This window comes from Helianthus annuus, chromosome 15, assembly GCF_002127325.2.
Source record: "Helianthus annuus cultivar XRQ/B chromosome 15, HanXRQr2.0-SUNRISE, whole genome shotgun sequence".
In the NCBI taxonomy this organism is placed as follows: Eukaryota; Viridiplantae; Streptophyta; class Magnoliopsida; order Asterales; family Asteraceae; genus Helianthus; species Helianthus annuus.
In genome coordinates, this window is record NC_035447.2 from 25,828,495 (window position 1) to 25,900,583 (window position 72,089).

The 72,089-nt window shown below is 38.6% G+C and overlaps 1 protein-coding gene and 2 long non-coding RNA genes across 3 annotated transcripts; all 3 read left to right on the top strand.

Annotated features, from left to right (window-relative positions):
- The first annotated feature begins 42,463 nt into the window (after positions 1-42,463).
- LOC110935142 lies at positions 42,464-51,683 on the top strand. Its single transcript, XR_002588900.2, has 4 exons — positions 42,464-42,548; positions 42,615-42,714; positions 51,392-51,515; positions 51,593-51,683. It is a non-coding gene; the product is annotated as an uncharacterized LOC110935142 (long non-coding RNA).
- Positions 51,684-51,723: 40 nt separating this feature from the next.
- LOC118487168 lies at positions 51,724-52,011 on the top strand. Its single transcript, XR_004880572.1, has 2 exons — positions 51,724-51,816; positions 51,894-52,011. It is a non-coding gene; the product is annotated as an uncharacterized LOC118487168 (long non-coding RNA).
- Positions 52,012-57,919: 5,908 nt separating this feature from the next.
- On the top strand, positions 57,920-60,384 carry LOC110935139 (UDP-glycosyltransferase 83A1). Its single transcript, XM_022177688.2, has 2 exons — positions 57,920-58,426; positions 59,390-60,384. Exons 1-2 carry the CDS (start codon positions 57,940-57,942, stop codon positions 60,295-60,297), a joined length of 1,395 nt encoding a protein of 464 aa, XP_022033380.1. The 5' UTR covers positions 57,920-57,939; the 3' UTR covers positions 60,298-60,384.
- Positions 60,385-72,089: the final 11,705 nt, after the last annotated feature.

Below are 72,089 nucleotides of genomic sequence, written 5' to 3' on the forward strand. Positions count from 1 at the left end.
ATTGACATTTCTTTGACTTTACCCACTAATATCCACTAAAACAGTTCCATATTACGGATATCCACTAAAACATGAGATTATAAACTGGGTTTTAAAAAGCGTGCTTAGCAGTAAGCCTCAGCGCCTTTACCTAAAAGAACCAAGCGCCTTTACCTAAAGGAACCAAAATCTAATTAGTATGCATCTTATCAGCTGCCTCGAATTTTTTGTCAGCTTCTTTTGTATCTTATCAGCTGCATCGACTTCCTTTAGTCCCTCCTTCTCAGCCCTCCTCATCGCCTTCTTGTCTTTGGAGTTTTTCTTCTGCTGGGTAGAGTCTCCAAGATAATCTGGGTTTGAAGAACCATTTGACACGAGTTAGGAGGAACTGAGATGAGCATGCAAATCACAATATTATTGTGGGTGCACACATAATAATAATGTGGAGTGCATGTGAGTCCTAGGGAGGCTTAACAAGTGAAAAAGGAGTTTTGTTCTGTTATTTAATCAGTGAGAAACGTAACGAATCTATAGGAATCATAGCAGTGATTGCCTCCTACTCGAACGTGATCTTTTCATTTCTCTCTAAATCCTTACGAATCTCAAAGCTATTGAGTATCACCTGAACACTCATATGAACACCTAGCAGACTGTGTAGAATGTTAGGTGCATGTACGAACGTCCCTGAGTTGGATGTCGCAACGTTAAATGATTGATCTATACCTTTCTCACTTCTCTCCGTTTGTTGGAACTCAATGTATTGGCGCCTTAGATCCCGAAGTGCGATCACTTCTGCAACACTCTCGCAACATACCGTGTATTACTCAATCAACATGCAAGATCGATGGATGTAGGTCCCCTTGATGTATATGGATCTTTCACAGAATTGTCAATCCGATCAAGAGTGCGGAATCCTCTTGATCAGAATAAGCAGAAAACGTGTAGGAACAGAAAATCACTTTCAAACCGGGTTTCTATTGATTATCAATCACAAGGAATTACAATCAATCAAACCCTAACTCTCTCAATTTCGTCCAAACCCTAAAGCTCTCACGAAATTGTTCTCTCACAAACTGTTTTGGCTGATTAACTGATTAACCTAAACCCTAAAGCCTAACCTTGTTTATATAACACAAGGTTTACAACTGGGCTAGGTTAAACACTCTTGGACTGCGAATTGGACAGGCCCAATTCGTCCCCTATGACCCAAACTGGGTTTAGTTTAGCCCAAACTCAATTATCTCACTAATACAAAGCTAAACCCGCTAACCGTTTATCGTTTAACTAATTACAAGATATCCAAAGACCAAATCTAAGCTGTTGTCACAAAATATGCACCAACAAACTCCCCCTTGACAATAGCTTCATAAAAACTTTGTCTTTAGTCTTTTGTCTTCAGTCTTCTTGCAATCTTCACGTAGTCTTGCACTGTCTTTGGTCTTTGGATAGCTTCAGCTTCAATAGCTTCTGTCAGCAACAGACTCCCCCTTGACAATAGCTTCATAAAAACTTTGTCTTCAGTCAAAACTTTGTCTTCAGTCCTCTTGCAATCTTCAAGTAATCTTGCACTGTCTTTGGTCTTTGGATAGCTTCAGCTTCAATAGCTTCTGTCAGCAACAGACTCCCCCTAAGCTGATGCATCCAATCACCAAATCTTCAAAACGTTAGCGTTTGAGTAAACTCCAGTTCAGCATTTGCACAACAATCTTCAAACTCTTCAACGTTGTTTGCAATATAGAAAGGAGGTTCTACCATGCATCCAATCAAACTCTCATCTTCACACTTCACAGCAACTTCTCAGCAACAAACTGCTGCAATCTGTATACTATAAAACAAACATCTCGAGAAACCATAAGAATTTTTCAAGAGATAGTTAAACTGTATAACAAATAAATTATTATTTTTCAAGAGATAGTTAAACTGTATAACAGATTAAGCTTTTTCAACTTATCACCAACACGCAAAACATTTTGTTCACCACACAAGAACCTGCCTGATTTAAGATTTTGAACTCACTTTCTAACACCGTCTCCCCCTATCAGTAACAATTCCTCCAAGAATAACAGTTTTTTCGTACATTAAGAATTTTAAACAGAAAAAGACACTATTTTTGGATTTTTATATTTTTCTGAAAGCAAGTAAATACAAAAGCAATAAACACTCTCTTTTTGTGAGAATCACTGGTAAGAAGATCATATCAGCACAATCAAACTGTTTCACACAATTAGATTATTCTTAATTTAATGTTTTAGTGAAAAACAGTTCAAGACGATTACCAGTATGTTTGTCCACTTAAACAAAATGCATGAACATTTCAAGTACCATTACCATATGATACGTTAAGGTAATATTATTTACTGAAATACGAGCGTGTCCCACTTCAGGATATACCCCCACGATCAAGGTATGCACAAAGATTCATCGTAGTAGGTGAGTATACTGATGTCATTCTTTAAGATATCCTTACTGTGTCTAGGTCTGCATTTAAACTGTTTTATCATGTTTAGATTGCTTAACAATGAACACCCAAATAAATACTCATCAAATCCTGGAAATATAAACAACACACTCTATCATGCAAGTATCTTCCCTACCACATATTTCACAAGTCCAATCCAGATTTCTGAAATCTTAACTGGGAATAGGTTGAGAAGAGAACAGAATAGATCTTTAGCAGAGATGGTATAATATACAGATCAAATGAGTTTTACTCAATTTGATATAGGTTTCTTGGGTTTCTTTTGGGCACTTGAGGGCCTCTTTCGGGTGTAATAGATCTATAGTGCGACAACATACAGCTAGGTCAGCATGTATCTGGATGCAGCAGAAGCTGTCGTTGCCTAGCACCTCCAGGTCAGCATATATCTGGATGCAGCAGAGGAGGTACACGACTTTTTTCAGAGAAGATTTCAGAATCAGATCAAAATTGTGTGTATCAGGAAAACATACAGACATTCAAATAGAAATGAGCTAATTCCAAGTGACTTTCTTTCCTAGGGTCATGTACAATTTTAGTTCTAACAGACAGACAACCAAGATATCCCTAGATGAAATAACAGTATAAAGACCCAAAACTTCAGATTTTGGCAATCTATCAACGCAAGAATTAAGGTCATTAAACCATACACCACTGATGTGTTCCCCACTCATATTCAGTTCATTTAAGTTTATATCACATTGGTAAGTTGATTATTTCATGCTTTTCGCCTACCGGTACATCATATGATAAAGCTGCTATCACACTTAAGCAATTATGGTTCAATTTCAGTGTGACAGTCTAACTTGCTGATGTACTATCATCTCTTCTTTTTCACACAGTGAAATCTCATTTTTTGATTTTCTATTTTTTTATGTTTTTGATTTTTTTTGATGTTTTTGTATTTTAGATTTTTAAGAAAAACAGTAAACTATTTACAAAAATTCTTATGGAAAACCAGTTATTCAGGATTCCTCATCCCGTTGAGTTCGACTAAGTGTTCAAAGCGAGCCCTGTCAAATGCTTTAGTATAAAGACCTGCCAGGTTATCTTCTATGTCGACTCAGCACTTTGAACATCAATTTTAAATCATTTTATTTATATATATCAACAATCTCACATCCCCCGTCCTGTGCCTGAAGCAGCCACTATCAACATAAGTTGATAATCCTCCTTAGCAGCTCCTGCACACACCAACAAAGAAATTAGTTAGATTGGGGGACCCAAGCCTTAATGGTCTTGGGTCGTCCAAATTCACCAACCACCGGAACATCCATCCAATATCCATTACTCCTAACTGGAGTCTTGGATCTCAGATCTGTTGGAATTTGATTTTGATTTCCACTAGGTCTTTGGTCCTGAGGGTTCCTATATACATTTGGACAATTTGACCTTTGGAAATTTTGATTTTGATTCCAAGAAGCATTATTGTTGTAATTTCTAAAGCCATTGTTATAAAAATTTCGACCACCATTATTTTGGTATCGATTTTGATATTGACCTTGACTTCTGAAATTATTTGTATTTTGATTGTTCATTCTTGGTGAACTGCTTCTAGGTCGCTCATATCTGCCTGGTGGAGATCTAGGCTGAAATCTAGGTTGATTTCTTTGAAAACGTGGAACTTGTGGAGTTCCTGTTCCAGCCTTATCTACACCAACAACAACATTTTGTGGTTGCTTAGGAGCAGATTTCTTTGGAGAATTTGAACCTTTATCCTCACTATCACCTTCCTTCTCTGGTGATTTCTCTCTCTTCTTCTCACTCACTTGTGCTTCATTCTTTTTATTAGGACAGCAGCTAGCTACATGTCCCTTGGTGTGACACCGGAAGCACGGTCTCCTTTTCAAAGACTTCTTAGCTGGAGTCTCTGAGGTAGATCCATTATCAGATGGTGATGATGCCTTGGAAGAATTTTGTTCAGTTTGGTTAATTTCAGATTTTTCTTTGTTTTTATCTTTAGCAAACTCTACATTTGATTCTTTTTCAATAACAGCAGTTTCATTTTTCATATCACTACCTTGAACAAAATTAATCTTTTTAACAAAAGTTTGATTTTTGCTCTTAGGAGGTGAATTTTTCTTTTTCAAAGGTTCCCTGTTATTGTTCTTCTTAGCATCACCACTCTCAGACCCCTCACCTTGACTTGATGTAGATGCGAAACTACTTGGTGCGGTTGACATATAGTCTGCTAGCTCATCTTCATCAGGGAGGAAAGAATAGTCATGACTAAGAGGAGGTGGGACTTCATTAAAGCCCTGGAAGCCCACAGTGGTCTTGTCATTACTTTTCTTTAACCCACCCATCATGTGTTTCATTACAAAAGACGAATCTCTGAATTGACTTAATTTCTGTTCAAGTTCAACAATTTTGAGCTGTGCATCTGACAACTCTTTGTTTTTATCAGAAATCTCTTTTGTTTTCTCTGCCATCATTTCGTGAGCTAAGTCTATGACTTGAAGCTTTTCATTTAATTTGCATGTTAAAGCTTCAATTTCACTTTCATACCCTTTTATCTTCTTCAAGTATGAAGTTTCGTTTCTTTTAGCGAAAAAGTTTGACTCTTTTATGCTCGACATCTCGCTTACCAGACTTTGATTTTGTGTTGACAATCTGTCAACCTCACCCTGTAGTTCACGACACCTCAAACACACAGAATTAGATTTTACCTCTTCCTCATGAACTTCTGTAGTTTCATCAGCAACAACCTGTTCAGCTTCTCCTTCATTCTCTACTTCAGCATCCACTTTTGGTTCAGCATTTTTCACTTCAGATTCAGCATCACTCACAGTAGTGTCAGCCTCATCAACTGGCACTATCTCTGCCATGAATGCATGAGTAGCACTCTCATTTCCCTGATATCGCCTTTGTAATGCATCCCACATATCTTTTGAATTAGTGTACTTGTTAAAGGTATGCTTGATGCCATCAGGTAGCGACATTTTGATTGCAGCCAAGGCTCTCTTTTCAGCCTCATACATCTTCTTATCAGCCTCTTTCATGTTCACGTAGTCTGTTCTACGTGGTCTACCCTCAAAATCATGTACTGGGTTTATGTACCCATCTTCAATACATATCCACATGCGTGCATCCTTGTAGGATCGGATTTCGACCTAAACGAGTCATTCGGAAGAGCTCAACTCCGTTTCAGAGGCGCAAACAAGGAAACGGATGCGTACACAGCTTGTATCATACTTAAATCCTCTTGTACATTGATTTTACAACGTTTCGATTACAAGGAAAAACCGGCAATACCTCGGTATCATATCTGAAAGTTGTTACAAATGAAATGAACAATGATCCTATATATACTAGTTTGGGATCGCTCATAGTGACAAACCACAAAAGCGATCCTACACTAAAACCGAATAAGCGATCCATATGTCTGCCATAAAAGCGACTCCACAAGTTCATAAAGGCGATCTAACAAGTTGTTAATATAAGCGATCCACCATGACTTTTTGACTTCTTGAACTCTTGTTATTGGACCCTCATTTGGAAGCACATCATTCGACCATCCAAAGGTCCTATCAACACAAATGGCCTTCACACTTTGTCGTATACTAATTATTTTTCTCATATGCTCATGGAATGATGATGTCATCTATATGATGTCATCATCATATATGATGATATCATGCTTGAACAATTCGCAACGGAACCCGGACTCGACATTAGACGAAGACGACAGATGACTGCACCAACTGAGCTCGTGCAAGAGGATCATATCAGTTTTGAGACAAATCACCAACACCATTAAGCTTTAAACATACTCAGTTATAAACAATTTACCTAGATTGTCAGTATGTTTGTCCACTTAAAATCTTCACACAAATTTCAATCGATTCGAGATATGATATTAATGTTTTAGAGACTTAAACTTAATTGTGTATCACTCCACTTGAATATATTCCCGTATCCAGATCCCAAATATTCAGTCTTACAGGTGAGTATACCACAGAGATATCTGTAAAGGGGTTAAATGCGAAACCGTGAGAGCTCAGGTCAGAACTTCCGTTCAGCAGAGAGATGACGGCTCGACTTTTGGTGGGTCCCCTTTAGAGGATCTTTTTGCATTTCAACAGCAGCGACTATCAATTTTATTGTTTCATCAGCATGCTGAGGGCGGCGCTTTTTCAAGCATTTGCAGAAAGTATTATCCGGGGACTAGGTCAGTACTTCCATACAACAGAAGTCCCGGGATAATACCCCAGATATCACTGAGTATAAAGACCTAGTATATCAGAATACGGGACCTTTCAAACAAGATTTCGGGGGTTACCCATATATCCAAGAATAGTTACCCACGAATCAAGCAAGTTTGATTTAGGTTTATATCTCGTTTCAATCTACTAAATGTGCGAAAATCTACTGACACATCCGCAGTAAGATCGTTTATCACATTTAAACTTTCCAATTCTTTAGCGTGTTGTGATAGTCCACTGATGTACTATCATTTCCTCTTTTATGCAACAAAAACTCATTTTTGATTTTATCATGTTTTTGACTTTTTCAAATTTTCTGATGTTTTTGGATTTTCTCTAAAAATTCTTACTCCCCCTAAAATTCAAATACATCTAATGAAAATTGAAAACAAACTGTACAGAAATTGACAACTGATATCAAACCACCTCAATTCGCCATTCACTCGGCATAAACAATCAGAACTCCCCCTATCAACAAACTATTTTCCCATTTAGATTTCAAAACACTTAAGTTTGTTTTAATCAAAATGGTTTTTCCGGAAAATAAGTTTGATTGATTTTACCAATTGTAGATTATCATTTGTAGAAATATCCAACAAATGTTTGGGGTTGTGGTTCATCATCTTGTCTTTCGACCAATGTAGGAAAATACAAGTACAACTTAATGTCCTTGATTTACCATTTGCATTTCAGAAACCTCTGTACCAATTGTAAAACATTCACAAACAAACCTCTTTACCGTTTTTATGATTGACGTTACCGAATAAAATTCTGAGAAAGATGCCGATTCATGCTCCACGCTTACCAACCTGGGAGCTCCGGCAAGTCCTGAGACTTACTGTTCAAAATATGTACCATCCCAGTCACAAACCAGGGATGGTTCAACTTTTTCCTTCTTTGTCTTCTTCTCATAAAATTCTTTAACCCCTTTGACTTTTCGATCAATCATTTTGCCAAAGATATGTTTTACCCTGGGGTTAAAGACCTTTTCAGCATCAAATTCCTGTTCATCATGATAAAATTGGTTAGAAATCTCAACTTTACCAATTTTCTTTTTATAATTTTCAGCCCGAAGTGATGGAAACTCATCATCACTAACACTCGGAACTGAGTTTTCAACTTTTACATCAGCTTCACATTTTGATACAACTTGTGGCTCCACTGACTTTGTGGAATCAGTTTCATCTCCTGAAGATAGCTCCTCTGATTTCGACCTATCAGAATCATCGCTAGAGCTTTCACCAACCTTCTTCACAACCCATTTCTGGTTTTTAGATTTGGCTTTCTTTTTGTAAAACTTGTTCGAACTCTCACCAATTTCAAAAATAGAATCTTTGAACAATTTTGTTCTATCAAGTGGTGATTCGAACGCAAACACCTTTTCTGAAATTTTTCGAAACACTCCCTGTTTTGATTGTATCGCCTGAGAACAATCTTTGGCGATATGTCCAACGTTGTTGCACTTGAAACAGATTCTCGAGTCTTTCTTTAGTTCAACTTGTTTCTTTTTCAAAAACTCACTATTCTTTTCCCTCCAGAAACATGTTTTTTTCTTCTTCATCTGTTGATGTACCTGAAACAAAGGACATTTTGGATTTAAAATCACGAACATATTTTTCATTTTTCTGTTTTTCTGTCGAAGTAAAACCTAATCCTTTCTTTTTGAAATTACCGCTATGGTTTGATCTCTTTTGGAAACCAGAACCAGAACTGTAATTCTTTTTCTTGTTTAATCTCTGTTGTACTCTTGAGGTGTATTTTTTAGATTTATCATTAAAACATAAGCCTTTGATTTCAGAAATATTGATTTCCGAGAGTATAAAAACCTTTTTAATCAGTTCAGTTTTAACACCTCTTATAGGAAATTCCTCATCAGAATATAATTTGTCCGAATTATTTAAAGTATAAGCAACTTTAAACAATCCATCATCCAAATTAGATTTTGATAACAAGAATTTTCTATCATAGACTAATTTTCCCTGTTTTTCTGTTTGCACCGGAGTTTTTGACTCAGATTTTGACTCTGACGCAGACTCCGACTTTGACTCGTCACTGTCATCACTATCTAACACATGATCCACGACTTTCTTCATCAATTGAGACTGTTGATCAGTGTCAGATGATGTGAACACAACATCAATACTTTCTGGAAGATTGACCGATGACTCTGACTCCCACTGTAAATTTGTAGCGTTTTTGACTCTTTCATCGTTAGGATGTCTAGGCAAATATCCGTTTTCCAGTGGAGGTGGACATCTGTTATAACTGACACTTTTCTTCTTACCAGATGAACTCATTTCAGTGTCTTTCTTCCTGTCACTCTTCTTCTTGTCAGCAATCTTTTCTTCAATACTGACTTCAGCTGCTTTTTCTTCAGTTACCTCATCCTCTTCCCAGGCCTTCATGCTCTCAACAGTCGGATAAATCCTGTCAATCACATAGGAAGTACATGAGTAACTTTTCAATAAACGATCTACTCTTTCAGTTTCTATTCGTTGCAGTTCAAGCTTCTGTTCTAAAGCAGCACATTTTTCAATGTAATTGTTTACAACTTTTTGTTTTGTCATAAATGCTCCTGAAGAGTCTTCATAGCAACAGCTTGTTCTTCACTCGTTTGATTGTACTGATTCATTGTCTTGTTCAGCACATCATATGACTCCTTCAGACGGTTTAAGTTGTGCATCAACTCGTTGTTCTGCTTTTTCACAATCTCACAGTTTTCACACTTTACTGGAACTTCTTTCGCATCAACACTTTCATCAACTTTGAACTTCCGCACTTCTATACTCTTTTTCCTTCTTACCACCGGCACTTCTTCATCATCACTACTCACCGGTGTTTTAGTCTTTTTCTTTTTCTTCTCCTTCTTAACTTTTTCGTCTTCGCTATCACTCTCAGCAAGCAACTTCATATCTTCTCTGTATTTTCTCGCCCAATACTCTGTATCATCATCACTATCATCTACAATCTTTGCTGTAAATGCAGTGTAAGCTGTAGTTTGATCAGGAACATAATCATCCCAAGTGAACTTTGCCCAGCTAAAACCTTCTGCAAGCTTTTCATCTTCTTGATCAATCAAACAAGCTCTTCCATTTTCTGGTATGTAGTTATCCCAGGTAAATGATTTCTTTTGATTTGGATTAACCACACAAGCTCTTTTTCCGGTATCTTCAATCACATCTCTTCCATGTGCAGTCTGAGCTTGATGTTTTTGTTGTTGGGGAGATGATTGACCAACTTGGTGATAAATGGCTTTGCGATAGTAATCGTTGTTGTTGTTGAACGGATTTTGAGCTCCACTTGCTTCTCGGTTTGTGCACTCCCTCTTGAAGTGTCCTTTTTCCCTGCACCGAAAACAAGTGACTTTAGATTTGTCAAAACCTAAAGTAGAAACATTCGCATCACGAAGATCATCTCTCCCCGTGATTTGTTTGAACTTCTCAGCTCTCCGTAAAACACTAGCCAAACACCACTTTATATCCATCAACTCCATCTCTTCAGCATCTATCTGGTCGTAGTCTTCTTTGGTTAGCATTGGATTGCCGATACGACCTGCAACAAAACAAGTGTAAGATTCCAAAACCATTCCTAATAAAGACATTTGGTTTTTTGCAATATCCTCAGAATAATCTTGATCATTTTCAAGATTCAATACAATGTTGCACTGTAATTTTCTCCCGTTTTTAGTTGCAGAGATGTTCAGATCAAATGATGGAAATGAAGTAAAACTGGTCTTGCTGCTTGATCCAGATGATAGGCTTTCAGAGACACTTTTTGCACTCATACCAGTAACAATCTTTGGGGATGAATTCGACGATTTCTCATTTACCCCAGCTTTATAATATAACCCGATATCTTGTTCACCATCGAAATCTTTCATTCTAATCACTTTCCTCTGTTCCATTTCTTGAGCTTCAATCTTTTCGATGAACTTACTGAGTGTCAGGTTGCTAAAACCTTTCTTGTTTCTGAGCATCATCAAGTATGTGCCCCAACTATCATATGGCAACGCATCAGCAAGTTTGTCGATCAACTCTTCATTACTCTTTTCAATACTTAATCTTTTCATATTCGCAAGCAGATTACAATAACGTTCAATAATCTCTCTCGTACTCTCATTTTTCAACCCACGAAAAAGATCAAATTCTTTCTTTAGAAGCGACTTCTTGCTTTTAACCATCTCTTCACTTCCCCTAAACTTCAAACGTAACGCTTTCCAGATTGAGTAAGACGTTCCATTATGCTGTAGCAGAACCATGATATCTTCTTTCACTGCCTGTTGAAGAAGACTTAGCATCATTTTCTCATTTTTGTACTTCTTCCTCTCATCATCTCTAAGATCTTTGATTGGAACTGGCTCTTCATCACTATTCAATGGTCGAATATACTTTGTTTCCACGCATTCTCAAGCGTCAAGATAATTCGCTTGCACCCAATTCTCAAACCGACCTTCCCAACCTTTGTATTCTTCGATGTTCATTAACTTGGGAGGTTTTTGCATCGTTCCGGTTTCGTTTTCGAGCATTGTGGTTTGAACAGCAGTGATTGGGGTACTCGGAGTAGCGAATGCGTTGTTAAAATCAGAATCCATGCTTCAAGAATCAGATGATATTTCGGGAAATACCTGAAAACATACAAACAAAAAACACAATCAGTTTAAAGATTTATCAAATAATGGAAACGAACTGGTACTCGAACTGATGAATTTTCTGTGCGGACTGAAAGTTGACACACTGAGCGGACAGAAGATTGACACACTGTGCGGACAACTTTGACCTTTTCAATGGCCTGGCAAAAACCACACGACTTGGAACGAAATCGAACTCAAACAACCGGAACGGAATCAAATCTCGAATGAACTGGCTTGATGTAAACTGATAACATGGATAGCAATGTGATTGGACCTTTAGTAGATAGTGGGGCGGTGCTATATAGTGGGCGGTAACTATGATTTTGACTTTAACAATTGATAGTGGGCGGCAATCAGTAATTGGGTTTTTAATATGGGCGGTGAAACTTATTAATATCACATGGCCGATGACCAACAAACAATCACATTCACATGCAAAGTCTGAACAACCGATTCAATTCACATGATCCCTTTTCCCAATAACTGACAACAGACAACAATATGATGGTCACAAAAGCGAACCGAAAGATGTCTCATAAGCGAGCCATATTAAGTCTCATAAGCGGTTCACAGCATGTCATTACGAGCGAGCCACGACTGTCTAAAAAGCGGTCCACGATTGTCTCAAAAAGCGATCCAGAAGTGATTATTTGGAGCGGTCCTAAATGTGATGTCAGCAAAACACGAACCGCTTTTGAACAAAACTTCAATTTTAATCAATTTTAGGCCGATTTAAGTTCTAAAAACTTCCAGGTTTTGTTAAATCATGATTCCGCACACACTGTGAAAATTTGAAGTGATTTTGACCGTAAAAAGTTATGTTTTTCGAAAAAGAAAGGTGTAGAAGCAGAAAAATGATGAAAAACGAGCTGTATATGCGAGATCTCCTCCTCCTTGGCTCTGATACCAATTGTAGGATCGGATTTCGACCTAAACGAGTCGTTCGGAAGAGCTCAACTCCGTTTCAGAGGCGGAAACAAGGAAACGGATGCGTACACAGCTTGTATCATACTTAAATCCTCTTGTATATTGATTTTACAACGTTTCGATTACAAGGAAAAACCGGCAATACCTCGGTATCAGATCTGAAAGTTGTTACAAATGAAATGAACAATGATCCTATATATACTAGTTTGGGATCGCTCATAGTGACAAACCACAAAAGCGATCCTACACTAAAACCGAATAAGCGATCCATATGTCTGCCATAAAAGCGACTCCACAAGTTCATAAAGGCGATCTGACAAGTTGTTAATATAAGCGATCCACCATGACTTTTTGACTTCTTGAACTCTTGTTATTGGACCCTCATTTGGAAGCACATCATTCGACCATCCAAAGGTCCTATCAACACAAATGGCCTTCACACTTTGTCGTATACTAATTATTTTTCTCATATGCTCATGGAATGATGATGTCATCTATATGATGTCATCATCATATATGATGATATCATGCTTGAACAATTCGCAACGGAACCCGGACTCGACATTAGACGAAGACGACAGATGACTGCACCAACAATCCTGAGATTTAATAAAGGATTTGAAGCTGTTCTTCCAAGTAAGATAGTTCTCCACCTTCATCATCTTAGGAGCATTCAAGTTGGTCATGTTCGACATTTTAAACGTTGCAGACTGAGAAAACCGTACAAAATGTCTCCGAAAACAGTGGTTACCAAATTACACCTTTAGAATCGTCTCGAAAAGACGAATCCAATGATATATAATGTCAAAAACTGAATTCGGGATTTTTTTTGTCCTAAAAATGCAACGAATCTAACGGCGCAAACGGTTCTGTCAAACGAGGTGCGGATCAATTTCTATTTTCAAAACACTGAAATTTTTCCGACGCTTGCCAACGAAAATTCCACCCCTTAATTATGCTGATAAATTCGCTGGGTATGCTGTTAATTTCGCTGCCCTAAATGCGCTGGGAGCAGATTAATTTCGCTGGTCAAACTGGTTAATTTTGCTAGCCTATTTCGTTGAAAAGTTCAACTTCGCTGATCAGTCAATTTCGCTGGTTGCTGTCAAATTCGCTATTACGACGACTGTAAAGTCGCTGAAAACCGTGGTAATTTCGCTGAGGATAATTTCACGGTTACCAAAGTCGCCTTTGGATTTCAAGTTCGCCAATAACTTTGCTGATCAGTTAAATTCGCAGGACCTATCAGCGAATTTATTAATTTCGCCAGGCAGATTATGGAAATTCAATCTTTTTCAAATTTATGAGATTTTCCAAGATTTCGTAACAGTTTCCTGCAAAATCGAACACTAAAATCAGCAAAAATTTTCGAAAATTTTGAAGAACACGAAGAACAATATTCAAATCTTCAAGACTTTCTAGCAAAAAATTCTTCAACCAGTCAATCAGAAACTATCCTGAAAACCTGCAAATCAGCAAACACACAAACCAGAAGATCAAAACAACCAAAAAATTTCGAAAATCAGTATCAAACACACAAAAATTTCGAAAATTTCAAAACCCTAATTTTTCAGGTTTCAAAAATCTCGAAAAAATCACTCCCTGTTTCTGCAGCAAACAATTCTGAACCGAGCCTTCAAGAGCCTAATGCTCTGATACCAATTGTAGGTCCCCTTGATGTATACGGATCTTTCACAGAATTGTCAATCCGATCAAGAGTGCGGAATCCTCTTGATCAGAATAAGCAGAAAACGTGTAGGAACAGAAAATCACTTTCAAACCGGGTTTCTATTGATTATCAATCACAAGGAATTACAATCAATCAAACCCTAACTCTCTCAATTTCGTCCAAACCCTAAAGCTCTAACGAAATTGTTCTCTCACAAACTGTTTTGGCTGATTAACTGATTAACCTAAACCCTAAAGCCTAACCTTGTTTATATAACACAAGGTTTACAACTGGGCTAGGTTAAACACTCTTGGACTGCGAATTGGACAGGCCCAATTCGTCCCCTATGACCCAAACTGGGTTTAGTTTAGCCCAAACTCAATTATCTCACTAATACAAAGCTAAACCCGCTAACCGTTTATCGTTTAACTAATTACAAGATATCCAAAGACCAAATCTAAGCTGTTGTCACAAAATATGCACCAACAATGGACAAGAAGATAAGCGTAGTACCTTGCCGACCTCAGTATTAGGACGACCCTGATTACCGGCAACGAACACCAGCGAAGTGACTGCAATCGAATCTCTAACCCTAGTTAGCGACTTATGGGAGTCAACTCTTACAAATCAATCGGGATATAAGCGATGATAATTGACTATAGTGTGGAATGTGTAACTAGCGGCACAGTGAGTAGCGCGTTAGGACGTGGCACGGAATGTGAAAAGATGGACTTGGTTGGTGAAAGATCATAGGGCTTCGTTTCAAGCAACGACATTAGAGGCAACAGTCATGGCAACACCAAGGTACTCGTAATCGTAGCCTTCAGTATGGAAATGAAGGTGCCTACGACATGGATGGGCCGTTGTTAAACAAAGACGATAACAACCAGGGGAACGACGGCAGTACTGGAAATTCTCGTAACAAAAACAACAACATGGAAATGATGCTCATGGAAGGGCACTTAGGATTGGCGTGGGCGATGCAAGGATTACAGCAACATGGTGGCCAGCACGTTCTTGGGAGCTAATCGTTTCGTTCCTATTATGTTCAACCCTGATACTTCCTGGAACCGAACCTGTTGTGGAAACGACTGATGGTAAGACAATGGAAACCTCATATGTTCGTTGGGATGCAAACTCGACCTTGTGGGACAGGTGTTCAACATCGACCTTCCTTCTACTACTTTTGATAGTTTTTGGATGCAGTAGTTAGTATGGATTGGTTATCCAGATATCGCGCAGATATACCCGGTAAGGAGAAAATTTTGCGTATCCCTCTCCCTAGTGGAGAATCGTCGTCTGACCTAAAATATCAGAGTGGTGTAAAGGTTAGCATCATTTCAGCAATGAAGGTCCAGGAGTGTCTATGGAGGGGTTATCCCGCTACGTTAACAACCGTTACTGACGTTAAGACTAAGGAAGAGAGGATAGAGGATCCACCAATTGTTCGTGACTCCTCTCGGTGTGCTACCCGAGGAACTTTCAGGTTTACTTCCACAACCGTTAGGCAGAATCTCAGTTTGATCTCACGCCAGAGGCAGCCCTTGATTACTTGTACTCTCCACCGTTTTGCACCAGGAGGGTTGCAAGAACTGTCTAATAAACTACACGAACTGTTGGACAGGAGTTTTGTCAGACCTAGTTTTTCGCTTTGGGGAGCCCCAGTTATATCCGCGAAGATAAGCCTTTTTGTATATGTACTGTTTATCGAGAACTTAACAAGATGACAGTCAAGAACCGTTTGCCTCGACCATGTATTAACAACCTGTCGACCAGTTGCGAGGGACGAGCTTCCATTCGAGGATTGACTAACGAACGAACTATCATCAGATGCAAGTCCAAGGGGAGAATGTTCCTAAAAGGGCACATCGAACGCAATGCGGCCATTGCGACTTTGTATTCCATGACCTTTGGCTTAATCAACACACCAGCAGCTTTATGGATCACACGAACCGACCGTGTTTATTGATGACGTTTTGGATCATTTCTAGGAGAAAGGAACACCATGAACGACACCTGTATTTTGTCCTAGAGCTCCTAGGGGAGGAGCAACTCCACGCGAAGTCTACCTAAGCGTGACTTCAGGATATGGGAGGTACGCTTTCTTGGTCACGTAGTCAACGAAGTGGGGATACATGCAGATCTCGCTAAAGATCCATTTCATTAGATATTGATCGGCACCAAATAGTCCATCGGGGATACAACAATTCCTTGATTTCGCTAGATGCTATCGCAGCTTCATCGCGGGATTTTCGAAGATTGCGGCGCTTTAACCTCTTTAGCGCAGCGGGGTGCTGTGAATTCCTGGGAGACAAAACAGGGGAACGTCTTTTCATCTTTTGAAACCCAACTCTGCAATGCACTGTGCATCGCTTCTATCCGAGGGTACTGATGATCTAGTAGTATACCATGATGGTTCGAGTCAGAGTCCTAGTTACACGCCGATGCAACACGAGAAGGTGATGACTTACGTAATGGAGTTACGAAGAGGAACTGTACGACACACAACCTGCGGTGGAAACTGTGGTCTTTGGATTTAAATTGGAGGCACTACTTGGACGGTACCAAATGCACTACTTAGACTGATCACAAGAGTCTCCCGTGTACCCTGGTTTTGAAAAGATCTAAACGTGTGATGGCATCGCTGGATGGAACCTTTGAATGATTTCGACTGTGAAACCTAGACGCGTATGAGCCTCGTAGCACACCAGCGACTCTAACCTATCCAATCAGATTCGCCCTGTTCAAACCGAAGCACTGAAGGAAGAAAATTTTCAAGTGGGGTCCATGCGGGGCATGGAGGAGCAACTTTTGGTAAGTCGGACGATATTCGCTACTTCATGGAACGAATATGGGTCTCACTATACAGCAATCCGAGGGAACTTGTGTCGCGCGAAGCACACCAGCCTTGATATCCTAGTCATCTGGAATTTGATAGGAGGTGTTAGGTTCTATAATTTCTGGCACTGGCAACCAGGCAAGAAGGCCCACATAACAATGTATGTGAACGATGTTGACTTATGCGAAAGACAAGGTGGAGTATCAGAAACTTCCTGGGTCGTGATAGCAACCAGAAACACCCGTTTGGAAATGGGAACAGACTGCCACGGATTTTGTCGCTAGCCTACTTGAAACCCAAAAACGAAACAATATCACCTGGGTGATCGATTGATTGTCTCATGTAACCGGTACACCTTCTTGCAAACAAGGGAAAATTGAAAAGTCTTTGTATCTTGTGAGTAATTACCTGTGAAGGGCGGTTTCTAAGCACAGGGTGCCAACTCCTGTTACCTCTAGTTTTGATCTATATCTGATTTATGACAGGCAAAACACAACATCCATGGCTCACGACTAGACATGAGCATTGCTTATCACCGTAGGACAAACAGTCAGAGTAATCGAACCATCCTGACACTCGAAGACAAACTGCGAGCATGTGTGTGATTGACTTTAGAAAATTTGGAAGGACACCCACCTCTGGTTGAGTTCCACTGTAGCAATTACCATTCTAGTATTCAGACAGCTCTGTTGAGGCATTGCATGGACGATAATGCCAATCTCTCTATTGGGTTAAGGTGGGTGACAACATAATCACAGGTCCAAGACTTGTACTTGAAACCTCGGAGAAGATTGTTCAGATCAGGAATTGTATGGTGTAACAACTCTCACTAATATTATTACTTATTATGTTAATTGTACAATAGGAAACCCTAATTGAGAAACCCAAGTAATCCTATATAAACCCTAAAATTTTCAGAACAATCAGAATCAGGATCAGGGCCCCTAAAACTCAAGGGGGGTAAACCCTAATTGACGATTATCTAAACAGTTTGCTATAGGAATCAAATTCAGTCGAACCACCAACTCACCTAGCCTACAAATGAACGTGGCCACCTTATGCTAGAACTAGGCCCGTCACGCCACGCGCGGGAGCCAGGTCTCCCTGGCGCCCCACGCGAGGGAACCAAAATCCCAGTATAAATAGGGGGGTTGGCACTTGAATTCTGGTGTTCGTTCGACGTTCAAATTCCATTTGTACGCTGAGATATCACTTAATTACTACAAACACACACAAATCACTAAACGCTGCCGCGACAAACAGGGTAATAACTCGATCGCTATTACGATTCAATGTCCGATCGATTGAAACTATCCAACGAATGTTTAAGTGCCGCTCAAATTGGGTTTATACTTTGTCATTCGTCATTAATTCGTTAGATGTTTAAGTATTGCACTTTGTCATTTGTTGTGAGGGTTTAATCTCGTGAGTTGTCGTAAATGCTGTATTAGTTACTAACCTAGTTCGCGTGCATTGTTATTTAAATTAGGTTAACAAGCTAATCAGTAGGCTAAACTCTGCCCGCATAAATCTGCAATGTGAGTCATTCTCTTTTTACCAAACTTGCTTTCAACATCATGTTTGTTTTCAAAGTTATAATTATAGGGATTAAGTCTTTGTAGTCTTCATTACAGCCGGTATGTGGGGTTTTGTATACATTACTTGTTATCCGTCACCATTGGACAACGGGTTAGCCAAGGGGTGATATGACCATAGTCACAGACACCATTGGACAACGAGATAGCCAATAGGTGGTCGAGTGACAAATACCGTGGGTATATGGTTGACATATAGAAACATTGTAATCGCTCTTAATACTGTAAATTATAACAAAAGTATCATTTTAGACAAAAAGAATGATTCACTCAGTATTTCCCCGCTGATAAAACTTTTTCAAACATGTTTCAGGTGATCTGTTGTGATCCAAGAAAAGTGTCGTGTCGCACTACAAGATTAAGGAAGTGGCTCAATATAAATAAAGAAACATGTTTTGTAAAATAAAGATTTCCCAGTGAAATCACTTTATTGTAAATTACAGGGTTTATCCCTAATTATGAAATAAATTAAACACGCATTTCAAATTTAAAAAGATCCTGATAACGTCTTCCGCTGTCACATCAATTAAATACCACGGGGTTCCTGTCCCGTGGCTCTTGACCGGGTCAAACCGGGCGTAGGGGCCGTGACAGGAAAAGGTGGTATCAGAGCCACTGATTTAAGCCAATTAAGTATTCAGCAAGATACTTAATTTTACTGATTTCCATTTTTGTGATTATATTTTTTATTATTTGAATATTTGTTTACAGTATGGGTAAGCAAAGACTTTCAGATATCTATCGTCAATTAGATAATACACCAAAAGATAAGGGATCATCATCCTCAAAACACCCCATAGATACTGGGGAAGGAATATTTGTCCGTAAAGCACAGTTTGAGAAGCCACTTTCTCCCAATAAAAGAAGTTTGATTATTAGGAAAAGTTAGGAGAAAGGAAAGAAATCACAACCAAAGGAAGTGAGGATTAATCAGGAAACCCAGAAAATAGGCAATAATCCACCATGGGAAGATAAATTAGATGAAAAATGGGCAGATCTTTATATGTTAGCCACGATAGCAGTAAATACCAACCTTGAAAACTATCAGTACCCTGAACCAGTATTAGCACCTATATTATCTACAAGCCAGAAGCTCTAAAGAAAAGTTTACCCAGTAAATAAATAAGTTACAATAAACCCTAGTATGTTTTAATTTTCAGTTGTCCTTTGTATTAAATTAGTCACACGGTACACAATAATACTTAGATGTTTATCTGTGAAATTTTATTATAAAATTTTAACTTAGCATTTTGTGTGCATTTTGCATATATGCTAAACAACATGAATGAGTTATCTGAAGCCCTTCAGAATCTCAATCTCTATCCCGTACCAATAGAAGTTTCCAAAGACTTTACTGGTTACATTGCCGATGTGGAGGAACCTATGGAATTTCAAGCTCCACCTCCGGAGAAATCAAAGCCTAAGAAAAGAAGAAGATATGTAGGATGGAGGAAAGTACGCAGGAGGAAACCAGCAACTAGGAAAATTCTCAAAATAGAGAATCATATGGATAAAGGAAAAGGGATCGAGATCGGAGAAAGTTCTAGGCCAGCAGGGATAGAAATCGGGGAAAATTCTAGGCAAACAGGAATAGAAATTGGGGAAAGTTCTAAGCAAACTGAAGAATTTCCATTTTCAGGAGGAATTAGATCATCTACTGGCAAGCTGTGATATCATTAGACCTATCACCAACAATCTCTACCCTTATCCTGCTGAAACCCAACTTCCAATAAATTTGGAACCAGCTATTCCAGACCCTCTAATCCACACCCAACCCTTAGGAGAAATGGACGAGTGGTGGACTAACGACTGGCAGTTTCAAAACCTTCTTAATAACCCTTATACCTTTTTCCCTCAGTTCGACCCAGAACCTATACCAAACCCACTGACGAGTAATGAAAATTTAGCTGAACTCCGCCATTTTGGCGAAGAGCTGATAGGTGCAGGGAATAGGACCGGGAGGCGGGAGAACAAATCTTCTGGAAATACGACGAGAGGGAACATCACTTCTAAAAATGCCAGCTGACAAAGGAATAGTGTGGCTGGGAGGTTGTGTTTGTATAATAACATTAGTAATAAAAATATAACTCTGTAAAATAGATTAAAAATAAAACTTTTGTAAAATAACAGTGTGTACGGATGCCTAATATAATCTATAAAAGTGGAAGTCTAGAAATCGAAAATTTTGGCTATACGTGTGTTGTAAAAATTTGTGTGATTATGTGCAATTGTTTTGTTATATTTAATTATCGATTATTTGACACTAATAATTTACACATATAATAATTACCAGATGGAAAACGCTGGTAATGAACCGGTTAATGAAGTGAATCAATCTGAGCAAAATCAGGAAAATCAATTTATGACCAGGCAAGATATTGAGAATATCATTGCTCAAGGGATAACCAATACTATTCCAGCCATCCTGGCTGCTGCCCAGAAACCTGTTGAACCTCAACAAATTATTCCTAGTAAACGTACTCAAGAAGATAACTGCAGTAATAGCATAAACGGAGGCGGAAACCATAGTAATCACGATAATGATCCACGGCAGGCCCCACTTCCTAAGAAAATAAAAGTTGCAATGCCTGGTTGCACTTACAAAGAATTTCTTGCTTGTAAACTAGCTGAATTTGCAGGCAATGAAGGGGCGACTGCGACACTGCGTTGGTTAGAGAAAACCGAAGCAATAATTATGATAAGTAAATGTGCTGAAGAAGACAAGGTTATGTATGCTTCACATCTTTTTAAAGAAGGGGCGCTAGAATGGTGGAATACGGTACTTCAAGCCAAAGGAAGAAATATGGCCTATGCTATGAACTGGGAAGAATTTAAGCAGCTAATGGAAAGAAAATTCGTTCCCGAATATGAAAAGGAACAAATGGCAAATAAGTTCCTGAGCCATCGTATGGTGGGTATAGACTTTCGAGGATATACTTCAACATTCTTCGAGTATACGTGAGTGGTTCCAACCCTGGCTTCGCCAGAACCGGTGCTTATTTCCCGTTATATTTGGAGATTGATTGGCGAAATCCGTAATATCGTTAAAGCTGCGAGACCTCGCACTATAGACGATGCGGTAGAACTAGCTAACACCCTAACTGACGAACTGGTACGTACAAGAGAAGAAAATCGGAAGAAGGAATTGGCTCAGAAAATTACTCAAGGATTTCGTATGGGTAATAATAGCAAATTCAAGAAGAAGGGAATCGGGCAATCTTCCACTCCGCCTTTCTGCAAGAATTGCAGAAAGAAACATTTTGGAAAATGTAATGAAACCTGCAACTTTTGCAAAGCTATAGGACATCGTGAGGAAGATTGTAGGAAAAAGACCAGGATCTGCTATAACTGTGGAGAAACCGGGCATTTCAGAACCGAATGCCCCAAACTGGTCAAACCAGCAGACAACAAAGCTAAGACGACCGACGGAACTACTAAAAAGAATGCCAGAGCATTCCAGCTGACCACTCAAGAAGCAGAACTCATTCCCGATGTGATAGCTGGTACGTTCCTAGTTCACAATGTGTATGCAAAAGTATTATTTGACTCTGGTGCAAACCAAAGTTTTATCAATACTTCATTCTGCCAAGCTCTTAATTTACCATTGACCAATCTTAGGCAGATTTTTACAATCGAAACGGCAGATGGAAATTCTGCTAACATAAATAAGGTTTTGCGAGAAGGAAAAATAGAACTATTAGGCCATAAATTTTCCGCAAACCTGTTACCTATGAAGTTAGCCGGATTTGATGTAGTGTTAGGAATGGATTGGTTAGTAGCCAACCATGCTAGAATTCTCTGTGATAAAAATTCCGTAGAAATCTATACACCTACAGGAGAAGTAATCTCAATCACAGGAGATAAACCTCGAAAGCCACTAAAATTCATTTCAGTAATGAAGTTGGCTAGTTATTCAAGAAAACAAGAAGTAGTGTATATGATTTCAGTAATCATTAACACAAAGAGTAAGGAACTTAAGGAAATCCCAGAAGTCTCAGAATACTCCGACGTATTCCCAGAAGAATTACCTGGGTTACCACCTGATAGGGAAGTAGAGTTTTGGATTCATCTAATTCCTGGAACTACACCAATAGCCAAAGCACCTTACCGGCTAGCACCCACTGAAATGCTAGAATTGAAGAAGCAGTTAGATGAATTACTAAGCAAAGGATTTATACAACCTAGTTCATCCCCTTGGGGAGCACCAGTGTTGTTTGTGAAAAAGAAAGATGGGTCAATGAGAATGTGTATTGATTATAGGTAATTAAATAAGGTTACAATCAAAAATCGATACCCATTACATAGGATTGACGATCTTTTTGATCAACTCCAGGGAGCTAGGTATTTTTCTAAAATAGACTTACGCTCCAGATACCATCAGTTGAAAGTACAAGAGGAAGACATACCTAAAACTGCTTTCAGAACTAGGTATGGTCATTATGAGTTTACAGTCATGCCCTTCGGACTAACAAATGCGCCTGCAGCATTCATGGACATGATGAATCGGATTTGTAAACCATACTTGGATTAATTCGTAATTGTCTTCATCGACGATATACTTATTTATTCCAAAAGTGAGGAAGAACATTGTGAGCACCTGCATGCACTTTTAACTTTGTTAAGAAAGGAAAAGCTTTACGCTAAATTCTCGAAGTGTGAATTCTGGCTGCAAGAGGTGCAATTTTTAAGGCATATGGTGAATCACGAAGGTATTCACGTAGATCCTTGTAAAACAGAAGCAATCACCAAATGGAAGGTCCCGCAAACAACTATGGAAATTAGAAGCTTTTTAGGCTTAGCTGGATACTATAGACGATTTATTAAGGATTTTTCTAAGATAGTTGTACCCTTGACTAAACTAACCTGTAAAGCAGTTAAGTTTGAATGGGGACCTAAGCAAGAAGAAGCTTTTAAGACATTAAAGCAAAGGTTGACAAATGCTCCAATTCTAGCCTTGCCAGAAGGAACTAAAGATTTTGAAGTATATTGTGATGCTTCAAAATTAGGATTAGGAGGTGTGCTAATGCAACGCAAGAAGGTAATTGCGTATGCCTCCAGGCAATTGAAGAAGCACGAGGAAAATTATACGACTCATGACTTAGAATTAGGATCAATAATTTTTGCCTTTAAGATCTAGAGACACTATCTGTACGGTAGTAAATTTACAGTCTATACGGATCACAAGAGTTTAAAGTACATATTTGGGCAGAAAGAGTTAAATATGAGGCAAAAAAGATGGATGGAAATCCTGAGTGACTACGACTGTGATATCCAATATCACGAAGGAAAAGCAAACGTAGTCGTTGATGCTCTAAGTCGTAAGTATCATGAAAAGCAAAAGCAAGTTCGTGCTCTTAGATTAAATCTGCAATTTGATTTAATGAAACAAGTAAAGAGAGTTCAAGAAACAGCAATCAAAGACGATGCTGAAGGAATGAAAGGATGAATAAAAGAGTTAGAGCAAGGAAATGATGGAATTTGGAGATTCCATAAGAAAAGAATTTGGGTACCTAAGCAGGGAGATTTAAGAGATAAAATTTTAGAAGAAGCTCAAAAATCTAGGTATACCATACATCCAGGAAACAATAAAATGTACCAAGATTTAAGAAATAATTTCTGGTGGATAGGTATGAAAAAGGACATAGCTAAATATGTATCTAAGTGTCTGACTTGTTCGCAAGTAAAGGCAGAACATCAGAAACCTTCGGGACTACTACAACCGTTAGAAATGCCTGTATGGAAATGGGAACTCATAACAATGGATTTTGTTACTAAGTTACCCAAAACCAGAAAAGGTAATGATGCAATTTGGGTAATTGTAGACCGATTAACCAAATCAGCTCATTTTCTACCCATGAAAGAAACCTTTAGCATGGAAAGGTTAGCTAAGTTGTACGTAGACGAAGTAGTATCCCTACATGGAATTCCGCTCTCCATTGTATCAGATAGGGATAGTCGTTTCACTTCCCATTTCTGGACTAGTTTCCAGGAAGCAATGGGAACCCGACTAAATTTAAGTACTGCATATCATCCACAAACAGACAGACAAAGTGAAAGGACGATAGAAACTCTAGAAGACATGCTCCGAGCATGTGTATAGATTTTGGTGGTAACTGGGATAACCACCTACCCTTAATTGAATTCTCCTATAACAATTGTTATCATTCAAGCATTGAAGCTGCCCCATTTGAAGCACTGTACGGACGTAAGTGTAGAACTCCAGTTTGTTGGGCAGAAATAGGAGAAAGTCAGTTATCAGGTCCTGAAATTGCGCAAGAAACCACTAACAAGATAACTCAAATCAAAGAAAGACTGAAAACAACTCGAGATCGTCAGAAAAGCTATGCAGACAATCGCCGCAAGCCGCTCGAGTTTCAATTCGGAGACAAGGTATTTTTGAAAGTTTCTCCTTGGAAAGGAGTAGTACGATTCGGTAAGAAAGGAAAGCTGAGTCCAAGGTACGTAGGACCATTCCCAATAATCCAACGAATAGGACCACTTGCCTATCGTTTACAACTACCAGAAGAATTAGGTGGAGTACATGATGTGTTTCATGTATCCAACCTCAAGAAATGTCTATCTGACGAATCCCTGGTAGTACCTCTTCAAGATATAGAGGTAAATGAAAAGTTGAAATTTGTGGAGAAACCACTGCAGATAGAAGATAGAAAGATCAAGTTTCTTAAGCACAAACGACTAGTACTAGTCAAAGTCAAGTGGGATTCAAAAAGAGGACCAGAATACACTTGGGAGCTAGAATCAGAAATGAAGCGAAAATATCCTCATCTATTCCAGTAAATCTCGAGGACGAGATTTTTATTAAGGTGGGGAGGATGTAACAACTCTCACTAATATTATTACTTATTATGTTAATTGTCCAATAGGAAACCCTAATTGAGAAACCCAAGTAATCCTGTATAAACCCTAAAATTTTCAGAACAATCAGAATCAGGATCAGGGCCCCTAAAACTCAAGGGGGGGTAAACCCTAATTGACGATTATCTAAACAGTTTGCTGTAGGAATCAAATTCAGTCGAACCACCAACTCACCTAGCCTACAAATGAACGTGGCCACCCTATGCTAGAACTAGGCCCGTCGCGCCACGCGCGGGAGCTAGGTCTCCCTGGCGCGCCACGCGAGGGAACCAAAATCCCAGTATAAATAGGGGGGTTGGCACTTGAATTCTGGTGTTCGTTCGACACTCAAATTCCATTTGTACGCTGAGATAACACTTAATTACTACAAACACACACAAATCACTAAACGCTGCTGCGACAAATAGGGTAATAACTCGATCGCTATTACGATTCAATATCCGATCGATTGAAACTATCCAACGAATGTTTAAGAGCCGCTCAAATTGGGTTTATACTTTGTCATTCGTCGTTAATTCGATGGATGTTTAAGTATTGCACTTTATCATTTGTTGTGAGGGTTTAATCTCGTGAGTTGTCGTAAATGCTGTATTAGTTACTAACCTAGTTCGTGTGCATTGTTATTTAAATTAGGTTAACAAGCTAATCAGTAGGCTAAACTCTGCCCGCATAAATCTGCAATGTGAGTCATTCTCTTTTTACCAAACTTGCTTTCAACATCATGTTTGTTTTCAAAGTTATAATTACAGGGATTAAGTCTTTGTAGTCTTCATTACAGCCGGTATGTGGGGTTTTGTATACATTACTTGTTATCCGTCACCATTGGACAACGGGTTAGCCAAGGGGTGATATGACCATAGTCACGGACACCATTGGACAACGAGATAGCCAATAGGTGGTCGAGTGACAAATACCGTGGGTATATGGTTGACATATAGAAATATTGTAATCGCTCTTAATACTGTAAATTATAACAAAAGTATCATTTTAGACAAAAAGAATGATTCACTCAGTATTTCCCCGCTGATAAAACCTTTTTCAAACATGTTTCAGGTGATCTGTTGTGATCCAGGAAAAGTGCCGTGTCGCACTACAAGCTTAAGAAAGTGGCTCAATATAAATAAAGAAACATGTTTTGTAAAATAAAGATTTCCCAGTGAAATCACTTTATTGTAAATTACAGGGTTTATCCCTAATTATGAAATAAATTAAACACGCATTTCAAGTTTAAAAAGATCCTGATAACGTCTTCCGCTGTCACATCAATTAAATACCACGGGGTTCCTGTCCCGCGGCTCTTGACCGGGTCAAACCGGGCGCAGGGGCCGTGACATATGGCAGCAGCGCACGACCGGCAGAAAAGTTACGCTGACAAACATAGGAAACCCTAGGAGTTCGCTGTAGGCGATCACATTATGCTGAAGGTCTCACCCTGGAAGGGTGTTGTGCGTTTTGGGAAACGCGGTAAGCTTAATCCTCGTTATGTCGGGCCATTCAAAATTCTGGAGCGAATTGGTAAGGTGGCCTTCAAGCTAGAGTTACCTGCTGAGTTGGGTAACGTTCATGATGTCTTCCATGTCTCTCAGCTAAAGAAGTGTTTGTTTGATGAAACACTTGTGGTACCGTTTCAAGAGCTGAGAATCGACGACAAGTTGCAGTTCGTCAAAGAACCAACAGAGATTATAGATCGGGAAGTCAAGGTCCGTAAGCATAGTCGAATTCCGATCGTGAGGGTTCGTTGGAACTCAAGACGTGGACCGGAGTTCACGTGGGAGCGCGAGGATCAGATGAAGCTCAAGTATCCTCACCTTTTCCCAACTGAACAATCTAATCCTAATGCAACTGGTGAATTTCGGGATGAAATTCCCTTTCAAGTTGGGGATGATGTGGCACCTGGGGAAAATCCACAGTCATCCTGACCTATCACTGTGCTGTTTTGGAATGCTTATCAAATTTCGGGACGAAATTTCTTTCAAGTTGGGGATGATGTGACATCCCGGGATTCCAGGACCTTTCCTTTACGCGTCACTCGTTTTACAAACTTGTTTTATATTTCGTTGTACAGCGTATCATGTATATTATTTTAGAATGATATTAGTATAAGTTACTTGGTGGTTTTATGTGATTAGCATTTAATAAAAATGACAAAAACCCTTTTTATCATCACATTGCTCGACGAAAGACTGCTTGACGAAGAAAGAAATTCGTCGCCAGTGGGTTTTTCGCCGACCCAGTAATTCATCGCCTGGGGGTTCTTCGCCGGCCCATGTTCCCTAGAAGCCCAAACCGAGCCCCATGCCCATGATTCTCCTTTTGTATACGTAAATACATATAGAGGGGCACACATCCTCCTTCTAACGGTTGCAAACCCTAGACCCCTGTGGAGTAGGCGACGGCAGCAAGACCATTCGAAGAACAACACTCCATTTGCTCCAGTGCGTTTTCTATAATCTTGTGGTTAGTATAATCTCATTTGTCTTAATCCTGATTAATTGTTTCTGATCATTGTGCGGATCTGTGTAAATTGTGGCTTGGATTTTGTGAATTCGTATGGTCTAGAGTAGTTAAAAACCATGTTGAACTAAATGAGGCATGATCACCAGCTAATGCGAATAAACGGTTTCTATTGATATTAAGCGGCTAGATGATAAAGGAGATTTACATGCTAATGAACTAGAGATTAAACTTATTTCGGTTTCTATGATTACTCTCGGTTGTATGCGGTTGATGTGGGTTAGGATAATGACCTTGATGATTATGTGAAATAGCAATAACGCCTAGATTTGTTTATGCGAAACTCGGATCCGAATGACAGTCTTGGGGTACTCGTATGACTGTTACGATAATAAGATCACATGAATATGATGAATGTCAGATTTGTTTAGTTGTTGACTGTGATGATTTGATCCGAGTGAATGATTGGTTGTAACCAAGTTAATGAGTTAATGGTGATTAGAGGTTCATGAATATTTGGAAAGTTGTTTGATCTTTGTAACTGATTGGCCCTGATTAATGGAATTGCATAACTGACCTCGCACAAATGGATCCGGATCGCACAAGATACCTGGATCGCACAAGCTGCCCATAATCGCACAATAGGTCTTGGGCCAAACAAGAGGTTTGGGCCACACCGGTGCACAATGTGAGTTGGGCTTTGAACCGGAATCGAGTCGCACAAGGCCATTCACCGTGTTTGGGCCTTGTATCGTTGGGCTGGGCTTTATGAGCGAGTGAGACGTGAATCACACAGCCCAATTAGAAACGCACACTTTTGTTAGTCGCATAAGTCTGTTGGGCTTTGTACACTTGAATTGCACAACTATGATTGGGCCACACATTCTTGTGAGCATATAATTAGCTGTTATGTGTTTTATACGTCATGAACTTGCAATGTAAACTGTATAATACACGAATGACTGTTATGTGTATACGATGACAAGGTTTTGATGGGTTGCGTGAATAACTGGTATGACTTGTGTGATGATATGTGTAATCCTTGTACGCTGCATGTGTAATGTGAATACGGAATATGTGATTTATATGCAGACGAACTGATTGTCTTTCGGTAACCACGGTAGGGTTTGACTTACCAACTGGGAACGGGTAATGTAACGTAACATACCGAGCAAATCTAAGGTGAGTTCACTGCTCTTTTTCCAAGCATGCGTCCTGGGGAGGGACATCTGGTAAACGTTCCAGGGAGGAATGTCCGGTTATTGGGTTTGACTGGAATGTCAAACTTAGGATGTTGGTTAATACATCCATATCTATCATTCAAGTCCCTTCTACCGATTTGTTGCCGGGGAGGCAACATGGTATTAGTTAATAGCGCTATTTAGGTTTGGTACCCACACACCGTACCGGGGAGGACGGGAGTGAACTAATGACCCCAGTCTTGACCATTGCTTTGATAGAGGCATTGGGGAATAGGGCAAATAATCTGGAGCCATCAGCGGTAATTGAGTTATTAACACTATCAAATCATTGAAATGTTTTATACTTATATCTGGTAACTAAAACGTGTTAACAAACTTTGAACGCACCAGCTTTGTCTGATACACTTGTCTGCATGCTTGCAGGTCTATAGGTTTATATCATTGGGACTTGCTGTCTGGGATGCTGGAGTGGTCATGGGTCGACTTACATGGAATCATGAGACATGTCTAAAGGCTTTTATACACTTGTGTTATGAAACTCTTAATTAATGTAGTATGCTTCCGCTGAAATGTAAACAATGTTTTGTAACGAATATTTTAATAAATGAAAGTTTTATTTGAATTAATATTATGAGTTCAATGTGATTGGTGGTTGGATCCTGGTACGTCACACGCCTCGCGAGGTTTCCTGCATGTGGTAATTTGGGGGTGTGACATAAACACATAAGCAGGAAGTTATATCAAAACTATTTTATATTGAACTTCAATGATTTCAAATACAATATAGTGATTATACAAACTCCCCCTCAGATGTCACTCACTTTGCTGTTCGTACAAAAGGAATGTTTGTGATCAAATAGATCTCTAACACATGAGATCTATTTATACAAGTACGAAAGCTCTGTTTGCAATTAGCTGACATCATCTTGATAGTAACATCTATGGGAATCTAACATCAGCTATATTACATTAACATCTGTTCTAAGCTAAATACTGTTACATTGAGTAAATCTCTGTTCTTCAAACTGCTGTTGGCTTGTATCAAACATCTGTTTGACCACCACAAATCTTTGGTTTTTATGATCAGTACTTTGCTTAAACAGAGCTTTGGCCTTAAACATTGGTTTCTTCTTCAACAGTGGTTCCGAGGTTTTATAAAGATATTTGAATGTCTTCAATAGATGTTCGGATTAGTGTTCAAGATTCACTATGTTTGGGAGGAGAATGATTCACTATAAAGATTCACTATCTTTTGTAGGTCCAACACATATATTCTTCTAAGCTTTGCATGATAAAACACTCTTACTCCTTTGCTTATTTATATTAATAAATACATATGTTGTGTGAGTTTCAATGGGGAACCTCGAAAAAGTGAGAAACCGGAGAACCATACATTTACTATGTTATATATCACATAAAAAATAAATTTAACAGGTAAAAAAATAATTTCTCATTTTTGGAGGTTTTGCGTATAAAGTCCATGGTAAAATGATGGAAGTAATGCTACAACGAAAAAATGAATTAGCCGTGGAATATGATTGGGAGGGTTATTGGGAAACCGGTAAAGATTGATCATAGGTCGTTTTATTTTTTATTTCCTCTTATTTTTTTATGTTTTTTAGTTGAATTTTATGTATCTTTTATTTTAATGAAAGTTTACTCCAATGTTTAGTTTATTTTTAATATAAAAATAGTTTTAGAGTAATAGTGCCACTAAATTAACTGTTTTAGAGTAGTGAATAAGGAGAGTGAATCGATACTTCAATCTTGGAGGACGTCATGGTACCTTAGATAGTGCCCTTTCCCTTTAGAGCATCTCTAATGCTTGGTCCGTTGGAGGCATCCAGATTCCAGACGAGGCAAACCGGACTTACCTTGCAATGGAGAAGATGACGAGGGTTGTTCGGCGTGGAAGAAGTTCGCTCCAGCGGACCAAGCTTGATTGAGTTTGGTGGACCGCTTTGCATATGTCTGATTAAAATAAAAGAAAAGCTTTTTTTTTGTGTGGTTTTTTTTGTTAAAAAAAGAAACCTTTCTATAAAATAATTTTAAACAATAAAATTAAACATAAATTAAAAACAAATATAGAAAATAAAAAAATATAACAAACTAAAAATAGTAAAAAATTATTAAATTAAAAACATTACACAAAACATAAATAAGACGAGATAATAAGCCTAAATAAACCATATAATTAAATCTAAACACACCACATAATTAAACCTAAAAATATAAAATAAATAATAAATTAATTATATTGTTATGAATTTTAATTTTTATATATTAATATTTTAATAAAAAATAAATAATATAGTTAAGTAAATAAATTAAATATAGATTATAGATAGTTAAATAAAAGAAAAAGTAGGTGATGGGGTGAATTTTTTTTTTTGAACGACAAATTTGGATCACTGAGGACAACTGGAATATTATCGTACCATAAACGGAATCACTCGATCATATTCATCTCCACTAGGCAATAATGCCTATATACCAATTTAGGAGTAAACCAAATAAATCTGGAAAAAAACCTTCTTGTGAGAATCGAACTCAAGATTTAATGGTCCCTAAGCCTTATCACATCCCTAAGATGCCACTAGGCTATAAATACCATGGGCTGATAAGGTGAATAATGAGGTGATAGTTTGGAATGGTTTAGTGTTGTGGAAAAAAGTGAGATTTGAAATGATGGATTTAGACCACTACTTAGCATTGTGGTGCTCTTAAGACCACCCCAAGGACCACGGAAGTACACCCAATGGTCTAACACATAGGCCAACATTCTGAAGTAGTCAAGACTGGAAGGCAAGAATCATAAAAGTTTGGAGCTAGAGAACTAACAAAACCTTGACAACTCAACCTGGGGCAAGCTAGAGAATCATCAGAGCCTTGACAACGCAACCTGCGTCAGTTGCTTCGCTCAACCTGTGTCACTTTCTAACATTATAGTGGTTGAAGTCATCCTTTTCAATTGTTAAAAGTACGATTTTATTTTATGTAACTTAATATTATCTCAAATGAAATAATTTTGGGTAAATTACATTTTTCGTCTTTTATTTTTGTATCGGATTACAGTGGATACCCTTTAACTTTAATAATTACAGCCACAGTCCTTTATTTGGAAAACTCATTACACCTTACGTCCTTTAACACTAACACGGTTAAAATTTTCAGTTAAGTTATACATGTGCCTTACACATGAGGGTAAGTTGGTAATTTTCAATACTTATATTTATACACAAAACACAGACATAAAGTATCATCACTCTGGTCCTTCTTCTCCCAAAAGCCCTCTCTCTAGCCCTAAAACCTAAACGCCTCACCACAGTCACTCCAGCCATCTGTCACACACTATCTGAACACCCGGAAGTGCTCTCTCTCTAAACACTGTTGGGAGTTACCATTCCGGCCACAACATAAACCACCATCACTCCGGTCCTTCTTCTCCGTCTCTGACCGCTAAAGTCGCCGTCGCTACACACGAATACCAGATCTGGAACCCTATCCGATCATGGTTTGTTTTTTCCTTTTTTGTTTGTTGGTTTTTGATTTGTTATTTTTAAACAAGCATTTGCCTGTCAAGAACTCTAATTTGGTGAGATATGTATGTAGATCTGTAAATATTAGTTTATGTAATTTGGTTCATGTAGGCTGGTGGCCATTGTTGGTTGTTAATAAAATTCGAACTTTAGAAAAAGAAAAAACCCTCTAATTTTGATCCCATGGTTCATGCGTATTCTTTTAGGATTCCTTGATTTAAAATCTGGTGAAAACCATATCATTTATTAATGTTTAGTGGAATTGTTTTATAAATGAGAAATCATGACTGCCAATAGGTCTGTTTGTGTGGTGGTGGCAGTGATGATAGTGTGGATGGCAGGTGGTGGCAAATGGAGAAGAAGCAGAAGAACAATGAGAAAATGATAAGGTTTAATTTATAAATATATTTAAAGAAAAGGGTAGCGTAAAATTACCAACTTACCCTCATGTGTCTAATTTAACTGAAAATTTTAACAAGGTTAGTGCTAAAGGACGTAGGGTGTAATGAGTTCTCCAAATAAAGGACTGTAACTGTAATTATTAAAGTTAAAGGTGATGTGCACAAAATGCAACATATAAATTACATCAATTGTGGCATAAAACTAACCCTTTTTTAGTACTAATGTTGGAAAAAAGTGTGCTTTTGTCTTCCTTTTGTATTTTCAGGATTAAATGAGCTCAAATAAACAAAAGAAGCAAAAAGACAGCTAAATCTAACATAAATACAAGAAAAGGAGCAAACGTGGCATGCCCGACCTCCCGACAGCATCTTCCCAAGCAAAACAAGAAGACAGAACACTGAACACGCCCCGTGCTCAGTGAGCACGGGGGCGCGCCCAAGTGTCAGCAGAAAAGACAAAGTTGTAGAAGCTTCCATCGCCCACCACGTGGTCGTGCTCAGCGGACACGGGGCCATGGTCAACTCTGAGATTCGCAGGATCTAGGGAAATCTTGATAGTACATATACGCTTCTGCACACGGGGTCGTCTTCAGCGGACACGGGGGCGTGGTCAACTAATGCAGATAAACTACAATTAATGAAGAAAGAGAAGGAGGATGGACACGGGACCGTGCCCGAGCTGCTGTTCAGGTTATAAATAGGGGTGCTTGGCTCATTTGCAAACCATCCCTTGGCACACCACCTCTCTCACACTTCACCCACCACCCACCACCTTCACAACACCATCATCCACTACCATCATCCATTGTCCATCATAGAGTGTGTGAGTCGTCTCGGGATCTAAGATTGATCGTAAGAGTTCTTGACAATCAAAGGCCATGTTTGCCTAAGTCTCTTACATCACTTGGTGAAGACAAGTGTTTAGTGTAATACTTTTTATTTTTAATCTTTTGCACTTTTTAATTGGTTTTGTATTAATGACTTTAATTACTAGTTTCTTATGTTGAAGGTGATTCTTCCTTATCGTTTGTCCGTGGTGTCTTGGCATTATTTTATTGTCTGTATAAAATAAAAGATCACTATTCATATCTCCACGGTCTATATGGAGGTATGTTGGCTACCTGGTCGGGGGTTAAGGGAACGGTTTGGTAAGATTCTTGCCATTGTTCAGTGTATAGATCCTGCAAAGGACCTGGGTTAAATTTAGTAGGACCTCCTTCAATACCCACCGGTATTGGATGGCGGGGGTCCAAACTCTTTGATCCCCTCATAAGTTAAACTACTATTAAAACTTTAACCCGGCTACTTAGGACTGTATCCTTGCCGACTCAGACTACTTAGCCGAGGGTAATGTCGCCTTCAAAAGAGGGGCCTACCACATTATGCATTAATAACTTAATTAATTATCTTTCAATAATCCGACCCTTTAGGATTGTATCCTTGCTGACTTTAACTACTGGGTTGAGGGGTAACGTCGCCTTCAAAAGAGGGGCCTACTACAATAACTAAGATAATCTCTTAAACAAGTGCAAAAGTGCGAAAATAATCAAAGGTTACACTACACACGAGTCGGATCCAAGTGATTCATCTTGTCTATCTGTTTTACTTTTATCTTACTTTTCCGCATTTTAGTTAGTTTTATTTTTCTAGTTTAAAAAACCTTTTTCTAACATTTTGATTTGATTAGACGTTGAGGATAAACCGGTACTAAAAGCTCTTGTGTCCTTGGACGACCTCGGTATCTTACCAACACTATACTACGTCCACGATGGGTGCACTTGCCCATATGTGTGTTTAGTGTTAGTTAATATCGTGTTTATAAATTTAAAACTTGGCTAAAAAGTGTAAAAATGACTTAAAATATATACCTAAAACATATACACACTGACACGCATCAAAAGGCTATCCGTTGTAATCTGATACAAACATAAAGGACGAAAAGTGTAATTTTCAAGAAACCTAATCACTTTACCTTTTTTTAATATTTATTACCAAGCTACAAAACTTAAGGATACAACCTTTTAAAAAAGTAAGTTAAACGATAAAATAGTCTAGATGGTCGTTGTAAGTTGGTTGAAGCTTTTATAAAAATTGGTATGTTACAAATGATTTTGGTGTCTTTTCTTTTCTTTATGTTTCTTGGGACTTGTTAGGCAACCAAGTAATTCAATTCGTTAATTGAGATCATTTTCTTTTTCAGTTCTGAAAAGGGTCCGATTCGTCCTGATTCATCACCACCGGCCCGACTCCAACGTGTTAGGGCAAATTAGGTGGTGGGGGTGGTTTAGCGATAGTAATCGACGACGACAAATTCAAGTTTCTTCTAGATCAGGTTTAGTTCTGATGGTTTCTTGTCCTAGCAATGACGTTATTACAAATGGTTCTATTTAAAGGTTTGTAGGTGGGCGATGGTGGCGGCGTTATTGGTGCTGGCGGCGACAGCTTGGTGGTGTTGGTGATGGTACGTTTGAATGGGAGATAGACGGAGAAAGTGGGGGGGGGGTTTGTTTACCAAAACACACCTTTTTGGTTCAAATATTTGTATATAGATTCTGGAGTTAATTGCCAAAATCGCCCCTGAGGTTTGGGCACATTTGCCATTTTCGTCCAAAATGACACTTTTGTACCATTTTGCCCCCCACGCTTGTAACTTTTTGCCATTTTCATCCAAACCACCAACTTAGTTTATTTTTTCTGTTAAGTTGAATAATATTTGGATGAAACTGACAAATATAAACCACAGGGGCGATTTTGGCAATTTACTCAAACTATTTTAATTTCTTTTATTTAATTAATTTTGTCACATATATAATAAAAAAGAATATACATATAATTTTTTTATTATTATATTATAAAATTTATAATTATGTATGTAACTACTTACGGGTAGTATGGTGTTGCTCACATAAGGTTTAAATGTAAATATGTATGAAGATGGAGAAAGTTTGCAGAAGTTGTTTCGAATGAAAAAATGGGTGTACTGTATTCAATAAACAAAAAACAATAAATAGCCATACATCATACATATGTGAGGATATTAAAAAAAACTACTCTACCTAAAAACTAGGACATGAGAAACAAGTCAGACGATTCACAACCCAATAAACTCGGTACTAGCAAGTCTTCCACAAACTCTAAATAACATGTGATTAAATACAGCTCCTGACCCGCTACCCCTGACCCGCTGACGTGATGTGAAAACGAATCGATTAACCCCACAAATAGGTCATGCACCAGTGTCTTAAGTCAGTTAAAAAAACAGCCGGTTCACAACCTAAAAATTAGAGTCATCTGTTTTAAAAAGGTTAATGATTCAATGCATATCAATTTAGCCTGTGTACATATTTGTTTTATCCAAATCATTCGTGTTAATTCGATCACTTACAAAACGTGTGTTTGTTTGATCCCCTCTAATAGCCTTACAATTGGGATCAAAGCGGTGACAACTTTTTGGGAAGAGCAATACAAGTGAAATGTAACAACGAAAGTAAAAATGAAAGACGTGTATGAAAGATTTTCGTCAAAAAATCTGGACGTCTCACAATCTCTCTTCCATCTCTCCTCTCTCTTCCACCTAGAACCGGACAGTAATTTGGGATGGCAATGAAGATGCTCTAAAGTAATTCCCGACTTTTTGTCACCGGAGATGAAAATTTATAAAAAAAATATGTGACAAAACTATTATTTTTTTCATAAAAAAAATTGCATGTATATTCTTTTTTATTATATATGTGGCAAAATTAACTAAATAAAAGAAATTAAAAAGAGTTTGACTAAATTGCCAAAATCGTCCTTGCCAGTTTCATCCAAATACCATTCAACTTAACAGAAAAAATAAACTAAGTTAGTGGTTTGGATGAAAATGGCAAAAAGTTACAAACGTGGGGGGCAAAATGGTACAAAAGTGTCATTTTGGACGGAAATGACAAATGTGCTCAAACCTCAGGGACGATTTTGGCAATTAACTATCGATTCTGATTTTGTTTCTAATACAGTTCATGGTTGATGTGTTGGTGGCTGATGTGGTGGCAAGTGTCGGTGGTGGCTGATGTTTACAGTTTATGGTTTATTTGGATCTAATGTTGCGAAGGATTGTGGTGGTTGTGGTTGGCGAGGCAGTCACTGGTAGGTGGTGGTGAGGCGGTTGCTGATGGTGGTGATGCCCAGTGGTGCTGGTGAAGAGAGAAATAGAAACATGTAGAGAGTAGATGAGAGAGTGTATTTGTATTTTGTATGGTTTGGGCGATGTATATAAATCTAATAAATAATTAAATTTTTATCTTTAAAATTACGAAAATACCCTTAGTTATATACTTGAAGTTACCAAAATACCCTTTCAGATAATAAACAATTTGGATGGAGTTAGAGGTGGGGAGCAAAATAGGAAAAACATAGCAAATTATTGGAGGAAAATAGACGTTTTTAAATGATTGAGGCAATACCATTAAAGTGACAAAACCACAAGAAGCAAAACGGAAGTTTACTCTTAAAAATAAAAGAGTAAACCGCCATTTTGGTCCCTGAGGTTTGGTTACTTTTGCCACTTTCGTCCAAAACTCAAACTTTTTGCATCTGGGTCCCTGTTGGTTTCAGTTTTATTGCCATTTTGGTCCAAAAATGAAATCAGGTCATACTTGTCTTATAAAATCCTGCAATTTTGTCATTTTCCTCAGGGACAAATCAGGTCATATTTGTCTTATAAAATATGGTATTTATTTATAAAAAAGAAATGGTCATTTTGCCCCTGCGGAAAATGACAAAATAACATGATTTTATAAGACAAATATGACCTGATTTCATTTTTGGACCAAAATGGCAATAAAACTGAAACCACAGGGACCCAGATGTAAAAAGTTTGAGTTTTGGACTAAAGTGGCAAAATTGACCAAACCACAGGGACTAAAATAAAAAGTAACCAACATAAATTTGCTTTAAATATATTTGGAAAAAAAGCACCGGATGTTAATAAAACTCTAACTTTCTAGTGTTAAGCCTCGGTATAAATAGGTACTTAACATATAAAGTAACTTAACGTAAGAGGTAAAGGAGAGAAAACATTTTTTTTCTGAATTTTTTTTCTCAACTTATTAAGAACGTATTTTACTCTCAAAATCAAAAATAAAAAAAATGTATAAATTACACTAGTAGAGTAATTATAATTACTCTAAGTTTGACATTACTCTACTAGAGTAAATGCATGTTTTTTTAATTGTTATATTTTGCAACTAAATATCACACATAAAAAGACGAGAAAAAAATAAAAAAGAAAAATAAAAATTCATACTTCACTTCTCATGTTAAGTCCATTTTATATGTTAAGATCTATTTATTTGATCCTTACAATTTTTTCTAAACAAACTCTCATTGGATTTTTAACACTAATCACTAGATTTTTATCGGTGTCGCCCGTTGCGGCAACGACATCACGTTTGCGACTTCGTTACACTACTAGAAAAATGGTTTTTTTGCTACAAAACTTTTTGACAAATTTCCCACAACTTAATTTTGGCGACAAATTTCCCACAAATTATAGACAAATATTAAAAAACCATAAATTTCCCCACAATTTTTTGACAAGATAGTCACCAAACCTATATTTGTGTCAATTTCGTCGCAAAGTTAACTATGTTTCCAACAATGTTCCCACAAAACTTTGTTTTTTTTCATTTATTAACTTTTATTATTAGTTAGTGCAATTTATAAAACAAAAAATTCAAAACAGTGGCAAATTTGTGGCAACTTTTTGACAAGTTTCCCACAAATTTTAGACAAATATTAAAAACCATAAATTTTCCCACAATTTTTCGACAAGATAATCACCAAACCTGTATTTGTGGCAATTTCGTTGCAAAGTTAACTATGTTTCCAACAAGGTTCCCACAAAACTTTGTTTCTTTTTCATTTATTATCTTTTATTAGTAGTTAGTGCAATTTATAAAACTAAAAAAAAAGAAAAAAACAGTGGCAAATTTGTAGCAACTTCCAACGATTTTCCCACGAAATTTAGTTATATTATTTATCAATTTTTATTAACTATTTTTTTAGCGGCTTAATTTTTGTCAATGGGATTTGAACCCTCTTTCATATGAGAAGGAAAAGTCTTATCTAACACTTTGATACGGCTAGGCCAAAGGCTATTTAAATGTTAATTGTTAGTACGATAAAAATAAACGTTTTTTAAAAACTAAAATATGAAAATTTGTGGCAAAGTTGTCGCAGCTTGCCACATTCTTTCCACAAACCATTATTGTCTTTTTATTTGATAACTCATGTTATTTGTTCATACAATATAAGAAACAATTTTACAGACTAAAAAAATCTAAAATTGTGGCAAAGTTGTCGCAACTTGTGACAATTTTTCCACAAAACATTATTTTGATTTTAATAATCTTAACTTTCACTCACTCACTGGTCTACAAGAGTCTCAACTTAAAAAATTCCGTCTAACATTCCCAAATTGTACGAATTTGACCCCATAGATCCTTTTTCTAACGTGGCACAAACCTAATTATTGGCTGATGTGGTTAGTTATGTGGCACAAACCTAATTATTATATTTTAATAATCCTAACTTTCACCACCACCACAATTGGCCACCACTTCCATCACCATCACCTACCACCACCATCCACCACCATCATTCACCACCACCACCACCATCAACTGTAGGTCCACCCGGAGGATCGAGTTAAACCTCTTCCCTGTTTTCCGATGACCCCAAGAGTGCGGAATCAAGTTAAACCAAGTTCGAACACGTAAACGACAAACACGAGACTCAACGATTAACACTCAATGTATTAATGCTTGAAACGGTTACAGTACAATGTTTACAAATACTCTCTGTAAACTCTCTCAGTGTGTGTTCTCTCTATCTTGTGCTCTCTGGTGTGTTATCTTCCTGTGTCTTCAGTCTGCTGTTTATGTTGGCTGCAGATCGACGGAGGAACTGCAGCGACGAAGAACCTTGACGAAGAATCATGGCTGACGAAGAATAGGGATTCTTCGTCGTAAGCCTTTGGGGAACCACCATGTGACTAACTTCTGATCTTCATTGTTCATCATTCATGGCGAAGTATATGCTTCGCCATGTCTGATTCTTCGTCATGTGTAAGTAATAACAGTTCTTTGTCAACAGTATGCAACATGCAGGTTCTTCGTCAGGAGCACATGCAGGTTCTTCGTCAGGTGCATTTCAAGGTGTTGGTTCTTCGTGAACTCAGCTGCAACATGCAGATTTGCAGTATATAATCAGCCGCAACAGATATATCTGCAACATGCAGATCAGCAACATGATTGAACCGAAACTCGATGGAGGATATCGGCTTTGGTCTTTATTCCGTAACACGGGCGAACCGAGTCGAGACGCATCCACAAGAGATGCATCAACATCAACAACAACAACCACCACCATCAGCCGCCACAACCACCATCAACAATCACCACCATGGCGATTGGTGGTGGTGGTTGTGGGGTGGTGGTGGTGGTGGCGGCTGACAGTGGTGATTGTTGATGGTGGTGGTGGTGGTGGTGGCGGCTAATAGTGGTAGTGGTTGTTGATGGTGGTGGTGAGTGGTTGTTGATGGTGGTAAAAGTTATATTATACAAACCTTAATACCCTATGTGCTACCAATTTCCTTTCTATAATTTAAAACTTTAATTTGATTCTTATACTATATATAATATACACTTTTAATATTACAAAAAGCGTCCTTTATGTTGATACTAGATTGCAAAGTGTGCCCTTCGTCTTCAAAAATTACAAAAGCGTACTCGATGTTTGCAATCCCTTGTACGTTATATGCTTTAGCCCGAACTCGGTTAGTTTTATGGTTAAATTTGACCAACTGAACCCCACATGAGGGTATTTTAGTCATTTTACATTATTTACTCAAATACATAAACATAAAAATTAACATATAAAAAAAACTTAATAAGTATCTCTCTCTAACACATACACATACCGTCTCTTTCAACCTCCACCATCAGCCACCACCTACCCACCATGACCACCACAACCCCCACTCAATTTATAAAATCCTCTAAAAACACAACATATTAGCAAAAACAAGAGCATCAAATTGAATCAAAACAATTCAGATCAACAAAAACATGCAGATCAATCCGTACACTCAAAAACCCTAACAATTTCAACATAAAATGAAATATAGAAATGAAGAAATCAGATCTAGAACAACCTGAATCCTCATCTTCTTCACAAAACTTGTCGGTGGTTATATAACAGCAGTGAACGACAACCATAATGGGCAGTAATGAAAAAAGGAGTTTCGACAAATCCAGATCCGGTGGATTAATGGAACAACAGATTTTAGGGTGACGGCGACGACTTTTAGGGTTTCGACGACGACGGAGCAATGTAGTGACGACGAGTTGGTGATGTGATGGCGGTGGTACTGTGGCATTGGTGCAATGACAGTGGTGGAGGAGCTATGGGCGGTGGTTTTGTGATGGCGGTGTTGCGATGCCAGTGGTGGTGCAATGGCACGACGCAGGTTTTCGATCATAACCGCGTCGGTTTGTGTCGGGTTTCGGGCCGACATGGGTTTCTGCACGGGACGGGTTTCGGATCGCAACGGGTTTTGGGCCGACACAAGTTTCCGCACGAGACGAGTTTTGGGTCGTGACGAGTTTCGTACCGTTTTGACGCGAACCGTTTCGAGGCAAACCGTTTCGACGCGTACCGTTTCGATGCGAACCGTCTCGACCCGTACCACGCGAACCGTTTCGACGCGAACCACGCGAACCGTTTCGACCCGAGCCACGCGAACCGTTACGACGCGAACCGTCTCGACGCGAATTGTGTCGACGCGAACCGTCTCAACCCGTACCGTCTCGACGCGAACCGTCTCAACCCGTACCGTTTCGACCAGTACCGTTTTAAATCAAACCGTTTCAACAATTTGCAAATGGTGTCTTCATCGATGGATCTCCAACAAGCATGTCACTAAAAGATTACCGCCAGTTTGGTACGTCACGTGTTCACCGACATATCACCAAGAGTCTTTAACTAGCAGATTGGCTATCAAGAATCCGTAGGTATTACTAATTTTAAATAATATCAATTATATAATAGATTATTACAAATAAAACTGTGTTTAGACCAGTAACGTTTTGAATCGAACCGTTTCAACGCGAACCTTTTCAAACCGAACAAAATTGCCCCTTTATGTACAATCTCATTAAAAAAAATTTAACCAACCCGACCCGAAACCCGTTCTGACCCTAAACTCGTTCTGACCCGAACCCATTTTGACCCGAACCCGTTTTGACCCGAACCAAAACAACCCCTTTTTTAATTGACCCGAACCCGTTTTGACCCATGACCCGACCCAACCCGACCCGTTTGTCAGGTCTAAATTGTTATGGTATTATAATTACACTACTTAATATCTATATTTAAGGAGTCGCTCTATAAAAAATAAATACTTAATATCTATATTTAAATATTTAAAAATAAAATAAAAGGCTTCATATAATTTATTACTTTTGCAGTTTGCTTGTTTTCGATGTACCACTCCATAGACTTTTCAAATGACTCTTTTTAAGATTGAAAAACCCAAAATTATAAAGCCCTTAAATATATTTTTTCCCCGCTGATTGTATTTTGGCGCAATATTGTCCACTTTTCATCCCATCTTTTCGCTGCTTCTATACTGGTGGACGGAGTGGTGGTTTTAGGCGGTTTCCCTCTTTGTTTCAGAGACAATTTGGAGCTACAATTCGAAGTTCACCCAAACCGGTAGGTTGTTCATCTATTCCCTTTACCAAGATAACGATTAACCCTCTGTAAAATTGACTTCACTAGGGCTGAGGATTGTGCGATTAGGGCTGAGGACTGTGCGACTGCTACTGGTGGTTTTCGGCCATAGTCAGCTTCTGAGTTGGTGGGTTCCAGCGACGCTCAGGTACTGAACCCATCTTTGTAAATCAAATGCCATTCCTCTATAAGTTTTATATCTGCTAATTTCATTGTAACACTCATCTTTATTTTTATGAATTCTTGTATATGTATACCATTTATCATTTCATCCTCTGGTTCTTTGTCTACCATGACTACAATTGCTGTTAATTGCTGCTCTTGGTGTTGTTTATGTTGGTGCAGTTGTCTGTCGACTACATCTTCGTTCGAGTCTTAGAGTTTTAGAATAGGAATGATTGTAAATGATTGTAAATATGAGATAGTGAAATTGTATAGTTGTTTAATGATTGGATCGCTCTTAGGAACATGGGCCGCTCGAACGGACATGTTGGTTCGCTCGAGTGACAAAGGTCTGAACCGCTCGAGTTGCATGTTAGTTGGACCGCTTATGTGTCAACTACATGGACCGCTTATTGGGCCTGTCCAATAAGCGGTCCCAGCTGTCTATAAATACCTATGAGCGATCTGACTTGAAAAAAGTAGTAACGTTTTGGTGAAATCGTGCCGAGGTTCTGCCGGTGCGAGATTCAAGTTGTAACCAGCGTCAAATCAATACAACAAGTAGTTAAAGTGATATTTGTGCTGTTTCTACCTTAGTTTCTTGTTATTCCGCACCTGAAACCAAGGAGAAAGCCTCTGAACGACTCGTTCGGGTCACGAAACGATCCTACAAGTGGTATCAGAGCTCAGGAGGAGGTTCTCTGCAGAAATTAGCCGGATTTCGTCACTTTTTCTTACTTCTACACCTTCTTTTTCTGATTCGAGAAGATTTCACGGTCGGAATTTGCTCAATTTTTCACAGATTGTGCGAAATAGTATCGAGATAAACCATAGAAAGTTTTAGATCTAAATTCAAAGTTTTAGTGGATCAAAATTGGTATTGAAGTTGAACCGCTCGTTCGAACAAGCTCTTGGACCGCTTATCCGGACGAATCAGGAACCGCTCATTCGGTCGGATCGACCTTGAATCGCTTATCCGGACATTGTGAATCGCTCATCCAGACGAGTTTAGAATCGCTCATCCGGTCAAATTGTTTCTGGATCGCTTATTCGAACAGAGTTTGGAACCGCTTATCCGGTCGGTTAGAATCGCTCATCCGGTCGAATTGTTTCTGGATCGCTTATTCGAACTAATTTGGATCGCTTATAGAACTGATTTGGATCGCTTATTTGGATCATTTCTGGATCGTTTTTTTCAGACAATTTTTGGATCGCTTATTTGTCATCTGGATCGCTTATTTGGACCGCTTATTTGACACAATTACTGTTTGGTTCGCTTTTTCGTCATACTTAGTTCGTTTATTTGTCAACAAACACACGTTGGATTTTCAGAAACATGGAGATGATGTTTGATGATCAGGAGAACTATTATTTTGAGAGGTTAAATGAGTGGCATCACGGATTTATAGATGAGAATTATAGAACAGTGAGCAAAGAAGGTTGGGCAAAAAGGTTCAAATATTTCGTATGTCTGAAAGATGAAACGTTGGAAGATCTTGAAAAACGATATGGAGTCTTACTTGAATATCTAAAAGAACATGAGATATTTCTATCAAATAGTGAAAAGATAGAAAAGTTTGCAGATGCATTACCTGTCGAGTGGAGTGAATGTTTGGAAAATTTGAGAAAAGATTCAAAGTTTTCAAAATTACATCTAAACAAATTCATCAGCAAACTTAAAGCTCATGAACTTGAAACCAGAAAGAAAAAGGAAGAAATGATCAAGGTTTTGGAGGTTAACATGCTAGATCTGGATTCAGATGTGATTGAGGAAATACACAAAAGAGTTGCTAAATGTGTCAGGGCAAAACATGTGCTGAAATATGATTTCAAACGAGGTTGTTATATTGATAATAATGGAAACCCTTTTGATTTCGTTAAATTGTTTTGTGCAGGTACATTGATAGCAAAGGAAAAAGAAACTCCAAAAGCTGAAGAATCGGTGAATAATGAAACAATGTGCTCAACATGCGATAACTTTAAGACTGACAATGACAAACTTGAAAGAGACATAGAAAGTTTGGCATTTGAAGTCAAAAAGTTGAAAGACGAGAAGCACGTTGCTGAAAATCAGATTCTTTCTCTGGAAAAAGATTGTGAAAAGTTGAAAGCTGAAAATGACAAACTGTTGGTTGATTTTAACAGTTTGACTTTGAAAAATCAAGAATTTGAGGGGCAAGTGAAAATTCTTGAAGATGGGAAAAATGTGTTTAGTAAAAACAACATTGAAAAACAAAAGATGATAAATTCCCATCTTCAGAAAATTGTCGAACTTGAAAAAGAAGGTGAAAGCGCTCAAAAGAGAATCAAAGAATTAGTAAAAGAGCTTGAAAGCAAAAAGAAATCGTCAGAAGATGAGGATTTCTGGATAAAGCTTGAAAACAAAAACCTGAAAGCAAATGAATCAAAATTTCAGGAACAGATCAAAATTTTGATAAATGAAAAGTCTGTTCTTGAAAATTTGCAGGTTGAAAATGAAAATTCCATCAAGTCTCATCTTGAGAGAATATCTCAGCTTGAGGAAGAAGCTAAGAATTCCAGGACCAAGATAGATAAACTTGAGAAGAAATTGATCAGTTTTGCGACTAAATCTGACAAGTTGAATATTCCTTGTCCAAAACCGATCAATTCAGTTCCGATGAGTGAAAAGGCTACAAACGTTGACAAAGTCAAAGTCAAAGATTGTGATGATAAAACTGATGAGGAAAATGAGAAATTTTATTCAGCAGATGAGTCTGTGACAGAGTCTGATGATGAAAATGTTAAGAAAGAAAAACAAAAATTGTTTTTAAAGTTGAAAGAAAACTTTCAGAAAACTGTTCTGCAATCAACTGAAAAAGGTGAATGCTCTAAGCAAAAACCTGTGAAGAAGATTGTAAAACAGAATCAAAACTTTAAAAATGAAAGAAAAAACTCATCAGTGCGATCATCCAATCAAAAGAAAAAATTACAAAAAATAGAAAATGAAAATTCAAAATTTGTTGTGTGCAGGACAAACCACAGTGCAAAAGCGTCAAAACCAGCACATTTGAGAAAGGAATATCACCAAGCCAGACAATGCTATGATCTGAGCATTTGGTGTGAAAAAGGTGGTAACTGGTATGATAACAGGGTGTGCTACAGCTGCGGATATCAGGGGCATATTGCTGTTAACTGCCAATATTGGAGTTATGAGACCAGGAGGTGCTATAATTGCAATATTAAAGGTCATATTGCCAGAGATTGCCCAAAGAGATCGAATGACAGATTGAGGGCAAATTCTCAGAAAATGGCAAAGAAGAAACCAGTCGTTGTCAAGCTCAAAGAATTGAAAGCTTCGGGCCAAAATGTCAAAGAACCTAAAGTTCAAGAAACAAAAGTGAAGCTGTCTCAGGGGCAGAAAGATCGACTGAGGAAAAAGAGAAAGAAAGCGAGAGAATATCTCGAAAAGATTTTGTCCTCGGGTTCATCCGTTGGAAAGAATATAAGTTCTGATGAATCAACTCCCTCGGATGCAAAGTCAAGAAAACCGAATTCGTCAGATGCAAATCTGAGGACTAAAGAGGATAAGAAGAAGAAGAAAGTGAAGTTTTCACTTCCTGGCGATGAATCTGTTTCTTCGAAAACAAAGGAGCCACATGTCGGCGATGAATCTGACTCATTAAAGTCAGACAAGCCACATTCAGGCAATGATTCTGGAATGTTAAAGCCAGAGGAGCCATGTGTTGAGGTAAAGGTCGAGAATTCTAGTTTAACAATGGATGAGAAAAATTTTCCACCATTGTTGAACAAGAATTCAAAATCACCCAAGGCTGGTCAGGCTTGGGTGAAACTTTTCAAATAGAAAAACCTGACTTGCCGGAGCTCCCAGGTTGGTAAGCGTGGAGCATGAATCGGCATCTTTTAAATCGGTGTTTGAAGATTTTGCAGGAATTGCCGGAGCTCCCAGGTTTGTAAGCGTGGAGCATGAATCGGCATCTTTTTAAATCTGTGTTTGAAGATTTTGCAGGAATTGCCGGAGATCCCAAGATGGTATCGTGGATCATGAATCGGCATCTTTCTTGAATTTTATTCGGTAACGTCAATCATGTAAACGGTAAAGAGGTTTGGTTGTGTTTGTGAATGTTTTACAAGTGGTACAGAGGATTCTGGACTGCATATGGTAAATCAAGGACATTAACTTGTACTTGGATTTTCCTACTTTTGTGTAGAAAACAAGATGATGAAGTAACCCCGTACCTAAATTGTTTGGTAAACAAACTTATATTTTCCGGAAAAACCATTTTGATTAAAACAAACTTAAGTGTTTTGAAATCACAATGGGAAAATAGTTTGTTGTGAGGGGGAGTTCTGATTGTTTATGCCAGGTGGATAGAGAATTGAAGTGATTCTCATCAGGTTGTCAAGTTTGTACAGTTTGTTTCAAATTTTCCCAGAAAATCAAAATTGAAACATATTTTGATTTTAGGGGGAGAAAAATTTTAAAAAAATTAGAAAATTTGAAAATGTCAAAAACAATAAAAATTTAAAAATGAGTTTTGTTGTGAAAAAGAGGAAATGATTGTAAATCAGTGGACTATCACAGCACGCTAAAGAAATGTAATGTCAAATGTGATAAACGGTCTCACTAAAGATGTGACGATAGGCTCAGCTAGACTAGTAGATTTGCGATAACGATACAAACTTAAATGTAAAAGCCTAGTTCTAGTGGGAAACATGGTTGAAAGCATAGTACTTAGTTTTGTCCTTCTTGACTGTGTGCCTACTCGGTAATCGCTGAATGCCAAAAAGCATAAAACTGGTTGAGTTTGTGAACTTTCACAACTTTGCTGAAAAGTCGCTGTGATTGTGCATTTCTTTTTGCAAAGATTTAAACTTGTTTGATTTTTTTTATTTTGTTTAAGCATCGGACATCCTCTGCGTATACGTGAGTATCGACCTGGATGTTGTTGCCTAAACGTTCTGCTTTATTTTCTTTGGTGTTTCGTTTAAGCTTTGGACCTCCTCTGCGTATACGGAAGTATCGACCTGGTGGTTAAAGCCTAAACAACTTCAACTTGTTTTATTTTCTTATTTTGTTTAAACATTGGACTTTCTCTGCGTATACGGAAGTATCGACCTGATTGTTAATGTTTAAACATTCTGCTTTGTTTTCGCACATATCACAGTTGATGAAAGTTTAAAGGCATTACTTGAGTTAGTGTATTGCATGATGAGGGGATATGCTGAGATCGTGGGGTCCATAAGAACTTAGTGCATAATTAATATACCTTAAACGTATCGGTAAGCATTTCGAAAGTTGATTAGATTGAGCTTAAGTGGACAACAATATTGTCAATCAACGTGAATCGTTTAGAACTTAGAACGATTAGAAGCTTAACGGTGCTCGTGATGTGTCTCAAAAACTGATATGATCCTCTTACACAAACTCACAAAAATATGCTTGTACATATTTCATTTTCTGCATTTAAATTTCTGTTTTTGCATTTATGTTTCATATTTTAAAAAATTCAAAAAGATTTTCGACAACTGATGGTGAAGAGCTGATTTTCAAAATCTCAAAGGCTAAACTTGATGAACAGTCAGTTTTTGGTTTGGGAGAGAGTGTTAAATTGTGAAGATTTGAAATGCAAATTTGGTTCATTAACTTGATGAATAAGTTGAATGGTAACCTACAGTTTGATCTTCATAATTTTTCTTATATGATTTGTTGATTCATTAAGTTGAATTGCAAATTGTATTAGTTTGTAATAGTATGGTTGAGTTTTGCAGGTTTCTGATCCTGTTGCTACAGATAGCCAGGAGACATATCAGAACCAGAGATGATGAGCTGAAACAGAGAGAAGCCAGGATATAATTTCGATGGTGGTAACAAAATCCCAGACGTCTATCCTAGCAGAGTGATAGGGGGAGTCTGATGAAGGTTATAGCCAAAGAAAGTTAGATCCAGGCAGAATTCTTGAAGAAGACCGAACTATATCCGAGAATGTCTTGTTGAAGACTCTCACTGAAGATTCCGTCAACATTCAAGGGGGAGTCTGTTGGTGCAGTTGTCTGTCGACTACATCTTCGTTCGAGTCTTAGAGTTTTAGAATAGGAATGATTGTAAATGATTGTAAATATGAGATAGTGAAATTGTATAGTTGTTTAATGATTGGATCGCTCTTAGGAACATGGGCCGCTCGAACGGACATGTTGGTTCGCTCGAGTGACAAAGGTCTGAACCGCTCGAGTTGCATGTTAGTTGGACCGCTTATGTGTCAACTACATGGACCGCTTATTGGGCCTGTCCAATAAGCGGTCCCAGCTGTCTATAAATACCTATGAGCGATCTGACTTGAAAAAAGTAGTAACGTTTTGGTGAAATCGTGCCGAGGTTCTGCCGGTGCGAGATTCAAGTTGTAACCAGCGTCAAATCAATACAACAAGTAGTTAAAGTGATATTTGTGCTGTTTCTACCTTAGTTTCTTGTTATTCCGCACCTGAAACCAAGGAGAAAGCCTCTGAACGACTCGTTCGGGTCACGAAACGATCCTACAGTTTAGGGTTCTGCAAACCATCACCCATTAATACAATAATAATAATAGTTCTTAAAACAGATAAAATGATTTACATTCTCTTTTCAAGACATATGAAATCATGAATTAACAAACAACATAAAAGAGAGGCATCTGACCCATCATCTCAGTTGGAATTTACGTTGCGATCAAACTTTCTGTGCGAACACAAAGGTAGTAAAATCGGCGGCATACTAAGAATAGGATTAGCATGACGAGTAGAACCACAGTTTACGACCCGCTTGTACCTATGTGGCCCGTCGCTGACATCAAACAAGAGCCCAACGTACTCCATAGCAACAGATGGTGCGAACCCACTGTACACCTCGTTCCATTTAGCCGTTTGTCCTACCTCATCCACAAACCTCAGTGCCTCCATTTCCACCCTCATGTATCTACTTTTCTCTGATCCAACATTAACAGTTTCATCTTCTACTTCAGAGTGGATAACATCAATTTCGGGGCGTATATTATACTTCTCATTTACAGATTCAGTTTTGGTTTCATCCCCAACTGAAACCTTGAAACTCACATCAGTCTGAACCAATTTGATGGTGGATTTCTTTTCATCCCCAACTGAAGCTTTCAAACTCACATCAACGACCTTTTCGACTACACTCTAATCTTTAACCTTGTGATGTTCTTCATGACCACCAGTTACTACCGACTTCTTTCGGTAAACACCCCTTTTGCCCTTTTCCCTCTGGAATCATTTTCCCAAATGTATTTTCATCTTCAACCACTAGATCATTCAACTTTCGTGATTCAAAACAAGACAACATTCGAGCAACTTCGGTAGCTATAGACCTCTTGAAAAACGTTCAAGTGCGGCAGCGATTCTAGGATCCACGACATCCTCACAAGCCGATTTCGTAATCGCCATTGGTAACAAATCAAATGTTCCAATCATCTCACTCGCAACTAGCCTTATTCAACTTTCTAATCTCCTACTTAATTAATGGATTAGTATTTTTTATGATCCAATAAGTGATTCAAATGGATCGGATTGGATTGGATATGGATCAATATCCAATCCATTGACAAGCCTATTGTGAACTGCTCTCCCCACTCCTCCAATTTCCCGCTAATCTGTAACACTATTTGACTGGGTGAAGAGTCTGCTCCAATAGTTTAACTGAGCTAATTTAACCCAGTGGAATTGTATCAGACTTTCTAGCTCTTGATGTTTGTTCTTGCTTGATCAAACTGTTATGGTTAATCAAATCTCTTGCTCTTGCTTGATCAAATCGTAGCTCTGTTGAAGCATTCTCTTACTGTAGAACTGCTTTTTTTTTGCTGATCTGCTGCCTTCCTTCTTTCTGATCTGGACACAATTTCTGAATTCAAATTCATAGAATCATTGCATACAATGATATAAAGATTTACATGTTATTTTAATTTCAAACTTTATATTCATAGTAATAAATCACTGAATCTGTTTGTTTAGGAAGTAAACATAAAAAAACGTATTGTACAAGGATCGAACCTATGGCTTCTTGTAAAAAAAATTAATGATAGCAGGACTGCTACAGAAAACATCTTGGTCAACATGTCAATCTCATGGAACATTGCACTTTCCCGTCTTCAAAGTTGACCACTTTGACACCCCAAGCTCGGCTAACCGTTGTTTAGAAACCTTCTTTTCCACCCTTATGTTATATATCTCCTCCAATGGTCTCTGCACACATCTAATTAGGAACGCATTTGTCTATCGATTTATTTATCAAGATCTTTTGTTGCTTAAAAGTTGGAAACTACCTGTTTGACATGTCCATTTAGTTGATTTTTTTATTTCTTTGACCCGTTTAGTGATTTGAGAGTTAACATGACTTGAATAACCTGCAACTGGATACTATATGTGCACGCATGTGTGTTCTTACTGTGTTAAGCTCTAATACTTTTTCAATTTTAGTTATAGATCTATAAAAATGTCGTCGGATACAGAATGGATGTACGGGATGAGATTCAATAAAGATGGTACTTTAAATCAGCACTTTCAACAATGTGTTGATTAAATCAGCACTCTCAAATATCTTCTAAAATATCTTATCATCTTAATCCCAAATGATTAATGCTTACGACAGGCACAAAACACAAAGCTTCTCAAATATCTTTTCAATATTGTAGGTTTGTAGACCCAAAGGTACATAGACGTGTCAAGGAAATACTTGAACAATGTCTTGATGGAGATTGGGTCACGTTTAAAAAGATCCCCCAAAACGTAAAGACGCGCATGTTTGATCGCTTCCGGGTAATCTATCAATTAATTAGTTGTATAGGTTATAATTATATGTTTTACTTATTGCATATTTATCTTTATTTTTGTAGACTATGTATAGATGGGATCCAAAAACACACCAGAGCATACGTCATGCATTTATTTGCGTGCTTAAAGATCGATTAGAGGCATAATGAGCAATATGAGGAGAAGTTCTAAAAAGAAAGCTATAAAGGCAAGGGAAAGCATTCCTGATAAAGGATACAATTTTAAGATACAATGCAAATATCCCCCTGATGGAGTGCCTCGTAAGAAATGGGAACGTATGTGTATGGTAAGGGTTTTTATAATTTACGTTTTCTTTTATCTTAATTGTCTTTATGTATTATAGATATATTTTTACTACTATAGTCTTGGAACACTGAAGAGTGGGAAAAGAAGTCCAAAGCAGGGAGAGAAAACCGCAATAATGACTTATGTCGTCATACAGGCGGGTCAATGGGGTTTGATGAACACCGTCGCAACTTGGTAAGCTAGTCATAATTATTAATTTTAGAAACCTATATGTAATTTTAAACTTATCAATTACATTACTCCTTTTTATGCAGGAAAAAAATAAAGGGTAAAAATGTTGGATTCGCGGAAGTATTACTTCATACCCACGCCACCAAGGAGTGTAAAAAGAGATTACTTCATGGGGAGATCAATGAAAATGACTATGATAAGTTAGAGTTTGTTACCGACCGTTCAAAACGTTCATATGTAAATTATCTTTTACTTTTTATTTATGATTATTGTATCAACTTTTAGTACAATATCAAGCACTTTGTTTTGATAAATTGTAGGTCTCTTACATGAAACAACTTGAAAAGGTGTACGGGAACACAGATTGTGATGATATGGAAGTGTGGGAGAGTCTGCATCCCGAGTGTTAGGGCCGCCAGTTGTTCGGGGTAGGATCTTCTGATCCACATTTTGTGCTGACCGGAACACCATCTTCCACAGCTAGTGTGTCAGAAGCCCAACAGTCGCATGAGGTACTGTTGAACTTGTTTAAATACTCTAGGAATTCTTTTGTGTTATCTATTATTTGTTTAGCCTTATCTCTATTCTCAAGGTTGTTTAAATACTCTAGGATTTCTTTTGTTTTGGAAGTTTTTATGAGTTATTGAAGTATTATTCTCTAATATATCTGAGGTTTTTAAGCCTTTGAATGAGTAACCTGGCTATTTGATTGCATTTGTTTTCGCATTCGTGTATATAGATGATTATCGCCTAAGTTGATTAACTTTGAGCGAAATGAGCATACAACACAAATTTGCTTTAAGTGTACCTGATAATGAAGAAAGTGCTGGTTTAGAAGCTTTGGTTTATTATATGTCTTAGTTCTATCAAATTGCCTGATTAATGGTCTTATCACAGAAGAAAGCTGGAATTATCTTCAAAAGTTTGGTAATGCTAGGAAATTAATCTGATATAATCTGCTTTATTGTTGTAAATTGAGTTTCTATAGTGCATGTATGATTGTATTAGAAGATAGCATATGATGTGGTTGTTTTCATTTATATTACAGTAATTTTATTTTGCGATGAACCTTACCTAACCCGAACCGTTGAACCGACCCGATTTTTTTATGTTCGGATATATGAAATTGAAACATTTAAAAAAGTGAACCCGTTAGAAAAAATTCTTGGATCCGCCACTGGACATTTAGGCTATTCCATGGAATGTTTTATCTTTTATATTTATTTTACATTCAGGTTATTCATAACAGTGACAAAACATTGAATATTATGCATGTATATATATGAATGCATGTTCTTGTTATATACGTGTGTATATATATATATGTATGAATGTATTTGATTATATGGCCTATGTTATCTAATATATACATATATGTTTGTGTGGGTCATTTTTTTGATTGACCCGTTATGTGTTAATATGTATTAATATATTTGTTTTTACAAATTTTAGCTCCAAAAAGTTCAAGCAGAACTGGAAAAGAAACGAGAGGCCCGACAAAACATAGAAGCCCGTTTTGAACAATTTGAACAAGAGCGAGAACAAGAAAGGGTCGAACGTGAACGAGAGTGGGCACAAGAACGCGTTGAACGTGAACGAGAGCGGGACGAACAAGCTCGATGGCAAAAAAACATGGAAGCAATGTTTAAAAAATTCGGAAAGAAGTAACTTTTGTGTATGTTAAAGATCGTGTTAGTTTTGTTACAAAAACGTCCGTTTTGTTATTTTTAGTCTAAGATTGTAAACGTATTTCTTTTTTTGGAATTTTTAAAGATTTTCTGCAATTTATTTATAACATTTTTTTAGTTTTTTTTTATTTTTAAAAATTTATTTATGATTTGTGGCAGTTTTGTCACTGTCTAGAAATAATATTTTGTCGCAACATATAAAAAATATTAATTTGATTTATAAAATGGTGGGAATTTTGTGGGAAAGTTTGAAGAACTGATTATATTTTTTTTTAAATCGTGAGAATTTTGTCACAAAGTTTTGAAAAAAAAAGTTTTATTTTAAAAAATCGTGGGAATTTTGTCGCAACATATTTCAAATCTGTAGTAATTTTGTCGCCAAATTTAAAAATATTTTTTTAATTATTTTTTTATTATTAAAATTAATAACTAAATTAAATATCTAAATTATATTAAAAATATATGTTTTGTGACAAATTTGTCGCTCAATAGAAGGAAAAAGTTTATTACAAAATTTGTGGGAATTTTGTCGCACATCTTGCGACGAGTTCGTTTGTGGGAACATTGCCACAAGTTTTGTAGGAAAATTGTTGCTCATGCCATTTCCGACGAAGTTTTTTCACACAAAAGGAATTCGTGGGAAATTTGTTGCTACTACCTGTTTCCCACAAATTTGCCACAAAATACGCCGTGAGAAAAGACTTGATTTTCTAGTAGTGTACACGCACTACTAGAAAACCTGAAACTTCTTACAACAGTTTTCCTAGGAAATGCCTCATAAAACTGGTTTTTCTACGCATTTATGACCAACACCTGATGTAGGAAAACAGCTCGTAGGAAACCTGTTTTCAACGCATTTCCTACGCAACTTCTACACATTTTCTACGAATCTCCTACAATATATTTAATTATTATCTTTTAGGATTTATTTTTTGGCTACACATTTCTGACAAAAAAAAAAAAAAAACAAAAAAATTAACAAATTTTAATACAACATTATTTGTGACGCACTTCCTACAAATAAATCAGAAGCATTGTTACAAATTTCCTAGGAAAGTGAGTATTTTTTGTGACCCAATTCCTACAAATAAATTAGAAGTGTTGTTACAAAAAGAGGAAACTGAGTATTTTTTGTGGCCCATTTTCTACAAATAATTTAGAAGTGTTGTTACAAATTTTCGAGGAAACTGAGTATTTTTTGTGAACAATTTCCAACAAATAAATAAGAAGTGTTGTTACAAATTTCCTACGAAAACTGAGTATTTTTATGACGGTTTTTCGACGAAACTGGAGTATGTTTTGTGACAAATTTCTGACAAAATAAAGAAAAAAGGTCTACTATTTTTGACCGTTTTCTGACAAAAGCTATTTATGTTGTGACACATTTCCAACCACCTAATTTATTAAATAAAAAAAACTGCAAAAAGAATAATTAATATTGCTGCATTTTTCTGGTGAAAAATTCCAGAAATAATTTGTAATACCAAAAACCTGTTTTACAAAATTCACCAAAGTTACAATGACATAAATTCAAAAATCATGTGTCACAACGCAAGATCCAATACGTTTAAACCGTAAGCTAATACAATTCAACGTAATTCCAAAAAGATATAAAAAACTACAACTAACTAGAGGGAGCACACCAATTTATCATAAATTCTTGAAGTTGTTTTTGAAGTTCTTCCCTTGCTTCCTTTCTTCGTCAAGATGAGTTGTAATTAGATTCTTTTCTTCTTCAAGACGAGATGCAAGTAGATTCCTTTCTTCTTCAACCCGAGCTTCAAGATCAACCATTCGGGTTCGCATAACTTGAGCCTAAAAAGTTGTTCAATCACACGTGCCCAGAAATTTGTAACATCCTTAAGAACAAGGGAACCGGAAGCAATCCTTGCACGTTCACCAATTTTAATATTCCCAATTCCCCCCAAGGTTACACCCTATAAAAAACAATATTTACGCTCACAAGTGTATAGTTGAGATGGCTAACTTTACTGACCGTGCAGATTAATTGATTAAATTAGCTATAAACTGAACTTACCTACATTAGTGAAACTCTATCCCCAATAACGACAGTTTCTCCAATAACCAAGCCCGTTCCATGATCCAATAATATCCCCTCCCCGATTTTGGCAGCTGTGAACACAAAAGAGAAACAGTTATTGGTAAAATCCAATAAAAATATAGTATTTATGTTAGGAAATCATTTTTGAAACAATACCTGGATGTATATCGACTCCAAATACCTAGACAGAAGTAGAAGTTTGTAAATAAAAAGCAACTTGCATTATATAAATTACAAAAATGTACCGTAAATAAGATAGATTGACCACATTTACACAAATGTTACCTCGCTAACTCGACTTTGTAGTGCAAGAGCCAACACCTTGCGTCCTTGGTTCCACAATGCATGCGCTACTTGATGTGTTTCTAAAGAATGGTAACCATACAAAAGTATTATGAACTCAATAACTGCCATTTAATTTAGCAGTTCACGTCAAAGAAAGTTCTAGAAGCTAATGACGAAGAAAAACAATTTGGTAACAATTTTCATGAAAGTAAATAAATCGATACAAATCTATAGAGATATACATATACATAAAAGAAGTTGTATTCTAATTGAAATACCTTTAGGATATTTATCGGAAATGTGTCACAAGTTGTCATAAATGCGTAGAAAATTGTATTGATACAAGGATATTTATCGGAAATGTGTCACAAGTTGTGACGCAATCCCGACGGATGGTTTATGAATCAATATTTTGTCATAAGTCCGTAGGAAATTGTATTGATACATGGATTGTTTCCTACGCCTTTATGACAATTTGCATTGGATTTAAGCATTTTGTCATTAATGCGTAGGAAATTGTATTGATACAAGAATATTTGTCAGAAATGTGTCACAAGTTGTGACACAATCCCGACGGATGGTTTATTTTAATTAATAAATAAATATTTTGTCAGAATTGTTATTTATTTTGCATATATTAATATTTATTCGGTAAACAATTATAATTAACCTTTTGTAGATTATTTGTGACAGATTTGTGACGCAACTGTCAATTAAACAAGGTTTTTTTATTTTTTGTCGGAAACTTGTCACAAGTTGTGATGGAATTCCGACGGATGGTTTAAGTTAATTAAAAAATAAATGTTTCGTCATAAATGTGTAGGAAACGATATTATTTCTAACAGATTTGTGACGCAACTTTCAATTAATTAGGGTTTTCTTATTTTTCGTCACAAATTTGTAGGAAACGATATTATTTTCCCTTATTTATTTGGCTTATATAAATATTTATTCGGTAAAGAATAATAATTAACCTTTTGTAGGTTATTTCTGACAGATTTGTGACGCAACTGTCAATTAATTAGGGTTTTCTTGTTTTTCGTCGTGGATGCATCGAAAACTTGTAACAAAATCACGAATTTTTTTTTTGTAGGAAATTTGTCATAAAGGTGTTGTAATCTGTGGCGAAAAAAATTGTGTAGGAAATTTTTGTAGGAAATTGTCCCCTTTTCTAGTAGTGACGCGTTACGATGATGATATTAACTTGTGGTGCCCAGGTGACGTGATAACGTGTGTTGCACATTGCGGTGTATAGTCACATTTAAACAAAAGAATTGAGGTGTCGGAGAAAATGCGATGCTAAGTTATTATGTAGAACTAAATGAGAGATCAAAGTTGTTAAATTCCAAAAGTTAGAGGTCAATGAGTCTATAAAAGTAAAAAAAAAAAAAAAACATATATTTTTTCTTCTAAAATTATATAGAATAAAATAAATATTAAATCATGTATAAATAATTAGAATGGGTGTAAAGTCTATAAGTTTGTAGGTCAAAAAAGAAGACTTATGCCTTTTCTCTTCTAAAATTATATAGAGTAAATAAATATTAAATTATGTATAAATAATATATTTTAGTAAGTCAAGAGTCAAATGTGAGTGATAAATTAAAAAGCATATGTGAAAAGAAGGCAGTCAAGAATCGAACTCTAATCACCTTGTTTAGTTAGAGATTGTCAAACAACTACAGCAGTACGACATTTGTAGCGTTATTACATAAACAAACTTTATATACAAATAAAAGGAGATGGCTGTGTGATTTAACAGCCACCGAACTTTTCTTTTAATGTTATATAAATTTATTAAAAGTGGGACTAGATGTGTATAAAAGTGAGCTAACAATCAAATGTAGAAACCACCAATATTTGCTAAAACTCCAAAGAAAACTTCTGGTTTCAAATCATGGCAACTTCAAAACCTCATGTTCTAATAATACCTTATCCTGCACAAGGTCATGTGATTCCTATAATGGAGCTTGCTCAATGTTTAGTTAAACATGGAATCAAAGTTACATTCATAACCACAGAGGCCACTCACAAGCTCGTGACAAGCAACGGGTTAGACCAAGATGGATTAGGGGATCTAATGCAAATGGTCTCGATCCCTGACGGGTTAGAACCATGGGAAGACAGGAATGATGTTTGTAAGTTGACAAGGTCAATATTACAAACCATGCCCGGCAAGCTGGAACAACTTATAATGATGATTAACAAAGAAGAAAGCAACAAAATAACGTGTGTTATTGCTGATGGCTGCATGGGATGGGCTGTAGGAGTGGTAAAGAAGATGGGAATTAGAAGTGCAGCCTTCTGGTCTGCCTCAGTTGCTACATTGGCCTCCATTTTCTGCTTTCAGAAATTAATTGACGACAGAATTATAAACGAGAATGGTGAGACGAGTATGATTATATAATACTTCACTAGTAGTTTTTTTTTTTTTTTTCTTTTTTTTTGTGGAATTAGGTTGTCTAGGAACGAGACTCGTGCTTACATGTGTTTTTTGGAACTTCTTGTATTGCTAGGCAGCTTGTTACCCTTGTAAGCGAACTTGGCACGTGGCAAGCGAACTCCATATTGTTTTTCACTAAGCAGTGTAATATTCAACAAATTAGCTCTATGGAGTTCCCTTGGTCCCTGAGTTTGTTACATGGGTAACTCTATGCCTAAAGAACAAGAAGTTCAAAAACCACCAAGAAATACCGGTCGGTCTCTAGGCCTGTAAATGAAACAAATGAACACGAATGGGCATATCAAACATGAGTAATTAAATGAACGGAGTTTTCTTATTTGTGTTCGTTCATTAAGGAAACAAACGTTTTCATGTTCGTATATGATCATTCGTTAACGGTTTATACGAACAATTCGTGAATATAAACAAACATAAACAAAGATGAACATATTGAGAGGACACCAATTAAAGTAAACGTGGACACGAATAAATTGCGCCTAAAAAATATCATAACTAGACTATATTGTAATTGGTGATATGTTAATTTTATAAAACAATACTAAATTGTAATGGATATAAAAGTTTAAATAGATATACACACTTAAACAAACCCAAATGAACGAATTCGAATGAACGTTTTACAAACATAAATGAACAATCGAGACATGTGTTCATGTTGTTCATTTTACTATATTAGCAAAAAATATTGTTCGTGTTCGCTAGTTTACTAAATAAATGAAGATTAACAGGCTGTCTATTGAACGTTTCACCAAAAAGTTCACTAAACGCTCATTTCGTTTATAGGCCGACAATCTTATTCCTAAACTACACACAGATAAAAAAACTCCTCAGTAATAAGCTGCTAGATGATCCATAAAAATATTTCTTGAACTTTGTTTGCTAGGAATACCTCTAAATGGACAGATGATTCAACTCTCAGAAACCCTACCACCTATGAAACCTGAGAACCTCGGATGGACGAGCTTCGAGGATGTGGCAACAATAGAAGTCATCTTCAAACTGCTAATAGGAGCTGAAGAAGCTTATAGAATGACCGAATGGTTTTTATGCAACTCAACTACTGAGTTGGAGCCTGAAGCATTTAGCTTGTACCCAGACTTGTTGCCAATAGGTCCTCTTTTGGCAAGCAACCGGCTTGCAAACCAAGCAGGCCACTTCTGGAAAGAAGACCCCTCCTGCTTAGCATGGCTTGATCAAAAACCAGAACGGTCCGTCATTTATATTGCATTTGGGAGTTTCACTATTTTTAACCAAACCCAGTTTAAAGAACTAGCGCTAGGTCTTGAACTTAGCAACCAGCCGTTTCTATGGGTTGTGCGGCCCGGTCTGACCAACGAAAGTACTACAGCTGCTTTCCTAGACGGTTTCATGGACCGAATCGGGTCTCGTGGAAGAATTGTGAGCTGGGCACCTCAACAGAAGGTCTTAGCTCATCCTTCTGTAGCTTGTTTCATGAGTCACTGTGGTTGGAACTCTACTTTAGAGGGTGTGACAAATGGACTGCCGTTTTTGTGTTGGCCATACTTTACTGATCAGTTCTATAACGAGACTTATATTTGTGACGTATGGAAGGCTGGATTAGGGTTTAAGAAAGATGAAAATGGTATCATCACTCGAGGGGAAGTAAAAGATAAGGTGGAACAGCTACTCGGTGACAAAACATTCAGAGACAAGGCCGTGGTTATTAAAGAAAAGGTTACAAGTAGTGTTCGGGAAGGCGGATGCTCACACCACAATCTTAGCAGTTTTATCAAGTGGATTCATGAAGAGGACCAAGGATCTGTTGGGTAGTTATCGATCACAAAGGGAGTCATCCGGATAATAGCAATATTTCCTAGTTTTTCGAATTTGTATTTGAGTCTAATTTAGTTTATTATCTTCCAAAAGTAATTGTGTAGTGTAAAAATAAAGTTAAGGCTTGTAATTTGTATAACGTTTTTTATTAATACATCCCAAAAGAGTCGTGAACGCGTTGATCACAAAAATCCCGAGTGTACTATCCAATTGTTTTGCTAACAACATGTCGAACGTATGAGAATATGATTGAATTGTCAAAATGACTTGATTTCTCAATAACCCTCTTTAGGAATATATACAGAGTACAGACAACAATTGAGGAGAGACTTAAGCAGAGTACAGACAACAATTGAGGAGAGACTTAAGCAGAGTACAGACAACAATTAAGGAGAGACTTAAGCTACTGTTACAAAAACCTTTGACCTAATAAAGTTGAAGATTGACTACCTAATATAGCAAATATGAAATAAATACAATAATATACAATATTAAATTATTTACTGTTAACACGCCCCCGCAAGATGGAGGATCCGTTGGAGACTCCGATCTTGGATCGAATGTAGACAAAGGGTGATCGCGGCAGAGGTTTAGTGAGAGCATCCGCAAGTTGATCTTTGGAGCTAATGTGTAGGACTTGTAGCTTTCCGGCATTGACCTGTTCTCTGACAAAGTGGTAGTCCAAGGCAACATGTTTCATCCTAGAATGATAAACTGGATTGGCGCATAAGTATGTTGCACCGGTGTTGTCGCAAAATAGTCGAGGAGTGCTTGTCAGTTGAATCCCAAGTTCTTGAAGGAGGTTTTTTACCCAAGCAATTTCAGCAGCCGCGTTGGCAACCGCTTTGTATTCAGCCTCGGTGGAGGAACGCGAGACCGTCTTTTGACGAGAGGAGCGCCAAGAGATTATGTTGGAGCCAAGATATAAAATGTATGCCATAGTAGATCGGCCCCATCATGGACTCCTCCCCAATCCGAGTCAGAAAAGGCATGGAGTGTGAGAGGAGAGTCGCGATGTAAATATAACCCATAGTGTACCGTTCCTTTCAAATAGCGAAGAACCCGTTTAAGGGCCTGCCAATGAGATTGTCTAGGTGAGTGCATAAATTGTGAGAGTTTGTTGACCACAAAGGAGATATCCGGACGGGTAAAGGCTAAGTATTGTAAGGAGCCAACGAGTTTACGGAATTGGGTGGGATCAACGAGCGGAGTGGAGTCAACAAGAGAGAGAGGAGCGGATACGCTCATCGGGGTAAGAACATCCTTTGCGCCATCCATTTTGTAGGCGGTGAGAATGTCGAGTATGTGGCGATGTTGTGAGAGAAAGAGACCGTGAGGAGTAGAGATAGCTTCAATGCCAAGGAAGTGGTGAAGAGGACCAAGATCCTTGATGGAGAATTTTTGGCCAAGAGAGGTAATAAATGATTCCAGAAGATTGTTGTCACTCCCAGTAATGAATGATGATGTCATCTACGTATACGAGTAGATAACATGTGACATTATGGTGATGATAGAGAAAGAGAGATGGATCGGTCAAGGATTTTTTGAAGCCGAAGTGGAGCAAGAAGGAGGTGAGTTCGTTATACCATGCCCGAGGTGCTTGTTTAAGGCCGTATAGAGATTTACGAAGTTTACAAATATGGTTTGGAAACTCCGAATGAGCAAATCCAGGGGGTTGGACCATAAAGACGTCCTCATGTAAGGTACCATGAAGAAAAGCATTATTGACATCTAGTTGTCATAGGGGCCAGTGTTTGGAAAGAGCGATGGATAAAACGGTTCGTATGGTGACCGGTTTGTTACAGGACTAAAGGTGTCAAAGTAGTCCTTGCCAAATTGTTGATGGAAGCCCTTTGCCACGAGACGGGCTTTGTATTTGTCAATGGTGCCGTCGGCCTTTCACTTGATGCGAAAAATCCATTTGCAGCCAATGACATGTTGATCGGTGCGCGGTACAAGTTCCCATGTGTGATTTTGAATGAGGGCATTGAACTCAAGATCCATGGCGTGTCGCCATTTGGGATCTTTCATTGCTTGGATATGAGTTGTGGGTTCAAGAGTTTGAGGTAAAGGATGTAATGTGGTGGAGTTTATGAAGTTGGAGTTGAAGTATTTGCTGTTGGGTTTGGGTTGTCTTTTGACAGGAGGAGGGGAGGTGTTGGTGGTTTCGGTAGTGGGAGAGGGAGTGGTGGAAGATGTTTCGGAAGTAGGTGAGGGAGGGGGAGACTGAGGGTGTATCGGCTCAGTAGTGTTGGTAGGAGAGGAGGCTGGTGTAGGAGATGTGGTGGTGGAATACGGGTGTTGAGAAGAGGTGGGTGGGGCCGTAGGTGAGTTGGTTGGAGGGCTGGGGAATGGGACAGAAGTAGGGCTGCTGGGGGATTGAGGCGTTGAGTTGGAATCGGTAGTTGGAGGGACAGATGGTGAGGGAGGAGCGGAAGTAGGTGGGTTGGTTGGGTATGTAGTTTGAGGTGTTGATGAGGACTCGGCACATGGAGGAATGGGAAACGAATAAGATTGAACAGGATTGGAGTGTGGTTGCTCATTAGGATGGGCAGGAAAGATGTGGGGAATGAATTCAACATGCCTCGAGTGATATACCTTAGAGGTAGTCGGGTCGAAGCATTTAAATGACGATCTCGAGGTTGAGTATCCTAGAAAGATGCAGGAGTGAGAGCGATGTTGCAACTTGGAGGTGGTGTACGGGCGCAACCATGGGTAGCAAAGGCACCCGAATGGTTTGAGTTTCGTGTAGTCGGGTGGTTTACCAAACAACACGTCACAGGGGGTTTGATTATTAAGGATGGGAGTAGGAAGGCGATTGATGAGGTAGGTTGCAGTTTGAAAAGCATGTGACCAGAATTTCTGAGGAAGGTTAGCATAGTGAAGAAGGGCAAGGCCCGTTTCAACGACTTGACGATGACGTCTTTCGGCAACGCCATTTTGTTCAGGTGTATGGGGTGGGGTTGTGTAATGAGAAATACCGTTAGAGGTGAGATAGGGTTTGAGTCCGATGTATTCACCGCCATTGTCGGTGAATAAAGACACGAGAGGGGTCTTAAAGAAACGCTCAACTAGGGATTTAAATTGAGGAAAGAGGATGGATACATCGGATTTGCGCTTAATGGGATACAACCAAACATATTTGGAGAAAAAATCAACAAATATGACATAGTATTTGAACCCATCAACAGATGTTGATACTGGTCCCCAAACATCCGAATAAATAAGTTCCAATGGTTTGTGCACAACAAAAAAGTTTTGACCAAAAGGAAGTTTGTGACTTTTATTCAACGAACAAGATTTACAATGAAACGACTCGGGTGACACTTTATTACACTGTAGTCCTAACTTAGTGATTAAAGACTTAAATACTTGGTACGAAGGGTACCCAAGTGTGTGGTGCCACGCGAGTAGTGATCTTGTTCTGGTTGCATTAACTTGAGGAGATGGAGGAAATGGTCCGTAGTAAACATCATTGACGTTCACTCCCCGCATGAGATGCGCCCCCGTGCGTAGGTCCTTAACCACGAAATAAGAAGGGAAAAATTCAACAGACACACGGTTAGTACGACAAATTTTGGCAACGGAAATTAAGTGATTACGTAAATGTGGAACAACAAGAACGTTTTCGAGTAAGAGTGGTCGTGAGTTAGTGTGGATTTGAGTATGGCCTATGTGTGTAATAGGAAGAGAGTTACCATCACCTAAGACAATTTCATCCGGTCCTCCGTATTCGGAAAGGACGGGTAGTGAGTTCTGATTAGGGGCTGTATGACCGTTTGCTCCTGTGTCCCACATCCATGCTGGTGCTGATCCAGGAGTGGGATATGCTGATGTGTAGTTAACTGACGGTGCCGAGCTTGTAGGACCCTGAGTCGGGTAATTGTAGTCACGGAGGAAGCGTCCTAGCTTGCGGCAGTCCTTTGTCTCATGACCCGGAATTTTACAGAATTGGCAGTAGGTTTGTGTTCTGGTGGGTCGGGTCTGATTTGGTGCAGCAGGTTTGTCACGGTTAGTCCAGGAAGGGCGGGATTGGGTGGGTTTTTGATATCGGTTGCCGGACTGTTGTTTGGGGTAGGAACGGGCTGATTGGCGGTGTGTGTAGTTGACTGTGGTAATGAGTGGTTCTGTGGAGGTTTCTTTGAGGGTGCGTTCGTGGTCAAGTAGCTTGTCAAACAGTTGAGCGAAGGAAATGGTGGTGTCCCGTGACTTCAGGGACTGAACAAGGCCTGTAAACTCGTCTCCGAGTTGATTCATGGTGTGAATCACCAGGTCTTCTTCATCAATAGGACTTTGGGCTAGGGCTAACTCATCCGAAATGGACTTCATATCATGCAGGAAATCAGTGACAGAGCGGGTACCTTTGGGGTTTTTGGAGAGTTTTGATTTTAGGGAAATGATACGTGAGCGAGAGCCGCTGGCATAACTAGCATTGAGGGTGTCCCACGCCTGTCGAGCAGTGTCGGCAGCGGAGACGAGAGGTTGAATGGCATCAGAGCAACTCCCAAGGAGTGCACTAATAACCATTTGGTCTTGTCGAAACCAGAGCATGTATTCTGGGTTGGGTTTCAATACTTCGCCTGCAGAGATGGTTTTGGCCGGAATTTCTGCAGTTCCGGTGATGTGGTGGTCAAGTTCAAGACCAATGAGGGTGGAGAGGATTTGTTTGCGCCACGAGGGGAAGTTGGTGGATGTGAGTTTGATGGGAAAGTGAGTTACTGCAGTGAGTTGAACTATCTGTTTGGGTGCCATGGCTGAGCTGTTGAAGGGTTGAAGAAGGATGAGGAAACAGGGAAGAAGAGGGCTGTGTGGATCGGAAAAAAAAATTGAGGCTCGTAGGAGCAGGTTAGGCTCTGGATACCATATGAGAATATGATTGAATTGTCAAAATGACTTGATTTCTCAATAACCCTCTTTGGGAATATATACAGAGTACAGACAACAATTGAGGAGAGACTTAAGCTACTGTTACAAAAACCTTTGACCTAATAAAGTTGAAGATTGACTACCTAATATAGCAAATAGAAATAAATACAATAATATACAATATTAAATTATTTACTGTTAACAGAACGTTCCATGAATCAATACCCGTGTTGCAAGTAACTAGCCGAGATCAAAGATTAGAGAGGAGCATCAATCTTGATTGCAATCCGTGCAACTAACTTGTTCGGAGATCACAATCTTCTAGCTAAGGACACGTGAATATCACTTGAGACCGGACAGGTCATAACCAAACGTGGTGTGATTATCTCAAGTTAACCCGAACCCTTAACCGCAGACTTGCTAAACTTTAGTGGCAATTTTTACTAATCAGTACTTAAAGGGAATAATACAATTGAAAACAAAGAAAATAGAACTTTAAAATTAAATGCTTGACTAACTTAACCTACAAGCATCTCTCTAAAGGAATTTGAAAACAATTCAAATGTCCAACAACTTACGGACAGTAATTAAACGTTATTAAAGTTTACCCTCTAACTTGTATCAATTTCCACCTTCGACCCCTCGAGATCAAAACCGTACCTTCAACATTGCTTCTTCGATTTTAGTACTCCGTCTCAATGTTAACTTTCTTGATGCTCCTTGGGCTTACACTTGGCATACTCTTCGTGAACACATCCGCTACTTTACGAGTATCTATATATGTATTTGAGATCAATTTTCCTTTCCAAAGCCTTCTTTTGTATGAAGAAGTAATGACCCTCAATACACTTGGACCTTGCATGAAACATGGGATTCTTGGCTAAATAGATTGGAGACAAATTGTCACAATAAATTACCACCTTTTCACCAACTTCCTGGTTCAACTCATCAAGTAAAAGCCACAACCACACCACTTCTTGGGATGACACTGAAGCAGCCGATACTCTGCCTCCTAGATAGTGAAACCGTTGGTTGTCGTTTACTGCACTAAGTTAGCGCGCCTCGACCTATCTTGAAAACATAACCCATGGTCGAGTGTCGTGTATCTAAGTCACCAACATAATCAACATCACAAAACACCACTAAATCAAACTTCTCCATCTCGATTAAACTTAATACTGGATCCAAGAGTAGACTTCACATAACACATTACTATTCGTGACTACCAATAGTAATTAATCGAGCTTTTTACCGGTCAATTGGGCCATCTGACTTACGTTTTATTTTGAAGACACTAACACCCACATTTTGTCATTTCAGTCTGATCCATCTCTGATCCGTCTGATCCATTGCGTCTATTTCCTCTTGCATGGACACATCTTTACTACACGCATACATAGAATTTCATAGTTCAACTTCAACAGCTTCGGTGATGGCCACATGCATTCACTACATACTTTGAGTTTAGTTTTTTTGACTACGTAGATTGTCTAGGCTTGGTCAAAGGGTTGCTATCATGAGTCGCTTGTATTGGGTTCATGAACTGATGAACACTGACATTCCATGGATGTTGTCTCGATTGTGATTCCTGTCTCAGACTCGTGACTTGACGGACTCTCCTTCACCAACTTCAACAGCTTCATCTTCTTCTTCATTGATGCTTAGAAATACTTTAGAATTTTTCAGTTTTGTTTAATAATTTAAGTGTAAGGTAATAGCTCTTTCTCCGTCGACCACCATGACGAAGTTTTTTCATACAACGTATACATAGCACCGATTTGTGCTTGGTTCACAACATCTCCAACCATTTCTTCTGGGATCACATCAAATGAAAATGCAATGCACTGCCTTTTTCTCTATCCCGTATCTTAACTGTTTCGACACGAAAGATTACAATTGAAGAGAAAGAAAACACGAATTTAAATACCTGTCTAACTAAAGCAATTTGAAAACAATGCCAATGTCCAGAACGTATCCAAACTTACGGATAATAAAAATTAATAATCTAATTAAACACTAATTAATTTTAAGTTTTTAACCCTCTTGATAGAATGAAATATTCCTTGCCTTCTCATTATCACCAATCTAGTATAAATAGTTACAAAAACAGAATCGCCTAAACTTGAGGCAATATTTACAATAATGATATACAATCGTTTCCTAATATTCACATATTCTATTACACCCCCGCAGTCGAAGCGTTGGGTGGCCGAATGCTTAGACTGGACCGGAAGTCATCGAAGAGAACGCGAGGGAGGCCTTTGGTGAATATGTCAGCGATCTGATGGCGAGAAGGCACATGAAGGACTCTAATATGGCCACGTTGAACCTGTTCACAAACGAAGTGGATATCCAGCTCGATATGCTTAGTCCGTTGATGCTGTACCGGATTACCTGAGAGGCAGATAGCACTGACATTGTCGCAGTAAACAAGAGTCGCGCGAGACAATGGGTGATGCAGTTCGAGTAGAAGGTTCCGAAGCCAACAAATGTCAACAACAACATTAGCAACGCCCCGATACTCGGCTTTAGCACTGGAGCGGGAGATCGTGGACTGACGCTTAGAGGACCAGGAGATGAGATTGTCACCTAAATGCACACAGTATCCTGACGTAGAGCGACGAGTGTCCGGGCATCCATCCCAATCCGCATCTGTATAAGCGACCAAAGAGACATTCTGAGCTGGGCCGAGATGAAGACCAAAATCAGACGTCCCTTGGATGTACCGAATGATGCGTTTTAAAGCGTTCTAATGGGCAACACGAGGAGAATGCATGTGCATGCATACCTGCTGAACCGCGTATGATATATCTGGTCGAGTAAATGTCAGAACTGTAGTGCCCCGGCCAAGCTCCGATAGGTAGTAGGATCATCGTGTAATGGGCCGGTGTCCGAGGATAGCTTAGTCTGAGTGTCGACTGGCGTGGCAACAGGTTTACAGGTGTCCATAGACGCACGATGAACAATGTCACGAACATAAGCCTCTTGAGAGAGAAACATGTGATTTCCTTCCCGCTTAACCTGGATACCCAAAAAATAAAACAAAGTTCCCAAATCCTTCATGGCAAATTCCCCAGACAGAGCACACATAAGCCGATGTCGAAGTGCGTCCGAAGAAGTGGTGAGAATAATATCATCAACATAAATGAGGAGATACGCCACATCATGACCATGCTTGTAGATGAACAGAGAGTTGTCTGACTTACTTTGCCGAAATCCCTGAAGAGTGACAAAATCAGTGAACCGCTGGTACCAAGCCCGGGGTGCTTGTTTGAGACCGTATAGGGATTTCTTTAGGCGACAAACATGATCCGGATAATCTTTATGATGGAACCCCATGGGTTGATACATGTAGACAGTTTCCTCCAAGTTACCGTGTAGAAACGCATTAGTTACATCAAGCTGATGTATCTGCCAGGATTTGGCTAACGCAAGAGAAAGAACCACCCGAATGGTGGCCGGTTTGACCACCGGGCTAAAAGTCTCACCACAATCGATATCGGTCTGTTGATTTCGACCATCACAAACCAACCTTGCTTTATACCGCTCCAAACTGCCGTCGGACCTGTACTTATGCTTAAGAGCCACATACTACGAATTATGTTCATGCTGGCTTGTCTGGGTACAAGTTCCCAGGTCTTGTTTTTAATAAGTGCACTAAATTCGTTAGTCATGGCATTATACCACTCCGGAGTGGCTAAGGCAACCCGTGGGTTTTTGGGGATGGGGACAACAGTTGTGGTGTGCAAGTTAAAGACTTGTTTAGGTTTAGAGATTCCACTCATAGATCTCGTGTGAATGTTGCGAGTCGGGAGCGGAGGAGGTGGGGACGGAGGAGAGGTAACAGGAGACGAGGACGTTGGTTGTTGGTTGGGGCTGTTTGCGAGAGGAGAGAGGGATTGGGTTGGGTTGGGAGAGAGATAGTGGAAGTAGTGAGATTGGGCTGCTGGTTGGGCTGATGGGCGGAAGGGTGGGGTCGGCTGGAGGTGGAGGAGTGGGCGGGTGGGCGGGGGTATTGGGTTGACTGATGGGCCGAACTATGAAGTGGGCCAGAAGTAGAGGGGATATTAGGTGAGGCTGTGGGAATGTTTGTAGTTGGGGTGGCGGGGTTGGGCAATGTTGAGGTGGACCCGATGGGTGGGTATGGAGTGGTGGCGTGGTCCCAAAACAGTGGGTGAAGGGATGAGTGTAAGAAGTCATAGGATGGTGAGGTCGTTGGGGATTGAATTTTGTAGGGGAAGATTGATTCTTCAAAGTAAACATGACGGGAAATTATGATTTGATGTGTGGTTAGATCGAGGCACTTGTAACCTCGGTGGTTAGGAGGATAGCCGAGAAAGACACACGGTTTTGAGCGGAAGGTGAGTCGATCTATGGTGGTCGATGGCGTTAGGGGGTAGCAGAGACAACCAAGTACGCGTAGATGATCGTACTCGGGTGTACATCGATATAGCAAAGAAGTAGGGGAGCGAAAATTGTGATTTTTGCTAGGCAAGATATTTAGAAGGTAGGTGACAGTGTCGAGCACGTGGTGCCAGAAATTTGGGGGAAGGGATGCTTGGGCCAAGAGGGTACGAATCATGTTATTTATGGTGCGAATCTTTCGTTCGGCTTTGCCATTTTGGGAGGAGGTGTAGGGGCAAGAAAAGCGAAATTGCATGCCATTGAGGTTGCAAAAATTGTGAAATTGTTGGTTGGCGTACTCTTTACCGTTATCACACTGAAATTGTTTAATTTTACGTTCAAACTGAGTGTGGATAAGGTTGTGAAATTTAGTAAATATGTCAAAGACCTGCGATTTATTAGAAATGGGGAAGGTCCATAAGAAATTGGAAAAGTCATCCAAAAACAGGATGTAGTAACGGTGACCCGCGGTGCTAAGGACCGGGGAGGTCCAAAGGTCACTGTGAATAATGTCAAATGGTAAGTGAGTACAATTTGGAGAATCATAAAAAGGTAATTTAATACTTTTCCCAAAAATGCAAGGTTCACAATGATTTTTATTAAGTTTCCCACAATCAATAAAAGAAGAACGTTTTAACGAATGCAATAAAGTGTTGCCGGGATGTCCCAAGCGTTGGTGCCAACGATCTTGAGAAACAGCAACGAATGTAGAAGGTTGATTGAGGTTGAGCGGGAGAGGTTGAGTGAGCGGGTAAAGATCGCCGGTACTATTGCATCGTAGGATAGGAGCCCGAGTTTTGAGATCCTTCACAAGAAAACCAAACGGGTCAAATTCAACAGAAACTAAATTATCAGTGGTAAGGCGACGAACAGAGATTAGGTTTTTGATAATATTTGGGGCAAACAAGACATTGTTGAGCTTTAAAGGTGGAAACGGTGGTGGTAAAACTTGGTTGCCTTGTGCCATTACGGGGATGGTCATGCCATTACCAACAGTGATATGTTTATTAGTGCATTTATTAAAAGTAGACGGGGAATATATACCTTGCTCGTTGGCGGAGTGTGCCGTAGCGCCCGTGTCCATGACCCCGTGATCTGGAGGGTTTAGGGCCATTGTGTAGAGAGCCTTCTCAATGTCTGTCGGACTATAACCGGTGTGGTAAACCTGATCAGGACGTGGGCCAAGAATGCCTTGCGAGTTCGGTTGACTGGGCCGTGAGGGGTACGGGCAAGGGGGTTGGGCCGATGAGTGTGCTGCGTGATTGTTTTGTAGCAGGCCGGCCCACTGAGAGGCGGCCCAACTGTTGGGGAATACAATGTATGGATGGGACTGATTAGGAGGCTGCTGAGTATACCCGCGGCTACGGTTGGAAGGACCACGACCCCGACCGCGACCACGTCCTCGAGGCCGACCATGACTGCGATCGGATGAGGCATAGGCAGGGGCTGGTTGAGTGGGGTTTTGGGTTGAAGTATGAACAGTGGCAGCGAGTGCGGTTGCAGATGACTGAGCGGCTCGGGTGGCCTGTCGTTTTTTCTTAGTTTCTTCCATGGTCAACCGAGAGCGAACGTCATTGAAATCCGGTAACGGGTCACGATTCTGGAGCACTGTAGAGATCCCGTCATATTGCTCGGTAAGCCCAGTCAATACTTTGAGCACGAGCGTTCGATCGTCAACCGGTGATCCGACGCTATCCAGTTGTTCAGCCAGGTGTTTAGCCTGCTGACAGTAATCTGACATGGATGAAAATTTTTCAAGACACAGGTTTGCAAACTCCTGGCCTAGAAACACTGCACGGGTGTTCTTGTTATCGTTAAATTCACTTTCAACCAGAGTCCAAGCGGCATGAGCAGACTGTCCAGCTTTGAGGATTGTGTGAAGAAGATCGGGAGAGATGGTGGCATAAATCCACTGAAGCACGAGAGCATCCAGGCGAGACCATAAGGCATCAGCGGCTGCAGCTTCAGCCTTGTCAGTGGCTGAGGCGTCCGAAGAGGAGGAGGCAGCGGTGGGTTTCGGTGATAAGTGATCCAAGAGATCGTAAATCTGGCAGTGAACCTTAAATAAGGTTTTCCAAGTTGTGTAATGAGTGGAGTCTTTGTCAAGAGTGACAGGGACATGAGCCTTGATGTTTGAGACAGTGAGGGCGGGATGGAGTTTAGAATCCATGACAGAAGATTGGTGAGAAGGATGATGGCAGAGAAGGAGGGGGCTGCGGCAATGAGAACGACGGCAGAGAAGGAGAATTAGGTTAGGGCAGGATCGTTTAGAAGATTAGGATGATACCATGATAGAATGAAATATTCCTTGCCTTCTCATTATCACCAATCTAGTATAAATAGTTACAAAAACAGAATCGCCTAAACTTGAGGCAATATTTACAATAATGATATACAATCGTTTCCTAATATTCACATATTCTATTACCTCTAACTTATATTGATCTCCACCTTCTACCCCTCGAGATCAAAACCGTACCACCCTTGATTCAACATTGCTTCTTCGATTTTAACAATAT

Bases quoted from the DNA above. Each gene is read 5' to 3' on its own strand.
- LOC110935139 (XM_022177688.2), top strand. From the start codon at position 57,940: ATGGCAACTTCAAAACCTCATGTTCTAATAATACCTTATCCTGCACAA. The intron at 58,427-59,389 runs GTGAGACGAGTA...TTTGTTTGCTAG, and splicing joins CAGAATTATAAACGAGAATG to GAATACCTCTAAATGGACAG.